Source organism: Triticum aestivum, chromosome 6D, assembly GCF_018294505.1.
Source record: "Triticum aestivum cultivar Chinese Spring chromosome 6D, IWGSC CS RefSeq v2.1, whole genome shotgun sequence".
In the NCBI taxonomy this organism is placed as follows: Eukaryota; Viridiplantae; Streptophyta; class Magnoliopsida; order Poales; family Poaceae; genus Triticum; species Triticum aestivum.
This window is the reverse complement of record NC_057811.1, coordinates 147905059-147977147: the sequence shown is the minus strand read 5'-3', so window position 1 is coordinate 147977147 and position 72089 is coordinate 147905059. Positions and strand designations below refer to the sequence as shown.

Here is a 72089-nt window from a genome sequence, read left to right as displayed (position 1 = left end):
ACTCTAGACACAAATTAAAATAATACAAGCTTTATATTACAAGCCAGGGGCCTCGAGGGCTCGAATACATAAGCTCGAATACACAAGAGTCAGTGGAAGCAACAATATCTGAGTACAGACATAAGTTAGACAAGTTTGCCTTAAGAAGGCTAGCACAAAGAAACACGATCGAAGAGGCAAGGCCTCCTGCCTGGGAGCCTCCTAACTACTCCTGGTCGTCAGCGGTCTCCACGTAGTAGCAGGCATCGGCGGTGGCATCTGGCTCCTGGGCTCCGACATCTGGTTGCATCAACCGGAAAGGAGAAGAAAGGGGCAAAAGGGGGAGCAAAGCAACCGTGAGTACTCATCCAAAGTACTCGCAAGCAAGGATCTACACTACATATGCATCGGTGTCAATGAAAAGGGTAGTATATGTGGACTGAACTGCAGAATGCCAGAAGAGAAGGGGAAAGCCTAGCCTATCAAAGACTAGCATCTTCTGGAAACCACCATCTTGCAGCAACAGGAGGGAGTAGAGTAGCATAAAGTAAAGTAGTAGAAGTGTTATCAACCTCAGCCAGAGATCCTTTCTCGACTCCCTGCGAGAAAGCAATCCCAGAGCCATACTATCCAGTTATCATCTCATATCCAAGTCTCATCTCAAGTATCCAGTTCTAGTTGTATCGATCGGGATACAACTCCAAGTGTCCGTTACCGTAGGACAGGCTATCGATAGATGTTTTCTTCCCTGCAGGGGTGCACCAACTTACCCACCACGCTCGCTTAACTCCGGCCGGACACACTTTCCTGGGTCATGCCCGGCCTCGGCCAAACAATACGCCGCAACCCGACCTAGACTTAATAGAGAGGTCAAGCACGCCGGACTAAACCTATGCCCCCAGGGGTCATGGGCCATCGCCCCGGGAACTCCTGCATGTTGCGTGGGCGGCCGGTGAGCAGACCTAGCTACCTCCTTAAAAAGGTAGGAGCTTACCAGTCCAACCCGGCGCGCGCCGCTCAGTCGCTTGACGTCTATTAAGCTTCGGCTGATGCATACGACGTAGAACGCCCATACTATGCCCACGTGATGGTTAGTGCTATCGGGCCAGAGACCCCTCGGATCAAATATCCAAACCGTTAGTGTGTTGTTAGTGCGGTCACGAGCAGAGACTCACAAAAGATGTGACCCCGTTGCCCCGTCTTGAGGACTTGCGGCAAGGGCTAAGAATGCCCGGCCACGCCTCGTATTCAACTCTCGGGTACCCTCCAGGTCAACCCATCTCCACATCACTCGCGGGTACCCCTCAGGGTCGACCCGCCTTTCCAAGTAACAGTTGTAAAGTCCAAGTATCCGTGTGTCCAAACATCAAGGGGAAAACCCGAGGAATCACCCCCGGTGGATTCCACTCGATGTAATCATCAAGGTGAACGTAAGAGGAATCACCCCCGAGGTTCACACTGGAGGGGTTGCACGACAGAGTCGTATCGGAAGTGGTTAAGGCGGAATCACCCTCGATGACCACGACCGAATAGCTACACTACAGGGTTAACATCAGAAGTGCTGTAGAGGTCTCACCCTCGGCACTCGATAGTAACCCAGCAGTGTCGAGCAACTAAGGGGAAAGTGATGTGCGATGCCGGGGCCTGGTCTTCGATCCCGTTGATCAGGTCTTTGATGATGAAGCAGGGGCAACAAGGTCAAGGTGGGGGTCACTGATGGATCACTAACCAACCTATACTAAGCAGTTTAGGATAAGCAGGTAAGGTACACTGAGCAGGTTACAAAAGCAGGCTATGCATCAGAATAGGAGCAAACAATAACAGTAGCAAAATCTAATGCAACCATGAGAGAATGGAATGGGCGATATCGGGATGATCAAAGGGGGGGCTTGCCTGGTTGCTCTGGCAAGGAGGGGTCGTCTTCGACGTAGTCGATCACCGGGGCATCATCGGCCTCGGGGTCTATCAGAGAGAATAGGGGGAAGAAACAGTAAATATAAGCAAACAGATGCAATGCTAAGCATGACATGACGATATGCGGTGCCGGGTGTGACCTAACGTAAGGCTACACGATATAGGTGAAGGGGGAATTCAACCGGGAATGTTTTCCCGGTTCTGGACCTGTGTCAGACAGATGACCGGAGGGGGAATGTTCCATGCTCAGATAGCTAGAGGCATCCGACTGATGAATGGACCGCGTATTCGGATTCGTCTCGTTTTTCTGAGCAACTTTCATATAGAAAACATTTTCATCTGAGTTACGGTTTATTTTCTATGAATTTTTAAAGATTAAAGTATTTTCTGAAATTATTAATATTAACAGAAAAGGAATTATGACGTCAGCAGAGTGTCAGCATGACATCAACAGGTCAACAGACCCGCTGACTGGTCAAACTGACCAGTGGGTCCCACCTGTCATAGACAGTGGATTAACATAACTTTAAACTAACTAAAAAGAGGTTAATTAACAGCTGGGCCCCACATGTCAGTGACTGTTTAGCTTAACTAATCACTTTTATTTAGAAAAACGTTTATTTAACAAAATATGCGATGGGGCCCGCGAGTCAGTGACACTGTGTGCCCAGTCAGCACAGTTGACCACGGTCAATGTGGTCGACTGGGGCCAGGGGGCCCACGGGCAGTGACCCAGAGGCGGGCCCCAGGAGGGCCACATCGACGGCGGCGGGGTTTCGCCGCCGGCGACCAAAACAGCGGCGGGGCTCGCCGAACTTCGCCGGGAATCGCACACAGGGGGTCTTTTGGCCCGGGACTTGGCGCGTTCGAACGAGGAGATCCCGCCGCGTCGCGTGGTGAGGCCGGCCGGAGCTGGAGCTGCCGGAAACGGCATCGGCGACGAGTGGAGGCGGTGGTGGCGTTCGGGATCGCACTAGGGGGGTCGCGAGGTGGGCAAGCGGCACGGGCGGCCTCGGCGGGCTGCACTGAGCACGTTCCCGTGCTCAGGTGAGCATGGCAACGACGGCGGCCAGCTGCTCGGCGGAGCCGAGCTCGGCCATGGCGGCGCGGTGGCTATGGTAGCGCAAGAGGCCAGGGGAGCGAGGGGAGAAGAAGAGGGGCTCACCGCACGGCGCAAGAAAGGCCCTCGACAGGTTAGGAGCGCAGGGGAAGGCCGAATCGACGACGGCTGCGTCCGGCGACCCGGGGAGGAAGAAGACGGGGATCCGGTGTTGCGGGGCTTGCCAGCTCGCGTTCGTGGCCGTAGTCGTCGTAGCGGAGCGCGGCGGAGCGGCTGGTTACATCGGAGGAGCACGAGGGAGGCGGTCGCCGCGGTGATGCGAGGTGGGACAGCGGCGATGGCGCTCGGGTCAGGGAGAGGGGAGTGAGCGAGCAGGAAGAGAGATCGACGAGGGGGAGAGGGGCAAGTGGGCGAGTGGGGAGGGAGCCCGAGGCGTCGGGGCTGCCCTTATCCCCTCGCCGGCGACGTGGCAGCGCGAGGTGCCGCGCCGGGTCCGGTGGGAACGAGCTGGGGGGCTCGGTCGCGTGAACAGAGAGGAGAGGGATGACCGGGGAGGGGGAGCGGGCCGGCCTAGCTGGGGTGGGCCGAGGCCCAATGGGAGGCCAGGGGCTCTAGCCCCTTTTCTCTCCTTTTGTTTTTGTTTTAAACTTTTGCTTTCTTTTTTTTAACAACTTTCTGTTATAGCTATTTTAGGCCATTTAGGTACTTCGCAAAAAATGTTGGTTCACCACCAATATTACCAGAAGAATATTTTCCACACGATGAACATTTTAGTTTTCATGTTTGAGCATTTTGAATTTCACTCATAATTTGAAAATTGAATTCAACTGGAATTTAAAAAGAGAGAGGAGAAAATGATGATCAAACACTTGTTTAGCAAAATGATTAACTTAACCCCAGGGGTTACTGTAGCATCATTACACCGGGGTGTTACAATAACATAACCCTCAGGCACAACACGCAATTCATATCTAGCGGGAGAATCTTCATCATCACTTTCGTCAATATTATCAGTTTCAATAATGTCATTCTCTCTAGCTCTAGCAAGTTCTTCATCAAGAAATTCACCTGATGGCACAGTAGTATCAAGCATAGAAGTAGTTTCATCATAAGTATCATGCATAGAAGAAGTGGCATCATCAATAACATGCGACATATCAGAATTAATAGCAGAAGCAGGTTTAGGTGCGCAAGCTTACTCAAAATAGAAGGTGAATCAAGTGCAGAGCTAGATGGCAGTTCCTTACCTCCCCTCGTAGTTGAGGGAAAAATCTTAGTTCTTTCGTCTTTCAAGTTCCTCATAGTGACCAGCAGATATAAATCCCAAGTGACTCAAAGAATAGAGCTATGCTCCCTGGCAACGGCGCCAGAAAATAGTCTTGATAACCCACAAGTATAGGGGATCGCAACAGTTTTCGAGGGTAGAGTATTCAACCCAAATTTATTGATTCGACACAAGGGGAGCCAAAGAATATTCTCAAGTATTAGCAGTTGAGTTGTCAATTCAACCACACCTAGATAACTTAATATCTGCAGCAAAATATTTAGTAGCAAAGTAGTATGGAAGTAACGGTAATGGTGGCAAAAGTAACAGTAGCAGTTTTGTAGTAATTGTAATAGTAGCAACGGAAAAGTAAATAAGCGAAGAACAATATGTGAAAAGCTCATAGGCATTGGATCGGTGATGGAGAATTATGCCGGATGCGATTCCTCATGCAATAGTTATAACATAGGGTGACACAGAACTAGCTCCAATTCATCAATGTAATGTAGGCATGTATTCCGAATATAGTCATATGTGCTTATGGAAAAGAACTTGCATGACATCTTTTGTCCTACCCTCCCGTGGCAGCGGGGTCCTATTGGAATCTAAGGGATATTAAGGCCTCCTTTTAATAGAGTACCGGACCAAAGCATTAACACTTAGTGAATACATGAACTCCTCAAACTACGGTCATCACCGGTAAGTATCCCGATTATTGTCACTTCGGGGTTAACGGATCATAACACATAATAGGTGACTATAGACTTGCAAGATAGGATCAAGAACTCACATATATTCATGAAAACATAATAGGTTCAGATCTGAAATCATGGCACTCGGGCCCTAGTGACAAGCATTAAGCATAGCAAAGTCATAGCAACATCAATCTCAGAACATAGTGGATACTAGGGATCAAACCCTAACAAAACTAACTCGATTACATGGTAAATCTCACCCAAACCATCACCGTCCAGCAAGCCTACGATGGAATTACTCACGCACGGCGGTGAGCATCATGAAATTGGTGATGGAGGAAGGTTGATGATGACGACGGCGACGGATTCCCCTCTCCGGAGCCCCGAACGGACTCCAGATCAGCCCTCCCGAGAGAGATTAGGGCTTGGTGGCGGCTCCGTATCGTAAAACGCGATGAATCCTTCTCTCTGATTTTTTTTCTCCCCGAACGTGAATATATAGAGTTGGAGTTGAGGTCGGTGGAGCACCAGGGGGCCCACGAGGCAGGGGGCGTGCCCAGGGGGGTAGGCGCGCCCCCCACCCTCGTGGACAGGGTGTGGGCCCCCTGGCCTTGATTCTTTCGCCAGTATTTTTTATTAATTCCAAAAATAATCTCCGTTGATTTTCAGGTCATTTCAAGAACTTTTATTTCTGCACAAAAATAACACCATGGCAATTCTGCTGAAAACAGCGTCAGTCCGGGTTAGTTCCATTCAAATCATGTAAGTTAGAGTCCAAAACAAGGGCAAAAGTGTTTGGAAAAGTAGATACGACGGAGACGTATCACATAGCAAGCATCATCAAAAAGGGATATTTCAAAAGAATCAACGGGATCATAACAATCATCATAGCAATCGTCCTTCGGTAAGCACGAAGGGAAATTAAACAATGTATGAGTTGAAGAGTTACTCTCATTAGAAGGTGGGCACGGGTGATCAATCCGCTCTTCCTCCTTTTGGTCTTCGCTCTCCTCCTCATCTTTTTCATCCAATGAGCTCACAATGTCATTAATTTCTTCTTCCATAGACTCCTGCAAAATATTAGTCTCTTCTTGGACAGCGGAGGAGTCCTCAATATATGGTTTAATATAAGGATTAGAAGCATAATTATCATAGCAATATTTAAGTATGGCCAAATTTTCAGACTTGTAGAGAGTAGTATCACACTCTTCAATAAAAGAAGCAATTTCACAAATACCCCCAAAAGCAACAAATTCTTCAATTTGTTGAACATCATAGTAATTATAAACACCCTTAGTATATGATTCCATTATCACTAAACTCACATTGGTAAGGAAGGTGTTTCTTAGGGTCTTTAGAACAACAAGTACAATCATATATTTCACATAAATTCCAAGCATAGCACTGCAAACGATGAATTTGATCCAGTAAAAGTTTCCCTTTTTTAGATATGCGGTGTCGCACATAATAAGCATGCTCATCTAAAGATTTTCCCTCAACTAAGCTAGTTGGGGTTTCAGCCCGAGCACATAGGGATCGAAGATGATCCAAGTAAAAAGCTTCAGTAGTGTGATAGATTTTGAGTGGTTCTTCAACCATTGGTTCAGTAGGTACCACTAATTTTTTTGGTATTTTGCGTTTCCTACCCATAACTAAAGATAGAGAACAACTTAGAATAGGAAATAAAAACTACTTAGTGATAAATCAAACAAGCACACACGAGAATATTTACCCCATGCTATAACTCCCCGGCAACGGCGCCAGAAAAAGGTCTTGATAACCCACAAGTATAGGGGATCAATTGTAGCCTCTTTCGATAAGTAAGAGTGTCGAACCCAACGAGGAGCTAAAGGTAGAACAAATATTCCCTCAAGTTCTATCGACCACCGGTACAACTCTACGCACGCTTGACGTTCGCTTTACCTAGAACAAGTATGAAACTAGAAGTACTTTGTAAGTGTTGCGGGATAGGTTTGCAAGAATATAAAGAGCACGTAAATAAAAAGTAGGGGCTGTTTTAGGTAAAGAGGCAATAAAGTTAGTATAGTGAGTGTGGAAAACTGGTGGTAGGAGTTGCGGAATTGTCCCTAAGCAATTGACTACTTTACTAGACCGATAGCAAGTTTTATGTGGGAGAGGCCACTACTAGCATGTCATCCCTGACTTGGAATTCTATGCACTTATGATTGGAACTATTAGCAAGCATCCGCAACTACCAACGTTCATTAAGGTAAAACCCAACCATAGCATTAAGATATATTGGTCCCCCTTCAATCCCGTATGCATCAATTTCTATGCTAGGTTGAAGCTTCTGTCACTCTTGCCCTCCAATACATAGTCCTATCAACATACAACTAACTCTATGGTGTGATCCGCGCGCGCTCATATGATGGGAACCAAAGGACAGCAACATAACCACAAGCAAATTAAACCAATCATAGCAATTCACCAATTACCGATAGGACAACGAAAATCTACTCAGACATCATAGGATGGCAACACATCATTGGATAATAATATGAAGCATAAAGCACCATGTTCAAGTAGAGGGTACATCGGGTTGCGGGAGAGTGGACCGCTATAGATAGATGGGGGAAGGTGATGAAGATGTTGGTGAAGATGACGGAGGTGTTGGTGTAGATCGCGGTGACGATGATGGCCCCGGCGGCGTTCCGGCGCCTCCGGGAGAGAGGGGAGAGAGACCTCCTTCTTATTCTTCTTCCTTGACCTTCTCCCTAGATGGGAGAAGGGTTTCCCCTCTGGTCCTTGGCTTCCATGGCATGGGAGGGGCGAGAGCCCCTCTGAGATTGGATCTGTCTCTCTGTCTCTCTTTGTTTCTGCGTTTTTGTGCGTTCCCAGATCTGGCCTTTCACCGTTTCTTATATTCCCGGAGATCTGTAACTCCGATTGGATTGAAATTTGAACATGATTTTTATCCGGATATTGGCTTTCTTGCAGCGAAAGAAGGGCTCCAACCGCCTTACGGGGTGTCCACGAGGGTCAGGGGCGTGCCTGCCCCCCTGGGGGGCCCCCTGCCTCGTGGCCCCCTCGGGCATCGTCTCGCGTTGATTACACTTCCCAAAATTCACATATATTTTGCAAAAAAAATCTCCGTCAGTTTTTATCCCGTTTGGACTCCGTTTGATATGGATTTTCTGCGAAACAAAAAACATGCAACAAACAGGAACTAGCACTGGGCACTGGATCAATATGTTAGTCCCAAAAATAGTGTAAAAAGTTGCCAAAAATATATGAAAGTTGTATAATATTGGCATGGAATAATCAAAGATTATAGATACGACGGATACGTATCAGAGTAGTCTTAAGATTGCCGACTTGAGCGGTGGCTTGAGTGGCGCCGTCTTGAGGAAGAGGACGAGGAAGACGGGCGTCGCACGATCATGTTGCGGAGTTATTCCATTTGGGTGGTGAACTTGGCGTTGATGTAGTCGCAGTTCCTTGTTTCCGATTGACGAAGGTCGGAGGCGAGTTGCTCCATGTGTTCACCCAATGCTTCACTTTCTTGATCTAGAGCTCGTTGCACGATGAAGAAGTGGTTCTTTGTGACGTAGCCGTGATCACCATCTTGCTCCTCGGAAAGCGGGTTCGCCGACGAACTTGGCCTATCCATCATAACCAAGTGGGGTGAGTAGGAAAATGAGAGAACAATACCAAAGTTACCTTTTCTGAGGATTGAGGATGTAACAAGTATCACTCAATGTAATGCCACAATAGGAGAATTGGAACCTGGTTTGTTCCTCACACCTACAAGTAAAAAGCTTATGGAGTAGCTCGGTTAGGATGGCGGCAAAAAATTCAAGCAAATGTTCGTCAAGATATCGATAAGGTTGTGAAGGTTCACAAAAATGCAAGTAAAGCAAATAGATCAAGCCCAAGGATATCACTAGGAACACACACACGGAAGATAGATGGGATCCGCACAACCAAGGGGTGAGCTCAAAATGTGCAACCACGGAAAATGCTCTTGTTGTGCGAATGCTAGAGACACGCTAGCTCGATTGCTCAAATGGGCAAGATACGCTTGTGCACCAACCTATGAGAGAAACGTGCCGTCTTCAATCCCAACTATGCTATGTATGCGGTGACCAAGATGATATGACTATGCAAAATGGCTCAATACTATTGCTTACAAGCTCTTTGTTTCTCCTCTTTTGCTTAAAAGCTTTTCTTTCTTTCTCTTTGTTTTTTTCTATGCTTGATGCTCGAGCCAAGTATGATATGAGACAAGTATGTAAGATATGCACGGGAGAGACTTATGGCACTAAGATGATAACAAGATCACTACGGTGCACAATAGCGTGGCCCGGCAATTCTCAACTCGCTAGTCTCGATGGATAAGCAACGCAAAATGGCTCGGGCTATCAATGCAAAAGCAAGGGTAAGAAGTAAGTGTCGTCAAGGTTACCATCCTTTCTTACGGTCCGGTGAAGATGACTCCGAGTGATGATGATTGGCGGTGATGTCGATGTCACATGCTCCTAAGTAGCCGAAACACCTTAGGAAACGGAAACCGCAACTCAGAATCGGTCAAATGCAGAAGGTGGGTGTTTTGTGATGATTTTTTGGATGGAGGCTAATGGTGGTGGTAATGATATGAGTGGATGGGGGATGTCAAATGCTTCCAAACGAGCTAAAGAACACAAAAAACGGGCTTGGGAGTTGGAAGTTATGGTCAAAATGGTTGTGTAGTTGGGTTGATTCGGGGGGGTGCAGGCACCCGGGGGTGGGAGGTTAGGGTGCCCGGGGTGGTCAGGGGTAAATGGCCCGGGGGTGCGGGTGCCCGATGGTTCGAGGTGCGGGCACCCGGAGGTCGTTGATTTGGGCGGAAATTTTGGGGGAAATGCAAGATTCTGTGGATTTAGTGGTGGAAAGGGTGGGGATTGTTGGGGAGGGGTTAGATCCACTTGCCAAACATCAAATCCATGGACCAAAACAACCAAATCTCACAAGATCCAACAAATTGCAAGAAAAATTTTTGGGGCTATTTTTGTGGGGAATTTTTGAAATTGGATGAAAAACAACAAAATCAAGCTAGCAAATGGGGGATGGGACTCCAAGATGTGAATCAACCTTGCTCATGATACCAAGATGTTGTAGGGTGAAACCCTAGAGGGGATCTTTTCACACTTGGAGGCGGAAAAGAGGAAGAACACTCAAGAACACAAGGCACAAATCACTCAAACAAACCCAAATATCACATCCACTAGAGTAGCATACATGAGATCCACAAGATTACAAGATCAATCCAAGGAAAATAGCACTAGGGTAAAAGTTCTTCCCACTAGGTGAGGTCTTGCATCCAAGAGGATCTTCTCCAAGAGGAGGGCTTGATCTCCAAGAGGAGCTTCTTGATGTCTACTACGCAACCTTCTTCTTGTAGACGTTGTTGGGCCTCCAAGTGCAGAGGTTTGTAGGACAGTAGCAAATTTCCCTCAAGTGGATGACCTAAGGTTTATCAATCCGTGGGAGGCGTAGGATGAAGATGGTCTCTCTCAAACAACCCTGCAACCAAATAACAAAGAGTCTCTTGTGTCCCCAACACACCCAATACAATGGTAAATTGTATAGGTGCACTAGTTCGGCGAAGAGATGGTGATACAAGTGCAATATGGATGGTAGATATAGGTTTTTGTAATCTGAAATTATAAAAACAGCAAGGTAACTAATGATAAAAGTGAGCGTAGATGGTATTGCAATACGTTAAAACAAGACCTAGGGTTCATACTTTCACTAGCGCAAGTTCTCTCAACAATAATAACATAATTGGATCATATAACTATCCCTCAACATGCAACAAAGAGTCACTCCGAAGTCACTAACAGCAGAGAACAAACGAAGATATTATGGTAGGGTACGAAACCACCTCAAAGTTATCCTTTCTGATCGATCTATTCAAGAGTCCGTAGTAAAATAACACGAAGCTATTCTTTCCGTTCGATCTATCCTAGAGTTCGTACTAGAATAACACCTTAAGACACATATCAACCAAAACCCTAATGTCACCTAGATACTCCAATGTCACCTCAAGTATCCGTGGGTATGATTATACGATATGCATCACATAATCTCAGATTCATCTATTCAACCAACACAAAGAACTTCAAAGAGTGCCCCAAAGTTTCTACCGGAGAGTCAAGACGAAAACGTGTGCCAACCCCTATGCATAGATTCCCAAGGTCACGGAACCCGCAAGTTGATCACCAAAACATACATCAAGTGAATCAATAGAATACCCCATTGTCACCACGGTTATCCCACGCAAGACATACATAAAGTGTTCTCAAATCCTTAAAGACTCAATCCGATAAGATAACTTCAAAGGGAAAACTCAATCCATTACAAGAGAGTAGAGGGGGAGAAACATCATAAGATCCAACTATAATAGCAAAGCTCGCGATACATCAAGATCGTGCCAAATCAAGAACACGAGAGAGAGAGAGAGATCAAACACATAGCTACTGGTACATACCCTCAGCCCCGAGGGTGAACTACTCCCTCCTCGTCATGGAGAGCGCCGGGATGATGAAGATGGCCACCGGTGAAGGATTTCCCCCTCCCGTAGGGTGCCGGAATGGGTCTAGATTGGTTTTCGGTGGCTATAGAGGCTTGCGGCGGCAGAACTCCCGATCTATTCTGCTCCCCGATGTTTTTAGGGTATATGGACATATATAGGCGAAAGAAGTCGGCCAGGGGAGCCACGAGGGCCCACGAGGGTGGGGGGCGCGCCCAGGGGGTAGGGCGCGCCTCCCTGCCTCGTGGCTTCCTCGAAGCTACCCTGACGTCTACTCCAAGTCTCTTGGATTGCTTCCGTTCCAAAAATAACTCTCCCAAAGGTTTCATTCCGTTTGGACTCCGTTTGATATTCCTTTTCTTCGAAACACTGAAATAGGCAAGAAAACAGCAGTTTGGGCTGGGCCTCCGGTTAATAGGTTAGTCCCAAAAATAATATAGAAGTGTTTAGTAAAGCCCATAAACATCCAAAACAGGTAATATAATAGCATGAATACTTCATAAATTATAGATACGTTGGAGACGTATCAGCATCCCCAAGCTTAATTCCTGCTCGTCCTCGAGTAGGTAAATGATAAAATAAATAATTTATGAAGTGTGAATGCTAGCAGGTGCACAAGTTTGATCATTGATAATTTCAATCACCTTTTCTAGCATCATTATATGTCATAACACTAGCTCATCTCATAAAACTTTTCATGATCAAGTAACAAACTATTCACATGTTAAAGTATAGATCATAAACTTTCTTGAAAACTAACAAACAGTGCTCTTAGTCATCAAACAATTGCAATTCATCTTATTTTCAGGAAGGGTCTATGTCAGAGCTTTGATTTAGCAAACTCCACATACTCAACTATCATATAGTCTTCCATGATTGCTACCACTCAAAGCATATTTTTAGAACAAATAGTATTCATCGAACACAGAGAAAGATAGGGGCTTAATGTTTCGCCTCCCAACCTTTTACCTCAAGGGTAATGTCAACAATAATAATTCATGCTCAAATATATTTGAATGGCCATATATGCTTAGATCTTTCTCCACCACATGATGCTTGCCAACTAAAGAGTAGGTTGGAATGAGAAGGAATACTACTGACTCTTGCATAAAAGTAAAAGATAGGCCCTTCGCAGAGGGAAGCAGGGATTTGCAGAGGTGCCAGAGCTCGAAGCTAAAACAAAGATGAAAATAATTTTGAGAGGTATGCTTTCATTGTCAACATAACAACCAAGAGTTCCCAATATCTTCCACACTAGATACATTATAGGCGGTTCCCAAGCAGAAAGGTAAAGATTTTACTCCCCCTCCACCAAGCATCACACTCCACGGCTTGTCCGTAACAACGGGTGCCGTCCAACTATCAACAATCCTGGGGGAGTTTGTTTAAATTATTTGCTAATTTGTTTTTGATCTTTTGATCATAGGACTGGGCATCCTAGTTACCAGCCATTTTCTCGTGAATGATGAGCGGAGTCCACTCATCGTGAGAATAACCCACCTAGCATGGAAGATACTGACAGCCCCTAATCACTACATGAGTGGTTCGGGCATACAAAACAGATTATTATTTGAAGGTTTAGAGTTTGGCACATGCAAATTTACTTGGAACGGCAGGTAAATACCGCGTATAGGTAGATATGGTGGACACTCATGGAAGGAACTTGGTTCAAGGATTTTGGATGCACAAGCAGTATTCCCGCTTAGTACAGATATTTTGGCTAGCAAAGGATTCTAAATAGCAAGCACCACATGTTAGAAGATCCATAACAATATAACTTCTATAAAAATATACCCAAGCATAACTCATTATGTTGTCTTCCTTGTCCAACTTCAACTAATTTGCTCAGGTTTGAAAATAATTAATGGGGCTCACAATCATAGAAGATGTCCAAGATAGTATATTTATATGTGAAATCTCTCTTCCTTCAATAGTCTTTCATGAATTTTTCAAGTGACCAATACAATGTTTGCTAACCTTCAATAAATTTACCACCTCTACTTCTTATATGTGAAGTCATTACTCCCCATGGGATAAACATATGAAACATATATAATTTCATATTTATGATATTCGCTCATTCAACTATTTACTCATAGGATATAAGTGAAGCACACGAGTAAATGACAAACTACTCCAAAAAGATATAAGTGAAGATTAATGAGTAGTTAAATAATTATGTAGCTATGTGAGGACTCTCTCTCATTTAAGTATTTCAGATCTTAAGTACTTTATTCAAACAGCAATCGAAACAAAATAAAACGGCATTTCAAGGATAGCAAACATCACGTGAAGAAGCAAAAACTTAGGATCAACCGAAACTAACCGATAGTTGTTGAAGAAGAAAGGTGGGATGCCAACCGGGGCATCCCCAAGCTTAGACGCTTGAGACTTCTTGAAATATTATCTTGGGATGCCTTCGGCATCCCCAAGCTTGAGCTTTTGTGTCTCCTTAATTCCTCTCATATCACGGTTTCCTAAATCTCGAAAGCTTCACCCACACCAAACTCAACAAGAACTCGTGAGATAAGTTAGTATAAACCAATGCAGAAACCTTATCATTTTCTACTGTAACATATCACTAAAATTATTATTCAACATTTCATACTAAATGTCTCTACATATTTAATACTCCTATCCTCAAATAGAATCATTAAACAAGCAAACATATGCAAACAATGCAAACATAACAGCAATCTGCCTAAACTGGACAGTCTGTAAAGAATGCAGCAAGATCCATACTTCCCTAGCTCCAAAAATTATGAAAAAAAATTCCCACTGTAGTTATTTATCAGAGCTTATTATGCAAAAGGTTTCAACATTTTATCATATTCTGACTTTTCTAGGGAATTTTTGCAACAGCGGTAAACTTTCTGTTTTGAAACAGCAACATGTATACTTGCAAAATAAGCATGGTAAAGTCTATCCTTGACATTTTTATTGAAAATAGAGATGCAAAACATTACTATAAATAACAGCAAGCAAATACTAACAAAATAAATTGACGCTCCAAGCAAAACACATATCATGTGGTGAATATAAATATAGCCCCAAGTAAAGTTACCGATAGACGAAGACGAAAGAGGGGATGCCTTCCGGGGCATCCCCAAGCTTAGGCTCTTGGTTGTCCTTGAATATTTCCTTGGGGTGCTTTGGGAATCCCAAAGCTTAGGCTCTTGCCACTCCTTATTCCATATTCCATCTAATCTTTACCCAAAACTTGAAAACTTCACAACACAAAACTTAACAGAAAACTCATAAGCTCCGTTAGTATAAGAAAATAAATCACCACTTAGGTACTGTTGTGAACTCATTATAAATTCATATTGGTGTAATATCTACTGTATTCCAACTTATCTATGGTTCATACCCTCCGATACTACTCATAGATTCATCAAAATAAGCAAACAACACATAGAAAACAGAATCTGTCAAAAACAGAACAGTCTGTAGTAATCTGTATCATTCGAATACTTATGTAACTCCAAAAATTCTGAAATAAATTTGTGGACCTGAGGAATTTGTCTAGTAATCATATTCAAAACTAATCAACTAAATATCACTCTCCAGTAAAAAGTTTTAGCTAATCTCGTGAGCGCTAAAGTTTCTGTTTTTTACAGCAAGATCATAAAGACTTCACCCAAGTCTTCCCAAAGGTTCTACTTGGCACAAACACTAACTAAACATAAAAACACATCTAACCAGAGGCTAGATAGATTATTTATTCCTAAACAGACCCAAAAATCAGAGAACTAAAATAAAATTGGGTTGCCTCCCAACAAGCGCTAACGTTTAACGCTCCTAGCTAGGCATGATGATTTCAATGATGCCCACATAAAAGATAAGAATTGAAACATAAAGAGAGCATCATGAAGAATATGACTAGCACATTTAAGTCTAACCCACTTCCTATGCATAGGGATTTTGTGAGCAAACAACTTATGGGAACAATAATCAACTAGCATAGGAAGGCAAAACAAGCACAGCTTCAAGATTTTCAACACATAGAGAGGAAACTTGATATTATTGCAATTCCTACAAGCATATGTTCCTCCCGCATAATAATTTTCAGTAGAATCATGAATGAATTCAACAATATAACCATCACATAAAAGCATTCTTTTCATGATCCCCAAGCATATAAATTTCATTACTCTCCACATAAGCGAATTTCTTCTCATGAATAATAGTGGGAGCAAACTCAACAAAATAATTATCATGTGAGGCATAATCCAATTGAAAACTAAAATCATGATGACAAGTTTCATGGTTATCATTATTCTTAATAGCATACAAGTCATCACAATAATCATCATAGATAGCAACTTTGTTCTCATAATCAATTGGAACCTCTTCCGAAATAGTGGATTCATCACTAAATAAAGTCATGACCTCTCCAAATCCACTTTCATAATTATCACAATAATATTCAACATCCTCCAAAATAGTGGGATCATTACTTCCTAAAGTTGACACTCTTCCAAACCCACTTTCATCAATATAATCATCATAAGTAGGAGGCATGCTATCATCATAATAAATTTGCATATCAAAACTTGGGGGACTAAAAATATCATCTTCATTAAACATAGCATCCCCAAGCTTGTGGCTTTGCATATCATTAGCATCATGGGTATTCAAAGAATTCATACTAACAACATTGCAATCAAGCTCATCATTCACATATTTTATGCCAAGCATTCTATGTAATTCTTCTTCTAGTACTTCAGCACAATTTTCCTTCCCATCATTTTCACGAAAGATATTAAAAAGATGAAGCATATGAGGCAATCTTAATTCCATTTTTTTGTAGTTTTCTTTTATAGACCAAACTAGTGATAAAACAAGAAACTAAAAGATTCGATTGCAAGATTTAAAGATATACCTTCAAGCACTCACCTCCCCGGCAACAGCGCCAGAAACTGCTTGATGTCTACTACGCAACCTTCTTCTTGTAGACGTTGTTGGGCCTCCAAGTGCAGAGGTTTGTAGGACAGTAGCAAATTTCCCTCAAGTGGATGACCTAAGGTTTATCAATCCGTGGGAGGCGTAGGATGAAGATGGTCTCTCTCAAACAACCCTGCAACCAAATAACAAAGAGTCTCTTGTGTCCCCAACACACCCAATACAATGGTAAATTGTATAGGTGCACTAGTTCGGCGAAGAGATGGTGATACAAGTGCAATATGGATGGTAGATATAGGTTTTTGTAATCTGAAATTATAAAAACAGCAAGGTAACTAATGATAAAAGTGAGCGTAGACGGTATTGCAATACGTTAAAACAAGACCTAGGGTTCATACTTTCACTAGCGCAAGTTCTCTCAACAATAATAACATAATTGGATCATATAACTATCCCTCAACATGCAACAAAGAGTCACTCCGAAGTCACTAACAGCAGAGAACAAACGAAGATATTACAGTAGGGTACGAAACCACCTCAAAGTTATCCTTTCTGATCGATCTATTCAAGAGTCCGTAGTAAAATAACACGAAGCTATTCTTTCCGTTCGATCTATCCTAGAGTTCGTACTAGAATAACACCTTAAGACACATATCAACCAAAACCCTAATGTCACCTAGATACTCCAATGTCACCTCAAGTATCCGTGGGTATGATTATACGATATGCATCACATAATCTCAGATTCATCTATTCAACCAACACAAAGAACTTCAAAGAGTGCCCCAAAGTTTCTACCGGAGAGTCAAGACGAAAACGTGTGCCAACCCCTATGCATAGATTCCCAAGGTCACGGAACCCGCAAGTTGATCACCAAAACATACATCAAGTGAATCAATAGAATACCCCATTGTCACCACGGTTATCCCACGCAAGACATACATAAAGTGTTCTCAAATCCTTAAAGACTCAATCCGATAAGATAACATCAAAGGGAAAACTCAATCCATTACAAGAGAGTAGAGGGGGAGAAACATCATAAGATCCAACTATAATAGCAAAGCTCGCGATACATCAAGATCGTGCCAAATCAAGAACACGAGAGAGAGAGAGAGAGAGAGAGAGATCAAACACATAGCTACTGGTACATACCCTCAGCCCCGAGGGTGAACTACTCCCTCCTCGTCATGGAGAGCGCCGGGATGATGAAGATGGCCACCGGTGAAGGATTTACCCCTCCAGTAGGGTGCCGGAACGGGTCTAGATTGGTTTTCGGTGGCTACAGAGGCTTGCGGCGGCGGAATTCCCGATCTATTCTGCTCCCCGATGTTTTGGGGTATATGGACATATATAGGCGAAAGAAGTCGGTCAGGGGAGCCACGAGGGACCCACGAGGGTGGGGGTGCGCCTAGGGGGGTAGGGCGCGCCTCCCTGCCTCGTGGCTTCCTCGAAGCTTCCCTGACGTCTACTCCAAGTCTCTTGGATTGCTTCCGTTCCAAAAATAACTCTCCCAAAGGTTTCATTCCGTTTGGACTCTGTTTGATATTCCTTTTCTTCGAAACACTGAAATAGGCAAGAAAACAGCAATTTGGTCTGGGCCTCCGGTTAATAGGTTAGTCCCAAAAATAATATAAAAGTGCTTAGTAAAGCCCATAAACATCCAAAACAGATAATATAATAGCATGAATACTTCATAAATTATAGATACGTTGGAGACGTATCACTTCTCCAAGAGGAGGTCTAGATCTCCTAGAGGAGGAAGATGAGCAAAGCTCTCTCTTTGTGTTCTAAATACTTTGCTATCCTTCCAAACGAGCTAGGTAAAGAGTATATAAAGTCTAGGGACGAAACTTGGAGAAAGAGGGGTACAAAGGACCAAAATGTTGTAGCCACGGAGGAGGAGTCCGGGCACCCGGGGTAGACCCGGACCGGTCAGGGGCTCCGGAGGGAGGAGGACCGGGCACCCGGGGTCCTAGGCCCGGGCACCCGGGGTAGGAGCGGGCGGCCTCGGCCGGGAACCCGGGGGTCCAAGGCCCGGGCACCCGGGCGAGGCTGGAGCGAGGCGGGGCCGGGCACCCGGGGTGCAGCCCAGGCGGCGGCCGGGTGGGGGACCGGGCACACGGGGCCTCAGGGCCGGGCACCCAGGGCGGGCAGGGGCACAGCCCAAGTTGAGGCCGGGCACCCGGTGCCAAGGAGGCCGGGCACCCGAGGTGTCCAGGGAGTTTGGCCCTTCCCTTGGTTGCTCGTCCGGGCACCCGGGGTCCTCCCGCCCGGGCACCCGGGGTGTCCAGAGACTCCTTTCCTTCGTTCTTCTTGTCCTCTCCTTCCTTCTCTTGCTCCGTGGATGCTCTATTCTTCACCTTCTCCTTCTCACGATCATCTCCCATGTACCTAAGAATGCATAGCGTATCTCTTTGAGGTAGAATCTCATTCTCATGTGAAACCGAACGAAACTCGGAGAGGAAAGAAGTGACCTCGTTCTCGATGTTGTGTGCACGTGCTCTTGTCATCGGTCCTCTCGGTGCTTGTGGTGGTGATGGAGTGTCATTGCGGATGGACGAGGGATGCTCCGCATCAATAAGCATATGAAGCATATATAATTTTAGATTTATGATATTCAATTCATTCAACCATTTACTCATAGGATATAAGTGAAGCACGAGAGTAAATGATAAAACTACTCCAGAAGGATATAAGTGAAGATCAATGAGTGGTCAAATAGTTAAATAGCCATGTGAGGACTCTCTCTCATTCAAGATTTCAGATCCAATGATTTTATTCAAACAACAAGTAAGATGAAAATACGCTCCAAGAAAAACACATATCATGTGACGAATAAAAATATAGCTCCGAGTAAGGTATACCGATAGTTTTGAAGACGAAAGAGGGGATGCCTTCCGGGGCATCCCCAAGCTTAGTTGCTTGGGTCTTCCTTAAATATTACCTTGGGATGCCTTGGGCATCCCTAAGCTTAGTGTCTTGTCACTCCTTATTCTCCTCATATCGATATCTCACCCAAAACTTGAAAACTTCAATCACACAAAACTTAATGGAACTTCGTGAGATGGGTTAGTATGAGAAAGACAAATCATTCACTTTGGTATTGTCAAGATAAGATCCATAATTGTTCTCACACAATGCCTACTGTACCATATCGTTTCTACAATTTATATTGAGCAATATAAGCCATAGAAACTAGAAAACAAGCAAACTATGCATTGAAAATAGAATCTGTCAAAAACAGAACAGTCTGTAATGATATGAACAACAACCATACTTCTGTAAAACCAAAAATTCTAAAAAATTAGTACAACGTGGGAAATTTGTATGTCAATCTTGTGTAAAAGATTCAGAATTTTATTGTGTTCTAGTTAATTTTCAAAATTCCTGGACTGTGAGAAAAAGTTTCTGTTTTTGCATAGAATCAAGTCAACTATCATCCACACTATCCCAAAGGCTTTACTTGGCACTTTATTTAAACAAAGACTATAGACATGATAACTACAGTAGCTTAATCATGTGAACACACAAAAACAGTATGGGTAAATATTGGGTTGTCTCCCAATAAGCACTTTTCTTTAATGCCTTTTTAGCTAGGCATGAAATTTTAATGATAATCTCCCAAGCCCAATTTCGATGATAAATATAAGTGAAGTTCATATAGCATTCTACAATTAATATGGATTGACCAATATCCAAGCTCAAATTATATAAGTGAAGCACACGAAGCATTCTATAAAGCCATACTCAAAAGATTTAAGTGAAGCACAGAGAGCATTCTATAAAGCCATACGCAAAAGATTTAAGTGAAGCACATGAAGCATTCTATAAATCAATGAAGGATTATCTCATAATAGCATGGTGTATAAAGGAAAAGAAAAGTAAAGTAAACACAAAAGACACATGTCATGTGAACAAAACAAAAATCGAGGTATACCGCTAATTGTTGAAGAAGAAAGATGGCATGCCAACCGGGCATCCCCAAGCTTAGATGCTTGAGTATCCTTGAAATATTTACTTGGGGTGCCTTGGGCATCCCCAAGCTTGAACTCTTACCTCTCCTTATTCTTCTCATATCGATAACACCTCGATCTTTGAACACTTCATCCACACAAAACTTAGCAAAAAACCTTGTGAGATCCGTTAGTACAATAAAGCAAAACACTACCTTTAGGTACTGTTCTAAACTCATTCCAATTTCATATTAGCATTATATCTACTGTATTCCAACTTTACCATGGTTCATACCCCCCCATAACCCATAGATTCATCAAAATAAGCGAATAACACATAGAAAACAGAATCTGTCAAAAACAGGAAAGTCTGTAGCAATTTGGAAACACCGTATACTTCTGTAACTCCAAAAATTATAAAAAATTAGGACAACCTAAACAATTTGTATAGTAGTACTGTATAAAAATTTCAAGATTTTATCACGCTCCAGTAAAAAAATGTAAATTCAATTACTACAGCAAAAGTTTCTGTTTTTTCTGCTGCACACACCAAACAAGAAATCTAATCATCCTAAAACCAAAAGTTGGCACATTATTTTTATAATACAATGGATATATACAAGGGGATAATTATTTTTGAGAAACTTCCATTAAAATTCTACATTGTTTCCATGAGCATGAACACAAGTGTTCAAGATCGACCCTCACTTCTCCAATGCATAACCTTCCAATCACTTCTCTTTTTGAAAAAGTTTTTAGGCATAAGAGGCAAGTAAATTTTTTGTATTTTGCATTATTTTAATTTTTTTTGTTTGTTTCACCCACAACTAAAGAAAACAAAAACAAAAGGTAAAACAAAATCTACTTAGTGAAGAAAGCAAACAAGCACACACGAGAATATTAACCCCACGCTATTGCTCCCTGGCAACGGCGCCAGAAAAGAGCTTGATAATCCCCAAGTGCAAGGAATCATCATAGCAATTTCCAAAGGTGGAAGTGATACGTATGGAGTGTCGAACCCACAAGGAGCTAAAGGTAAGATCAATATTCTCTCAAGTCCTATCTGCCACTAATACGACTCTATGTACATCGAACGTTTGCTTCCATCTAGGAACGAGAAATAAAACTACGTTTTTGGTATGAAGAGGATAACTTTGCATGATATCGGAGAACTAAAATATAAAAATGGATGCTGTTAACATAAAAATGGGTGCTGTTAATATAAAAATGGGTGCTGTTAAAATACCCAGTAAATTATTCTCTGAGCTATTACGTTCTTTTTTTGAACTATTTAATATGAGTACTATTTAATATGAGTATTTAATACCTATTAACAAAATTATGTACATATCGGGTATGTATATACCCAATAATTTATGTAAATATATGGGTATTTAATACCTACTAACGATACCATACAAAAATACCTACTAACGATATTATGTACAAATACGGGTATCTAATACCTACTCATGTAATTATGTACACATGCGGGTACGTATATACCCAATAATTTATTTTTAGAACTATTTATGTTTTATTTTATTTTCTAACTATCTAATACGGGTATGCAATACCTACTACCAAAATTATGTGCATTCTTAGGGTGCGTATATATCCAATGAAATCTTGCGTCATACGTACTCATTCCTAATTTGATCTGTTATACAAGGGCAAAATACATGTTATATAAGAAAGTAATAAATGTCGACCTACATATTAATACCCTGCCTTTTTATCACGTGACATACATGCATGGGACGGTCCACGAATTAAAGCCTGCCAAATTAACTAGCAATTGATGCATTTTTATTGGTTTCCAAATCAATCGCTGAACACCTCCTCTCCATCTTGAAGTTCGATTTGATTCTGCCCAACATGTGTGATGCTCGCGCACGCCTCGACCCACCGCTACCAGCGACGGCCACCGCTTTTACCTTCCTCCGCAGGTGTGTTTGAACTGCAGCATGCCGCCCTTGGCTCCTCAAGCTCCATACACCAGCCGGCTTGGTTCCGGTTGCCGGCCCAGCCGCGCAAGTGAAAGCACGGCACTGGCACCGGAAGCTTGCTCGGGCGTCGTATAATTGCATAGAAGCTGCAGAGCAAGTCTTCTTGCCACTACTGAAGGAGGCGTCACCGGACCTTGATGCTTGCCCTTCATGCTCCAGCCACCAATAGCCAATAGTTGGGCTTCAGGGACGGGCGATGCTCATGGTTTCCCTGAGGATCTTGTGCTGCAGTCCTACAGCTACAGGTCCTCTACAACTACAGGGCGGGGGAGCTCCTAGACTCCGACGATGTCACCGTTGTGTCGACTTCACCTACGCGGCTACGTGGATGATCGTGCTGGCCGGCGCTTGGAGGCGGAGAACTGCCGTTGCAGCGTCTAACGCCGGCGTGGTGTTTTTTCCTGTTAATAATTAGATAATTAACAGGAGGAAGGAGAACCACTTGATTGGAATGAACGACAGATTTAGGAGCTACAGCACCTATGCAGTAATAACCATACTGCAGACGAGCCGAACCCGTCTTGAACTACTCTGTTTATTTATCCTCTCAGTTTTTATTTATTTCTTGTGCTTTTGGGAGTAATTAGTCAATTTTGTTTTTGGATGGATGTAATTTACAGTAGATAGAGATGGTTTTCTATAGTTAAATGTCTACATGTTCATTCATATGCTCAAGAAAAATAGTATGGCTGCACATGGTCAACTATTCTTCACCATTTTGTGCAGTAATTAGTATGGCTGACCATTTTCAGCGGTAATTAGCATGCTGCAGTCCACTGTGTCGATTTTCAGCAGGCCAACTTCAGTTAAGTATGCGTGTCGACATGTCGTGCGTGTGCAGACATCTTCAGTTAAGTATGCAGTGTTGCTCAACATGTGTGGACTGCAGTGCCGCGTGCTCCTGTGTGTTGCTGTTAGGTGCACCATGCGAGCTAGCTCAAATCCCCAAAACATGAGGAGCGCCGCCGCCAGGAGCATGCTCGCGCAGCTGCCTGTCAAAGCTGACGAGGTCACAAATACATGCGTCGAGAAGTTCCTATAGAGGTGTAGTATTATTCTTCAGAGTTCAGATAACTGAAATTTGGGCTGCTGCTAGAACCTGATGGCCTCGAGCTTGTAAAAGGATATTAAGAAGTTTCTGTAAACAAAAGTTCAAAATTCAAAAGAAAGAGTGTTATGTACTCCTGCGTCTGTCCTAAGTCTGGTGTCTCATATGTCTCTGTGTGGGTACTTCGTGTGTGTCGTGTGCTCCCATGTGTGCGTGCTCTATTATGTGTGTCGAGTGTGCTCTCATATATACTCCCGTTTGTGTTTGTGTTTGTATGTTCTAAAAGCTTATATAATATTTTCTTCAGTCTTCATGTCTTGGTGTTAAACATTCTTTTTCTTTTCACAAGCAGGAAAAAAAGATTCATGTAAATTCACAAAAAATGTTATGTATGTGCAATAAAACAAAAGTATACAAGCAATAACAAATTACTTCCTCCGTTCGGAATTACTTGTCTCGAAAATGGATGTATCTAGAACTAAAATACGTCTAGATACATCCATTTCTATGACAAGTAATTCCGAACGGATGGAGTACATTTTAAAAAGGGTCCGCTGAAATACATATTCTTGATTTTGGAAAGTTCATATTTCACCGTCCCCGAGCAGTGCAACACAAAGGAGCTCATTCAAAAACAAACTAGCAAAAATGAAAAAAAATCAAGGCCCGACTTATAAGAAACTTTTTCTCATTTCTAAAAAAAATCTAAGAAGGTCAAATAAAATAACATAGCAGTTCAATATCCATAATTTATTAGAATTTTCTCTTTTCTAAAAAATAAAAGCAAGAATAAAAAACCGATTTTCCCATTTCAGAAAAAATAAAACCATGAAGTTCAATTTTTTTCTAAAAAAGAGAACAATATGATGTGTATCAAAACCTAGCATTTTCCCCATAAAAACAATAAGTGAGGTTGGGGAGTTACGGGCCTGATCTCCATCCATCGCGTGCGGCTTGCCCTTGCGTCTCTAATCGAACTTTCGTAGCTCCTCTCTCTGCTGCCGCACACACGACATCCAGGTTTTGTATGAATGTGTGGTGATGAATTGGTCGACCAGTACACTACACCCATGCAAATATATGTGTTTCTATCTACTTTGTATAAATCAAAATTTTAGATTTTTCTACTTATGTGGATACATTACTTGAGAAATTTGTATGATACTGGAGAAGAAAGTTCTCACATCCTTTTGTATCTACCGAGTTTGGAAGGTCGGAGACTAAAACCAACAAAGTTCGGCGTTCAGTTGTAAGTGAAAACCAGCTGCTCAGTGCAATGAAGCCTAGTCCAAAATTCAAGACACAGTGTTTATGCCTTGTAAGTAAAAAAATGGAACTTATGTCTTTTTCTTGTTCGATTGTTTCTATATTTGGCTTATGAAAAACTTGACTTGATGCCCTTTCAAAAACTTTTGAGAAGTCCAAATTGTAAAAAACATGAAGTTTAAATTGGAAAAAAGTATTTCCCTATTTCTAAAAAAATGAAACAAAGAATTTCAAATTTAAAAATAAAATAGAACAACTTGATGTTTATCAAAAAAGGATTTCCCCATTTATACAAAACCAAATGGTTAAATAAAAAAAATTAGACATAACGGAGTACAAATTTAAATAAGGAAGAACCTAGAAATTCGAGTTTAAATAACGAAGTTGTTCAACGAAAAGACTACGAAAAAAGTGATTTTCTTTGTTTTTGGGAAAAACCTCGAAGTTCAAATTAAAATAACGAAGCGGTTCAACATTTACTAAAAACTTAGATTTTTAAACGATACTAAAGAATAAACCAAGAAGTCCAAATTGAAAAAACCAAGAAGTTCAATTTTGAAAAATAGAATTGTTCAATGTATATGAAACACCTAGATTTTCCTCGTTACTAAATAATAACCTAAGAAGTTTGATTTAAAAAAGGAGCAGTTCACTATTTATTACAAAAGCTCGAATTTTCGTGTTACTAACGAATAAAACAATAAGTTCAGGTCGAAATAATGAAGAAGTTCATCATTTATTAAAAAAACTCCAGTTTTTCCTATTTCAAAAAATACACAAAGAGGTTTAAAAAATTGAAAAATGGAGCGGTTTGATCTCTATAAATAATTTAGATTTTTTTCCATTTCTTAGTTTTTCTATTGCATTTTAAAAAAATGGAGCAATTTGATTTTAAAATTAAAATCAATAATTTCATATTTAACAAAGGGAATAGTTTGATGTATACAACAAACTCAAATTCTTCTTGTTTTTGTGCAAAATTAATGTATGAAGTTCAATTTAACAAAGGTTGTATGATGTTTACTTAAAAATCATTTTTTTCTTTTATAGGAATAAAACTAAGAAGTTCAAATTAAGAAACAAAGAAGTTCAAAGATTATAAAAATCTAGGATTTACATGCTCAATTTTGATGAAGTTCAAAAAACTCGATTTTCCCCGTTACTAAAGAAAAAACTAAGAAGTTCAAATTAAAATAACAGAGAAGTTCAAAGTTTGTAAAAACCTCTCATTCTCGTTACTAAAGAATCAACTAATAAGTTTGAACTAAAATAAGGGAACAACTAAAAAAATTTAAAAAGATTTTCCCCATTTTTTAGAAAGCTAGGATTTTCCCCGATACTAAAGATTAAATCATGAAGTTCAAAAATAGAAAAAAGACAAATTCGATGTTTATTTTAAAACCGAACACAATTCTTTACTCAAAAAATAAAATATGTGAAGTTCAAATTAAAATAACTGAGAAGTTCAAAGTATATTAAACCCTAGGATTTATAAGCTCAAAAACAAAAACAAAAAACAATGCCATTTTGGGCATTTTCGTTCCAACAGAGTGAAGTTCAAACAGACATGTCCGAGAAGTTCAACTACTTCACGCAGTGCATTTCCGTTCGCAATGAACGCAGAAATCATGATCTCGCCATTTTAATTTACTTCAAAACAGCAAGAACATTATTTGTGTAAGTTCAAGTCCTCGGTCGGAGAAAGTTAAAAAAATTATTATGAGAGAGGTTTGTACAAAAGGAATATCATTTGTGTAACACTGATGAATAGATGAGAAAATTACAAACAAAAATATGTCACAGAAGTTCAACGTGAAAACAACAGGAAGTTCAACTACTACGCTGAATGAATTTCAGATGAAAAGTTTTAAAATTGTCGCGAGTATGAAAAAATGATCAACACGAGAAAGTTGCATGTTTACAGCAGCTTTCCATCGGTATATCACTTACTCAATTCCGGTAAGTGGATGGAAAGCTACGAGCAGTGGATGAAGATCTAGAAGAAAAAAAAGCACGTGAAAAACAGAGTGAAGTTCAAGTAGATATGCCGAGAAGTTCAAGTTCTTCACGCGGTGCATTTTAAAAAAATCTGTTTCGCGATAAAGCCCGAACGAATGATCCCGCCGTTTTCGAAATTACTTGAAAACAGCTAGGAATTAGAGAAAACCATCAATATGAAAAAGTTTTGCATTTTCCGTAGCTTTTCAGCGGTATATTATTTGCCCCATTCCGATAAAGTTTGTAGAAATTAAGGCGAAAAATACATTTTTAGCAATTTTTAAAATTGACTTAAAACTGTAAATAATTGGAAGAAACAATATATACCAAAAAGTTTCACATTTCCTTAAGCTTTCCAACGCCATATCATTTGCTGCATTCGGACGTAAGGTTAAAAATTAGCTCGAAAATACGAACTCGGTGGTACTTGTACCGTTTTCTAAATTACTCTTAAACCGTTTAAAATTAGAAAACACTTTCAACATGAAAAAGTAGCGCATTTTCATAAGCTTTCCAATGCCATATCATTTGCCTCGATTGGATTAGCCGTCTAGAAATGGTATCAAAAATACCAACTCGGTTGTTCGGTTTATGAAATTTTACGATTTTCCAAATTACTCTTTAACCATAAGGAATTAGAGAAAACTTTCAACATGTGGAAGGAGCGGTTTTACAACAGCTTTCCAAGGCCATATTATTTGCCTCATTCCGATAAACGGTTTAGAAATACGATCGAAAATACGATTCACGTTTTGTGTATGAAGAAAAACGGTTTTCAAAACTGCTCTTAAACCGCTTAGATTTTGCCCAAAATTCAACCTGGGTCATGATACTGGTGTCCATAGATTTCCAACGGTATATCGCAAGCCCCATTTGGGCAATGTTGGCGGAAGTTCAACCTAGCACTGGGAGAAGTCCACGCCTCGCCCCTCCCTGCGCCGCCTCCTCCTGGCACGCCTTCCCCTCCCCGCGCCGCGGCGTCCTGCCACGCCAAGCCCGGCGCCGCCGCCTCCTACCCCGTCGGCGCGCCTACTCTTACCCCAAGTGCCCCCACACCCGCGGCCTCCCACCGCCGGTAACAATCGACGATGCGGCCGTTGACCACTCCCCCTGCCTGCCACCGCCGGGATTCCTCCCCATTGCTTCCACCTCAACAATGGTTCCCCCAACCCCGCCGGCTTCGCCACCAGCCACTCCTTCATCCACACAAATCATAGGAGACAGCTGCACGGGCGATCCTACGAGCAAGGCCTCGACGACGCTGGCGATGGAAGTACGCGGGTGTGGGGGCGCTTAGAAGGTCGCAGTTGAGGCATGAGGACGGCAGCAAAGGCACTCCAAATCTAAAGGAAGTTTTTCCGCTTACCCTCCCCCGGTCTAATTTCTCTCCAATCTTTGAATCCCCTCAGTTTGAACTAATGCCATGTATTTTCAGAACAATTAATGAATCAATTGTCAGTTGAAAGATGGTTGATGCACCGAAAAAGATTGTATTGATTCAATCTGGAAAAGTCAAGATCACAATAGCAATTAAATATACATTTGTTGGGCCAAAAGTAGCAGTTACATATGCATTTGGTCAAATTTTTGGCCTCTCTCTTTATGCATTATGATTGCCATATTGAGAAAAAAAATGTAAAAACATGTAAAGCTGTATGAGTTTTTTATGTTTGCAATTTTTAGTTTTGGGGGGAATTAATGGATCCACTCGGCTTGCCCTTGAATCCAACTGTTTTTAGCTTTTAGTGTCTAGGAAAAATTCTTGAGATGACGGTGTTAGAATAAATCCGAGGCATACCGTCGATCATCCGAGGACCAAGCAATCACACGCGCACGACACCGAGATTTGTTAACGAGGTTCACCGATATGGCTACATCCCCGGGGCATGACTACGGGCGCTCCTCCCCGTGACACCGTCACAATACCGCACACCGGCCATCCGGGCGCCGGCACACGCCGCCGGGCTCCCCCTTGCCCGCCTGTGCTATTATGTTGGCATAGGTTACATCGTGTGTCTACCCCCGCTATATATGAGAGGCTTAGGATACAAGTGTCCTACCAGGACACGACTCCATATCCTATCTAAACACAATACAACTACAAGTCCAACTGTAACCTACCGTGTACACTATATTCGACACAACTCCAACAAACTCCACCTTGGCGAATATTCTCCACCACCTGGAATTCGTCAATGCGTCAAACTTCCATGTACATTAGACTTGAGCTTATCCCATGAGTACCGCTGCTACTCCAAAGACTCCATGTGACTCCACCTGCAACTTGTAGTCCCTCCTTTTCTTGATCATAGTCAACACTCGAGCAAAATTAAGTTCCTTATTACTCTAGTTTGCGCTCCCAACTTCCAGAGCATCAGTCCAACGCCATCACACATTGATCACTGACCTACGTGAAAGTGAACAACTCACATATTGGGTGTCACACATAAGAGTTACCTGAACTCAACATCACCGCTCCTTCCTTGACCGCCTGTCTGAAACTTGAAGGAATTTCACCGTTGCTTGTAGTCATCCCGAGTCAAATTCGCAGTTGTCTCACCACATGTATGACCACCAGAGCCCTGGCCCGTCTCCATGTCCCGTGCATACCGCACGCCTCGCCGCTATTACTGCGTCGAGCCTCTGCTGTCCCGGTCGAGTCTCAAGGGCCGCGAACCCACACCACTCAACTCCCAATGCAGAGTACCACCGATCATCACCGACCGATAACGAGTTTCACGCTTCCATCAGACCAGTGGGCTCCAATCCGAACTACGTGTCACTCGCTTTTTTCTCCATTGCTGAATAGGATTCGACTCCCTGGATCCTTACATCTTAGCCCCTCAATCCAGCTCCACCTTCAACATGACTCTATGGTAGATGATTAGTCCACCCTCACGCCCCGTCGACTTCAAGCTCTCATGTGTGCACCGTCTTGAATCAACCCCGCGCCATAGTCTTGTCGAAGCCACACAAGCCCTCGGGGCCTGCGCCACATGTTTCCACGCCCCAGAAGTCGGTCACCATCAGCATCACGCTCCTATGTCGTCGTCGCCGATCCCACCACCATCTTCTGTACCAACCGACTCGCGTCGATCCGTTAGACTGTCTAGTCCGACCCAGCCGAACTATTCCGGCTGCATGACACGCTCCAGGCTCCTAAATCGTCTTCCGCGAATTTCCATCCATCACCTGATAATTCCATCTTAGCTGACATGACTTACTGCAACTCCTTCAAGCATCTCTATCGTGCCAACAAAAAAAAATTCATCCTTGTCCGCCATAACCCAAGGTTTTCAGTTTCCTCAAAACTTCTCCACCTCAAACTTGGTACCCGTTGGTGCCCTAGTTCTTCATAAGGCTGGCCCTGTGAAAAAATTATGCGAGCTTTCCACGTGACGCCCCAAGTACACGAACAGAACTTCCGCGTACTACTAGCAATTCCAAGAGAATTAAAATCTTTGGCCTTCACGTGGTCGATGGGCTCCCTTGCACAAAACTTCCAATGCTAGCTTTGCCATGACCTTGTGCTTTCCCACGGATTATCCCTTGCGATTTTTCTATTCGCCAGTTGATTTGCCTGCCTATCTCAGTGTCGTTTGGATACTCGGTCTCCTTTTGGTCCAAAACAAATCCCGTAAGATGCCTTTGTACACGACCCTGGTCCTGATCGCCTTTGCATACGCACACGTACGCCTGAGTTCACAAGCTGTCGTTAAGCCCGTGACTTGCCCGCCTGCTGCAGCCGTGCGGCTTCCTCCACCTGGGCCGCAGCCCAGGTCGCGCCCCGCGCTTTCGCAGCCAGCATCCCCGATCGACCGACCTGCTGTCTGCCAGTCCGCGCGCAACACGCCGCCGCCGTCGATTGCATCTCTCCGAGTCCATGCCTGAATCGATTAAACCGATCTCACCAAGAACTCATCTGATCCACCGAATCGACCAAACAACCTAGCAATTCCGGGTCCGCTATCACCAGCGTTTCCGACCCATATGCGTCAACCAGGCCTAACCGGAGAGCAACACAGATTTATAAGAGGCCTTGGGCCCTCTCCCCCCAAAAGACTAGTCTGTTAGGAGGGGACACCCCCGTCCTTATAAGTTGTGTTATGTCTCCCCCCACAACCGATGTGGGACTAAACCCAACAATCTCCCCCTCACATATCGGTCACCCATGGGCCCGCTAACACCAGCATTTCCAGCCCACCAATCATGACCGACCACCCGTGAGTCCACCGAGATTTATTCCGGGCACCTCGGCTCTAATACCACTTGTTAGAATAAATCCGAGGCATACCGTCGATCATCCGAGGACCAAGCAATCACACGCGCACGACACCGAGATTTGTTAACGAGGTTCACCGATATGGCTACATCCCGAGGCATGACTACGGGCGCTCCTCCCCGTGACACCGTCACAATACCGCACACCGGCCATCTGGGCGCCGGCACACGCCGCCGGCTCCCCCTTGCCCGCCTGTGCTATTATGTTGGCATAGGTTACATCGTGTGTCTATCCCCGCTATATATGAGAGGCTTAGGATACAAGTGTCCTACTAGGACACGACTCCATATCCTATCTAAACACAATACAACTACAAGTCCAACTGTAACCTACCGTGTACACTATATTCGACACAACTCCAACAGACGGAAACGAATTTCCCTCTCAAGAAAAGGTGGAATACGAATTGGATGGAAAGCTAGAGCAGGTTGACTCCGGGCGTGACTCAATCTGGAGCAGGTTGGCCCTGGACACTTGCAAAATCCTTTTCAACTTTACATGTTTTATTATCATTGTTATCAAATTTTGTTCTGGACCGTGGCTTTCTGAACATCCTTTGGTTAATCACGTACGTAGAGCATGGTGGAGGGTCTGCTTCTACATCTCTGGCCTCTCGACCGGATCATATATGTTTTGCGGCTCCGCGGCTCCATTAATGGCAGTAGGGCGCTTGTGCCATCCATGTCTGATTCGTGCAACCATTATCTGTTGCATTTGCTAGAGCCATCATCCGAAACAGTTTCACTGATTCTCAGGTAAGCAACGTGATTTTTCCATGTGTTGACTCAATCTGGGAAAGTCAAGCTTACAAATGCTTTAAGGGATGCTTGATGGAATTGAATCACAGGAGTATTGGTCGTCCAGACCTTTTTAGGGACCTTCTAAGAGTTAGATTTGACATGAAATCAATTGTTTTCTACATTGTACTGTCATTGCTAGAATTGTTGATCTCGAGCTGCATCCTCCACAATAGTGGCTTCAAATATTGGTCACAACTATTGGCAATTAATGGTGAATCCAGTCCATCAGGGCTCACATCGTCGCCAACCCCAATTGTGCGTGTGGGGCGAAGGCAAGCGCGGATGGACTGATCCCAACCCGACGCTGCGCACCACCATCTCCAACATCCTCGCCGTCAGGGCCAGCGGCGCTCCGAGCAGAACAAAAAACCGGAGGAGCTTCGTCTCAAGCAATGTGGGCACGCCTCAAACTCAAAGTCCGGCCGCCGTGTGGGAGAGCGGCATCAGCCATGTACGTCTCTTCCAAGAAGGGCACGGCCTTGGAGGAGCACAACAATGGAATAGTCGACGCCGGCTCCTGCGGCACGAGCCAGGAAAGGGGCAGGAGACGGGCATGGCAGAGGCGCGCGCTAGACATGCAGATCATGAAATGAATATGGGTACAACGCTGCATTTCCCTCGGGATGCTATGATCCTTTTCTTGGTGGGATGCAGTGGTCGCACGACCCTTTCATGTACTGCGGCTTCTGTGGGCGGTGGCATGGCTTACGCTTACGTTACCTGATGGATCATGCACACCATCGACGCCATCGGCAGCATGACAGTACCACCACCATGGCACAACGGCAGATTGTATGGCTGCGACGGCAGCAACTGGAGGCGCACAAATAGTGAGGTTCAGAGCTTCAAGATGAGGCGTGGCGAAGGCAGATTACAGGTGGCGTTAGTTTTGACATGGGGTACAAACTAGCTGGTGCTCAAACACCCAATGCAGAGTTTTGCATGCGTATGAGAGTATGAGGAAATCTGCAGCACCATGATAAGCATGTACATAGATCTGCCTCTTTTTTTACAATAAGAATAATGTGGAAACTTCTAGCCTTCTAGAACAAGCATTGTAGCTTATTTAACTTTGTTATAACAAATATTGTATATGGTCAGTCGAGGATAAAAGTCTATTTATCAACTTGGTTAATCTGGTTGCAGTCAAGAGGAAATCTAGGGGGTGCTTCTTTCACTTCAGTATTTGCCATTGATATTGGCAGTTCTCTATAGTACTCTGTTTGTATTACTTTTACCTTTTTTCCTCCATGTTTGAGTACTTGCATTGCTATTGCTTCTGACTTTATTCCTATGATGCATGCTGCTGACGACAGCGCCTCAATGTGAACGTTTCAATCATTTGATAAACGTTCTAGAACCTGTGACCAATGCTTCTAGAACAAGGCTATTGTTAAGATCATCATTAATCGTCTGCCCATCTAAAAGTTAACCTTTCCTGACCTTACACTTGCACGCAACGCTATCATTATTGCTTACAAGGGGCGGCTTAGTGATTCAATCTGACTATAAGGCAGCTTAGTGATTGTCATGTTTGTTTTGCTCAAATCAAAAGAAAATTGTTTTGGTAGTTGAAACTGTTTGAGTGGTAAAATATTTTTTTAGCCTTTTAATATATATATATATATATATTTAAATGTACGATTATTTCCCCAAAACGTTATATATATATATTGTATTTTTTGATGTTGCAATATTTAAATGTACGATTATTTCCCCAAAACGGGAGCAAGATCGTAATTCGAAGTACTTACCTTCTAGCACCTGCCTAAAAAGGAAAAACGTGTACGGCAACGTGTATCTCTCAACATGTGTTTGCAGAAATAAACAATATTTATTTTTATTCTCCCGATTACCTCGGCTTTCATTACCATCCTCCATTTCCCACGGCTATTGCTCCCTCCCTCTCGCTCGTCCCCTCTTCCCACCCCCACCACCTCCGCCAACCAGAGCCCACCCACCTCCCCCCTTCCGCTCGCCGCCCTCCCCGCCGGATTCCGCGGCTCGCGGCGAGAGTCTCGAGCCTCGGGTCGCCGGCAACCGTGCCGGATCCGGCGGGCACTCGGCGCGGCAGCGAGCTCCCGCGGCGTCTCGCGCAGATCCGTCGCGCGTGCCTACGCTCGCCGGGAGACTCCTGCTGCGGCTGTGGTGGGCTCGGGCGCGTTCTCGCGGGTGGGCGGGGTGGAATTCGGAGAGGACGAGCTGGGGCCGTGAGAGTCGGGCGGGCCGCGGGCGTGCTCACCGTGAGCACTTGGAGCCCACCCACCCACAGTCCCATACGACGCACGGGCGTCGCGTTGTAGCGGCACGCCGCCGACGCCATGATCGAGCAGTTCGTCAATTTCGTCATCCGGCCGCCTCGGTACCCTCCTACGTCCCGCATGATGTGCTGTTGCATTTGTTGTTTGGTGCTAATTGACACGACGTTGCATTGGCATGCGGCCGTGCCCGTGTCGTTGTAAATTGGAACAATGTCGGTGGGACAAATCGATAGTTCGGTACACATGCGACATCAGGTCCGGATTGGTTATATTGCTTTAATGCTCGTGCATATAGCTGTTCGTTGTTTGTGGTACGGTTGACAATGCCGAGTCATTTTGCCTGCCTTGTTAACCGTACTTTTGGAAATTGCAAGTTCCACTTAAAATCTGGGAGGACGATGAGGGCAGTTGTTTCAGTTAGTACTTGGACTTGATTATGTTGTTCGCTCGTTGCGAATCAGTACTATCATGTGCAGTTAAAGCTAGCCACAATGCAATTGTAATTAAGGTTGTCATGTTACGAATAACTGTACTTGTATCTGTTCAGACGTGATGTCCGTCCATATAGCGCTAAGAAGTAACTCTAACCTATCGTGGCAATCTTAATGCTGCTCAAATTTCGAACTGAGATCCTTATGGAGGAGAGACTGAGATAAATGATAGGCTGTTCCTCTGTTGCACCGTCTCTGATGTTGCACTTCTCTGTTTTAGTTGTCATGTTTATGGCCCATGCTTCCTTTTCAAACTTAGGTTTGAGGTTTAGCTTTGTTAATAGGATGATGTATATAGTTTTTAACAGTATCAACTCGAACCAAGTCATGTCTCTTCATTACTTATAAAATCCGAGTCTTATGATAGATGTTTAATTAGACCAGAAATGTCATGTATATGACATGTCCATTGATAAGGTTTTGAACTTCAAATATTTCAAGCATCTGCAGCTGATCTGATGGGATTGAATGACTAATTTACAGGTCAGAGTATAACCCAGATCAGTACTTATGGGAGAGAGAGTTTATGCTCGCAGGGCGAAGGTATAAACGACTAGACTTGGAGGCAAGTACGGAGACCAATTATCGAGGTTTCTTCTTTCTTTAGTTTGCTGATGAGAAGTGACCCCAACTGGGGACATGTTTGTTTATAACCTTATTGGTATACCTTAACCTGGCAGCTCACAAATCCAAGGGGCCATACCCTGAAATGCAGCCACTATCTTCCTGCTTCCATTCCAGAAAATATTGCCCTCCCGTGTGTGATCTACTGCCATGGAAATAGGTACTTACTCTGCGGGATCACTGCTAGCATATGTTTGCTCATGCATTGGGCACTTGTTAGTTTTGGCATTCTTATTTAATATAACTTGCTTTATATAACATTCATGTAGATTTTGGAAACTGTAGCACTGGATTAAAAGCACAAATTTATAAATCAGTGTACTTAGTAATTATGATTTAGCTTATCACCTCGAGCAATCACCAATATCTTCTGGAATATTTAACAGGATTTTGCTCTAACTCAATGCAGCGGATGCAGAGCAGACGCAAATGAAGCCGCTGTAGTACTTCTTCCTTCAAACATCACAGTTTTCACACCAGACTTTTCCGGTTCAGGTCTATCGGACGGAGATTATGTCAGCCTTGGTTGGCATGAGGTATATAATCAGTATACATTTTGTTCTTCTGCATTCATATTGCTGTTCACTGTATTCTGAAATTCACAGTAATTTACTTCTAGAAAGAGGACCTCAAATGCGCAGTATCATTCCTGCGCACCAACAAGCAAGTTTCCCGTATAGGCCTTTGGGGGCGATCGATGGGTGCTGTTACAAGGTACTTTCTGGTTTGTATACAATATGTGCTCCATTTCCTTCGGGGCATCTCTCTATTGCATTTCACACGATTCAATATTTTTAGATCACAATGCACTAGATGGTTCCTGAACAGAACTGTGTGTGTTCAAGTGGTTCTTGGTTCTTCCGTTTAATTCTTAGATTGAGATATTTATGTACATCTTCAGGCCTTTAATTCATGTTTTGTATAAATGTAACACAGCCTACTATATGGAGCAGAAGATCCCTCAATTGCTGGCATGGTATTGGATAGTGCTTTCACCAACTTGTATGGCTTGATGTTGGAACTTGTGGATGTTTACAAAATTCGAGTTCCTAAATTCACGGTAGGTGCATCTACTGCAGAGTCTGTTGCTTCCCCACCATTGTGAAATGATCATGGAAGAAAGTGCATAATGTATTGCCTTAATTTTAGAAAATCGTGATACTGCATTTTGAAGTTTCCTTAGATGTGATGTTAGTTTCGGAATAAGTATGAGACAAAAGGTTATACCTTTAACAGAATTTGCCAAGTAGTACCTCCTTCAGAGTATACCCATCTGAATTTAGCTTGGACACACATCCTCTAGTTGCAACTTGCAAAAGTTTGTGAAGTTTTATCTTACTGCACTCTTATTCTGCTACTGAAATATAATTTGCAGACACTCAATGTTAGCACACAAGTGACTCCTACATTTTGAGCTTTCATTTCTATCATTGAGTTAGTTGAGGAATCTGTTTGCTCACTGTGATGTATAGAAGGACGATGTGTTTATTAGATACTTAGATTTTGGTGGCTTATTTCATTCTCACTAACGTAAACAGTTTTCAAATGAGTGTTGCCGTAATTGCGTAGTGTTAACGAGGTCTTCTGCTTTTTCAGGTTAAGATGGCTGTACAGTACATGCGACGAACCATTCAGAAAAGAGCGAAGTTTGACATAATGGACCTTAATGTTGTAAAGGTGCACTTCATATACTATACCTTGTCACAAACATACAGCCAGATATAACTGAACTCGTGAAAGATCATAAAAGAACCATTTTGCAACAGTGTACACTTTGCAATACATTGCCCATGACTCACTGTAAAGGGTTATGTCTCAGATTAGATAAGTTCTGGTAAACGACAATCAAATACGGGCATGTTTGGCTGCCTGCATCATTTTGGCTACCAGGCCCCATGAGCTAGGCTGTCATGGGGAGCTCCAGCCAGATCCTGGCAAGCCAGGCTACGACAATACATAAGTGAGTATTCGGTTGCCTTCATTAGAAGATCCAGGCACATGGTTTCGTTGAACAGGCTCATTTGGAGAGATCTTGTCTACTTGCCTGCATGGGATTGAATATGGTTACCTTTCGTCGAACAGCTGAACATGGTTTTCGAGTCGATGAGTCGTTCTGGGGTAGCGACTCGGAAAAAGTCGAGCCTGCAGTTGCGACTAGTCGCGACTCGAGTCATGAGTCGACACTAAGTTGAGTCGACATTTTTTTGCGACTCATCGACTAGTCGACGACTAGTCGTGCGACTCGAAAACCATGCAGCTGAAGCACGTTGGCGAGACACGCGCAATAGTCGACTTGAGCTTGATGCGCTTTTGCCAAGGCACGGTGTGGCTTGTCCTAGCTCACCATCGCGGTGCTCTCATGCCACAGCTTGTGCGGCTCGTCATGGACAAGGAGGTTGTGTGGAGTGTTGGGGAGGGCATCATGCCGCTCACGTGGCCGAAGTGACCGGAGAGGACTTGGACATGGCCATCCTATGCAGTAGTGGGATTGGGCTTGAGCGTGGTCATAGGATGTCTAGGAGGTGGCGCGTGTAGCCTGCTATGGTGTATTGCCGTAGCCTGGCTTGCCAGGATCTGGCTGGAGCTTTTTGCGGTAGTGAGCTTGAGCTACTCCTATATGCCGAGCCGCAGGACCAGATGTCTTCTCGGCAATGACGATCCCAATTTTGTCATTGGGATTTGTGGAAGAATTTTGGATTTGCTTGTCACCATGGCAACCATGGGTGTGGAGATAGAGGAGGAAGATGACCAACGATAGTTGCATCAGCTCAGCCTGGCCATGGAGAAATACTCAATATCAATAATTCTGTTTCCTCATAGCCTGGCTGTGGGTGCTTTAGGGTTCCTGCTGGCCTTGCTTGAGCTTCTCGTGTAGGCAACCAAACAGCCCTTTATAACTGTTGTGTGCATTTGGCAGGCCTGGCCAAGGTTCATGCAGGCACAACCATGTGTGTTTAGTAGTAACTCATAAGGTGTAATGCTCATGTAACCAGGAGTCCGTAAAGAGGGATCTGAAGGACTGGAGTATCAACAGAGAACTAGCCATGGACAGGGATGCGTGGAAGCTTGCTATCCATGTGCCAGAACCATGAGTTGGTTGCGAGATCTTATGGGTTTCACCTCTAGCCTACCCCAACTTGTTTGGGACTAAAGGCTTTGTTGTTGTTGTTGTTGCTGTTATTTGTTGCATTGCCCCAGCGTTAGATTTTGGAACTGGCATTTTCCAGTTCCCACCAAGGATACTATAATTATCCTTAAAAAGGATACTATGTAATTATTGATTAACCAAATACAAGCAAAACTCTAGGAACCCATCTGGTCCTAGTGTGGATAGAGTGTAATTAAGCAAATTTCAGCAAAACTCGGAGAAGCCCACTTATTAAAACTTTCAGCTTTGCCTGGATTTGGTACGAGTTTCTTCTACATTATTTTAAATTGATCTGAAGATAACTAAATTAAGTCTCTTCCTCTCTAGTTTTTGAAAGCTCATAGTTTCTAGTTTCACGGCAGTCCAACACTGATTGTCTTGTTATTGCTGGGGTTTGAAGGGCGATACCTTCTTTGATCCTTTACCAGCATAGATTATTCGACCTTGACATCTCAAGTGTTGTGGATTTATGTTTCATTTCAGCAACTTCAAAACTAGCTGCATATTTCAAACTGCAACTAACTTTAATGCTCTCTTTTGTCTTAACCAGCTTGCTCCTAAGACATTTATTCCTGCATTATTTGGACATGGTCTGAGTGACATGTTTATTCAGCCTCACCACTGTGACCGTATTCACGAAGCATATGGGGTAAATGCATATGTGGCTTGCTTTATAAAGTTTCACTGGCAAATATTACCTCCATCCTAAATTAGTTGTCTTAGATTTGTCTAGATGCAGATGTATCTAACACTAAAACGTGTCTAGATACATCCGTACCTAAACAAAATCATACTAATTCGGGACAGAGGGAGTAGAGGTCGCACCACAACTAAAATAGTTTATGGAGGGCTGGTTGACGATCTTCCTTGCTAAAGAGCATGGTACATTTAAGATTTAACACATGTTTTTATGTACAGGGGGATAAAAGTATGGTAAAATTTGAGGGTGACCATAATTCCCCAAGACCTCAATCATACTATGATTCGGTTTCGATATTTTTCTACAATACTCTGCGTCCTCCCCAGTTGCCTGCATCAGGCTCAAATAAGCTACATGTAAAAATTGGTACCATGACCAATGAGGTAATTTTCATGAAATATCACTCTGTGACCTAATTGGGGGCGTTTGGTATGAAGTATTTCCAAGGAAATCACTCTTGTTTTTGGTTCTTTTTTTGTAGAGTTTGTTCTTTGAGATCATCAATGGTCTGAGGGCAGCTAAAACCGATGCAGGCAGTTCATCAACAAATGCACATGGCTTTCGAAATTGTCTGGCACAGGCCCCTTCTCATCTTCCTTGCAAGTTTTTAACTTGGTGTTGTTCAATGTTCACTAACTCCTTCACTTTTTTCTTCCAGCTACAACTTCGGTAGTCGAATTACTATCGGAGAGCGCAAATCAGTTGTCCATTAAGAATGACAATGACTTGGTAGGTTTGTTGCCGATATGTTAGTATCTATTTTGAAAGATACTTTCCTGATACATTTCCATTGAATGCAGGATTTCCTCTTAGATGAGAATCATAACCTATCTGGTGCAGATGGTGATAGTGTTGGACTGCATTTGCAGGTAAAGTGTATAAATTGCTTTAGCTGCTCCTTTTTTGGCAGTCAAGTTCATTGTCATATCTTTCACTCATCCTCTGACCATCCGTTGTGATCCTTCTATTTATTGGCTTTGAAATGCATTAAGTTACTTCATTGTGAGCATTTCTGATCAATAGAGTACTGACATGGGTGGTCAGTACTCATCACAGGTCATCAATACCATATTTTGTCTGCTCCGTGCATTATTTCATGCATTTCCTGAATCGTGATCGAGTCCATTGTGCAAAATATATCATTTTGTAAGCGCCGTGCTGGTAATAATTATTCATTTCCTAATAGGATAAAACCAGTAGGCACAGCGAGGAGTCCTGCTCATACACAAGCTCAAACAGAGAAAGTTGGGGCAGATGTTCATCGTTAGGTGCGGCGAGTGATGGATCATTCTCACGCGGCCTTGGTGATAAGCACGAGGTACATTTCTTCAGTTTCTTGCCTTCACCACCTAATACAAAAGTAGCCACGTTAGACACAAGAGGTGTTCTAAGGAATCAAGATTTCCATAAACGTTAGTCACTTCACACAATAATGTCGACTAGCTAACTCACTCAGAGAACGGAAGACTCGCTGACCTGATAATTTGCTCTGCAGAGCATGACGGTAAATGCTCTGGCCACGCCGCGGAGACACGAACAGAGGAAACTGGCCAAATCGTCGCCCCCGAAAACGAAGGAGAGGAAGTTCCATGCCCTGTGGAAGAAGCTCAAGCGCGAGAGGGAGGAGATGGGGGACAGCCTCTCCCAGCGCCTGAGGATGTGCCTCGGGCAGTCTCCTCGTCACAGGCGAACCCAATCGTCATCTGGACAGCAACTATAGCTGACACTAAGCACTGATCCGGTTCCGACTGACGTGAAGATCCTGACGAAGACCCAGGGAGCTGTAACTAACGTTAGGTGATTACGTATGTAATTTATAGTGCCACGGTCGTGTGATCCGGCCACACGGAAGGGTTGTGAGCATTGGGCGGGCACGCCCATGGATCATCGCCGTCGTCTCTGGGTGGCCAGATGTTGCCGTGGATGTTGTAAGTCGCGGTGCCTGTTTGGCGAAATGAAAGGGTGCATTGTTTTCCACGGTCATCATTTGCCCGTCTCAGTTCTGACGTTTTATGTCGTCTCAAGGGAGATTTTTCTTTTTTGCCAAGCGGTCAGCTTGGTAAGCTACCAACAAAAAAATGCAATCAAAGGAGAATTTTTTTTTGGGCGGGTGTAGGAGGTCCAATTTGACTTCGTTCGCTTTATATTTTTTATTGACATGATGATCAATTAAAATTCATTCATCGTCCATCGAACCAAATCCGGTTGGGCAGCGGCTCTGTTGTTGTTGAACCTTTTTCTCTGCGATGGACACTGGTTGATGAACCATGGTATGCTGAATTTATTTTGGTACAAAATGCACTTGTAAAAAAAATTGGCCTGTGTTATTTATTTATGGAAGTAGATAAAATATAGTCTGGTAAACAAGATTATCATTGTTCCGGAAAGGAGGAATTGTTGTCCTCTGCATTGAGTGATGCACACATCAATTATATTGTAAAATATTCTTATAGTTCTTTGCAAAAGATGGTAGTAACATAAGATATGATACAGCTTGCTCATTCCTGATTCTAAAAATACCATTAAAATTGAACTCATGTATTGCTGATTTTGTTGCTAACTTGCCATTCAGATTGGGTAATGCTGCTCAGGGGAATAAGCAGCAGAGACCTACTGTTTTCCTCAACAACAAAAAAATGCTGCTTGGGGAAAACCAGACACGGAGTTATTGTCACGAGCTTTCTACATAGGAGCAGCCTCGTTGTTCAATGAAAAAGAGTCACCTTCTTGAAAAAACACCAACAACCAGTAGTACAAAGAAGACAAGAAAACGCAGACAACATCGCTGACCACTCCCTCTAGCACTCACTTCAGTTTTCCCCGAGCAGCATGGTCCTGAGGATGACATCCCCCATGCCGTCGGCGACGGGGAAGAGGTGCCCGGCCGTGGGCAGCTCGTGGTATCTCACCCATGGCAGCCTCTCCGCGATGTGCCGCGACAGGCTAACGGGCACGATGAGGTCCTCCGCGCCGTGCCACAGGTGCACATCCGCCTCGTCGCCCGGGAACGGGTTCTCCATCTCCAGCGGGCTCCAGCCCCACTTCCCGAACCCGACGGTCATGTCCCGGTGCAGGCTCTCGTGCTCCCCCTGCTGCCTCGCCTTGCTCTGTGGGCACACAAAATACAATGCAAACAACGGGTGAGTCATTGCGACAAACAAAAGGCGCACACACTGTGATTCTCACAGATACAAACGGTGGGGTCGCTTCACTGATCGGTAGTACAAAATTAGTATAAAGTTGAGCCACTTATTTTGAGACGGAGGGAGTATTACCGAGCAAGGTCGAGACGCGAACTTGGGGATCATGGCCATGTCTTCTCTGGAGAAGATGGCGGGGTTGAAGGAGATGACGCTCGAGGCCGGGAAGAGCTTCTGGGTGTTCCACCAGTAGGCCAGCCAGGGCGCGTGGTGCGCGACGCGGACGGCCCATTGGTCCTGAGGGGTCTGCTGGTACCACGCGTCCCACGACACGTTGGACGGGAAGCCTGACCACCAGTAGTTGCCCACGGGGCCGAGGATAGACACCCCAGCAAGCCTGTCAGAAAAATGTAGTTGTCACTAAGCTTGCAAATTAGTCACTGTGCAGTGGTGTCAAGTAGAGAAGAAGTATGGCGGGTGATACCGGTGGGGGATGTGCTTGAGGCAGCTCCACATGATCTCGCCGCCCATGGAGAACCCGACGAGGTAGAACCTGGACCCGAGATGCAGGCTGTCAGCTAGCTCTGCAATGTCGAGGGCGATGCTCTTCTCGGTCCTTGCCGGATGAGGGTCACTCTCGCCGTATCCAGGTCGATCGAAGGACAAAATGTAGATCCCGAGCTCCTGTGTCAGCTCCTGCATGCCACAGTTTCCAGCAACACTTCCCTATGACTAATTGTTCCTTGTGTAGTAAATAAGAGCGCATTCAGGTTCAGTTCAGCTGATGATTGTGACGTACGGGTGATACTCGGAGGGCATCGTATCTGCATGAGTCGAATCCATGGACGAAGATGATCTTATGGTTGGCTTGTTCTTTCGGGACACCCGACTCATGGTAGGCCAAGTGCCTGCCGTCACTGAGCCTGATCCTTGTCCCGGTGATCGGAGGGCCGTCTGGGGATCCGCAGATCTTTGGAGGCGGAGCCTGAAGCTGACGGTACAGAACCGCAAGCAGGAACACGAATGCAAGGCGGGGAAGCCTTTTGGCTATACCTGCGAGAGATAAATATCATTTTTGTCAGGCTCTAGAAATCATTTCAGATGTAGAATGCCACAAACACGCGACGAAATAGACACGCATCTGGTTCAATATACGGAATTGTGATAATCATGTGTACAATATACAGAAAAAACCCACAGAAAGAATGATATGTAGCGATTATAGTAAGGCAAGTTGATTTTTCTTTTTTTAATAGAAAAAAGGGTTGAATGTGAGAAATGAACATTAAGTGAGCCGTGTAGAGTCGGATCTCCTGTACGACGACCGTATTTTTTTGTTTTCAAAATTATATATATATATATATAATATTTTATTTAGTAAAATTCTAAAATATAGGCAAAATATACATATGAACATGAAAACAAAAAATGTTCATGAGCGTTAAAATAATGTTCGTACATTCGAAAAATGGTCATCTCATATTTAAAAACAATTCACTACATATGAGAAAAGTCATATATATTATACATTTGAAAAAAAATTCATGTGTGTTCTAATATATGTTCATATAATTTTAAAAACTTATTTAGATTTTTCCTATTAAATAGGTGAAAACAGAAAAAGAACATCACAAACGCAAAAGGAATAAAAGAAACAAAGAAAACACAAAAGGAAATAGAGAGAAAAAATTTGGCTACCCCGGAAGGACTTCAGGCGGCGATGCCTTATAGGACTTCGCTATAGAGTCGGCATGATCGTAACACTAAGTTAAGAAAGAGAAGGTACTAGTATCATATTATTATACCATATCATAATAATGAGGTGTTAGTATGAGTCAACAAAGTAATCAATTATGTCATCTAAAATGCCAGTCTATGATACTTTGCATCATGAAGTTATCATACACTAGCATTATATGCATATGATATTTGCTACGCAGATCGCGACCACAACCATCTTCTGATCTACATCGGCGACTTTCCGACCGCTGCTTCTGCAAGCTCCAGTGCTTAAACAATATTGCTTCGCTAAGAGAGAGCCCCAGAGGCGTCACAAGCTTTGCTCATGGTTTGCCGCCTATGGATGCAAGAGGAAGAAGACCTCGACATCCCCAAAAATTTAGATGTATTTTTCAATTTCTATAAGGATGTTTTTGTGGGTTTGTGCTATTTAATATATGACCTTTGTCCTTCTCAAAAAATAACTTATGATAATACCCATCATGAGAGGTCTAAGACCCGGTGTTCTCATAGAATCACTACAATCTTGGAAGGCCTCCACCAAATAGCCTTTTAAAGTCCTCGCTTGCACACTATGGGCCGGCCCAGATAATTAGTGGATCGGTTGATACTAGCTCCGTTCTAAAATAGATGACTTAATTTTATCGAAATCACTAATTAAGGAGTACTCGTTGCAAAGAACACTTCATCTTCCCAGGTCACGACAAGTGGCGCACATGCAGCGCGCCACTTGTCGCAACCTGGGAGTTTTCCCTTTTTTCGTAGTTTCGTTTATTCAAAACGTTTTATCTCTTAAACCGTGCGTCCAAATCTCAAACCGTTTTCACCATTGGATTCCTCGCGTCGAGATCTTCAAAACTAGATCCCATGTTGATTGGTTTTGACGGACTTTTTTTCACGAGAAAAACCGAACGAAAAAAACCGGACAAAAAAAACAAACCGGGAGCACGGTTTTTTTTCATTCCGAAAGAGTCACGTCCGTGCCTCTCGCGAAATCACAACCGTGCCTCTCGTGAAAGCAAAACCGTGACTCTCGTGGAAAGAAAAAAACAGGAAACACGTTTTTTCCCTTTCCGAAAGAGGCACGCCCGTGACTCTCGCGAAAGCACAACCGTGCCTCTGGCAAAAGCAAAACCGTGACTCTCGCGAAAGAAAAAAACAGAAAACGCGTATTTTTTCCCTTTCCGAGAGGCACGGCCGTGACTCTCGCAAAAGCACAACCGTGCCTCTCGCGGAAGCAAAACCGTGACTCTCGCGAAAGAAAAAAAACAGAAAACGCGTTTTGTTTTTCCCTTTCCGAGAGGCACGGCCGTGACACTCACGAAAGCACAACCGTACCTCTCGCGGAAGTAAAACCGTGACTCTCGCGAAAGAAAAAAAACAGAAAACGCGGTTTTTTCGTTTCCGAAAGGCACAGCCGTAACTCTCGCTAAAGCACAACCGTGCCTCTCGCGAAAAAAAACGTGACTTTTCACGAAAGAAAAAAAAAGTAAACGCGTTTTTTCGCGCAAATTTTTTTTAATTTTTTTTGGTCGAAACGCTAAGGAAGACCGGGGAAAACCAAAACGTTGAAAAAACCCGGAAAAAACCGTTTAAAAAGCCGAAAACGCGTGCGGAAAAATAAAATAAAAAACAAAATCTGGAGGGAGCGTCCAGAGCGCGACACGTAGCGAATGGCTGAGAGCGCGCAAAGTGGCGCTGATCGTTGCGAGGCTCCCGAAGGAGCGCTCGTTAACTAGTTGCTCCCCAATTTTATATTAAAGTTAGTATAAAGTTGAGTCATCTATTTTGAAACGGAGGGAGTACCTTCTAGTAAATGAATTTGCCATTGCGAACTTTTTTCAAATCGGCAAATTAACACTAAATCGTCAGTCTTTCGGTCGCCAGCGACAAGAAATCTGAAACTTTAGGATAAAAAACAAGATAAAAGAATGTTCTACACACTAAACGGTCTGATTGCTTAACAGTTGTTTTTGCCGTTGACTTAGAAACTACTCCCTCCGTCCCATAATATAAGAGCGTTTTTTATACTAGTGTAGTATCAAAACCGCTCTTATATTATGGGACGGAGGGAGTACTTGATATATATTGACATTTTTCTCTGTTAAAGTTGTGTCGAATATTATTGTACAAATTAGGTTACAGTTGGATTTGGAGTCGTACGGTGTGTAGACAGGATATGGAGTCGTGTCTAAGTAGGACACTTGTATCCTATGCCTCTCATATATAGCGGGGGTAGACGCATGATGTAACCTATGCCAACATAATAGCACGGGCACGCGGGGGAGCCGGCGGCGTGTGCCGGCGCCCGGGCGGCCAGGGTGCGGTATTGTGATGGTGTCATAGGGAGGAGCGCCCGTAGTCATGCCCCGGGGATGTAGCCATATCGGTGAACTTCGTTAACAAATCTCGGTGTCGTGCCTCGTGTGATTGCTTGGTCCTCGGTAAATTGACGGAGTGCCTTGGATTATTATAACAAGTGGTATCATGAGCAAGGTTCGAAGAGGCCGTGGAAGTTGATCTCGAGGAAGGTCGAAGGTGATCGTGCTGCGAGTTGTGTGAACAACGAAAGCAGCGGAATTGATCGCTCGGTATTCGAAAGCAGATTGGTCAAGTAGACAGCATGACAGTCAAGACGAGTCGCTGCCGATTCGTTGGAGGATTGCTGTGTGATCGACAAAATCAATGGATGCAATCGAGAGCGGTGTTTCTCGACGGAATTGAAGCAATCGGAAACAGCCGGCGTGGCAACGTGTAGCAGCACGAATCCTCGGCGAAAGTGGCACGGGAACGCTAGGCGCACGAGTGCTGGCGTGCAGGGTGGCCCAAACGGTAGGCCCGCTAGGCGCCGGGCACGTGGCTGAGCGGCTGGCTGGCTACGGCCCAGGCTCGGTGCGTTGGTTGCCTAGAAAGCTGGGCAGAGGCAAAGAGCCGTGCGGTCCTGTGCATGCACGTTGGATTTGTTAAGGAAAAAAAGAGCTACGTAACAGATTGTTGCTGACCATCGGGAGATAGGAAAGACCAATGGACCTACAGCCTATGTGAGCACGTGGTGAAGTTTGAAGGTTGATCTCCAAAAGCTAAGTGCACATGGAAAGGCTTATATGGTGGAGTTTGGTTTATTTCTTTGTACATGGTTTGTGTATAGGGATGGTAGCGTGAAAGTCTGTGGTCCGCGGGGCGAGGATGGCGACGTGCGTATAAGGCTCAGAGGAGTCTGGAGCGCGTCGTGGCAGAATCATGCATACACAGGGCATCAAGCAAGACACAGAGATGTGCGGGCAGACCGATGCAGGGTGAAACATGGTTGCAGTCGGTTAATTTCGGCTGGGTCGGACTGGACAGTCTGACGGATCGACGAGGATGTTGGTCAAAGCAAAAGACGGCGGTGATTTCAGCGACGACGACATAGGAGCGTGATGCTGATGGTGGCTGGCTTCTGGGGCGTGGAAACACGTGGTGCAGGCCTGAGGGCTTGTGCGGCTTCGACAGACTATGGCGCGGGGTTGATTCAAGACGGTGCACATGAGAGCTTGGAGTCGACAGGGCGCGGGAGGGTGGCACGTACAACCACCATGGAGTCATGTTGAAGGTGGAGTTGGAGTCTGATGGAGGACTACACTCTGTGCTGATGGAGGGGCTACGGCGTAAGAATTCAGAGAGTCGAAGCCTATTTCAGCAGGATAGCGAGAGACACGTGGATCGGACTGGAGCCCAATGGTCTGATGAAGACGTGATACTTGGCATCGGTCGGTGATGATCGGTGATTCTCTGCAGTGGGGGTTGAGGCAGTGTGGGCAAGCTACCTGGGAGACTCGACCAGGACAGCAGAGGCTCGACGCGGTAAGCATGAGACACAGCGACAGGCCAGGGCACCGGTGGTCAGATATGTTGTTAGACAAAGTGTGCAAGGGGTGCTGAAGCAGTGTTGACGAGTACCGGATTCAAGTTGGTGACTGGGTCTATCGGTGCCGGTTGATGGACAGGAGTTGACCATGGAGAATCTGAGAAAGTGGAGGAAAGTTTGAAATTGTCAAAAGCTGGGAGAGTACATGACCGTATATTCTGTGGTGTTCAGTGCACATGGCAAAGTGCGGATGATAAGTACAGAAGTAGGCGGAGTGCTATAGCTATGGGCATGTCAAAGACTACCCCAAAAAAGATGAGACAACTGTGAATTTGACTCAGGGTGACACAGGGCGACGGTGAAATTCCTTCAAGTTTCAGACAGACGGTCAAGAAAGAGCGGTGATGTTGAGTTCAGGTAACTCTTGTATGTGACATCCAATATGTGAGTTGTTCATTTTCACGCAGATAAATTATCGGTGTGTGATGACATTGAACGGAAACTCCGGAAGTTGGGAGCACAAAGTAGAGTAATGAGAAACTTAATTTTGCTCGAGTGTTGACTGTGAAGAAGACGAGAAGGGACTACAGTTGCAGGTGGAGTCATATGGAGTCTGGGAGTAACAGCGGTGCTCATGGCGTATCTCAAGTCCAATGTACATGGAGGTTCGACGCACGGACGAATTCAAGGTGGTGGAGAATATTCGCCAAGGTGGAGTTTGTTAGAGTTGTGTCGAATATTATTGTACAAGTTAGGTTACAGTTGGACTTGGAGTCGTACGGTGTGTAGACAGGATATGGAGTCGTGTCCAAGTAGGACACTTGTATCCTAGGCCTCTCATATATAGTGGGGATAGACGCACAATGTAACCTATGCCAACATAATAGCACGGGCACGCGGGGGAGCCGGCGGCGTGTGCCGGCGCCCGGGCGGCCAGGGTGCGGTATTGTGACGGTGTCATGGGGAGGAGCGCCCGTAGTCATGCCCCGGGAATGTAGCCATATCGATGAACCTCGTTAACAAATCTCGGTGTCGTGCCTCGTGTGATTGCTTGGTCCTCGATAGATCGACGGAGTGCCTCGGATTATTCTAACATTCTCTCTAGTAAATGAGTTTGCCATTGTATTCGTGCCAATAGAATGGCTAATTCCTTAATCACTAGGTGACAACTTTCAAGATGGTTTTTCTTCATCGAACATACATATATGGTATATAGTTTCAATTATCAAAACGCTCTTCACGACAAAGCTGACCGTGAAGACGGATAGTAAATCAAATATGCGATCTAAGGATTAAAACATTTTAAAGTTTTAAAGGCACCATTTATTACGCTGATGTCATTGCTCGTACCTTAATTTTGAAATGTTTTTGTTTTCTCAGGACCCAAGAGTTATAACGTTTTCACAACAAATAACAATTAACGATTACAACTAAAACCAATCACATTGAACATCATTCCACAACAAATACTCCCCCCAGCCTGATATATACTAGAGTCTAATACATATTTTGAACTTTATTTTGATCATCACTCAGACCAATAATACATGACATGTGTGTTAAAAAGGTACACAGTTGTGTTTATTTAAAAGAAGTTTTAAAAAATAAAAATAAAAAAGGAGTTATCAATAGTATAATCTTTATATTATACTGTTAGGATGATCTCCACCGTGTGGGCCCAACGGCCCACCGGGCCCTTAGATCTGCGCCCTGATCGGGGGCGCTCAACCGACTATGGTTGACGGGCCCCTGTCACCTGCACTATATAAAGAGGTGGGGCCCGGCGGCTCGCATCACGAGGTTCGTCGCGACGCCGTACACCCCACCTACATCCCCTACCGATCTAGGGTTAGTGCAGTGCTGACGGAAAGCACCGCCACCGCTACTCTGCCATCACCGGCCACCGTCACCATGGCCGGCACCGAGAGCTCCTCGAGCCACAAGAAGAAGGTAATACCTACCACCACTGTTGCCGGAATCCTAGCCTAACCGATCCACAGAATCTATCAATGGTATCAGCCAGAGATTGGTTATTGGATCTTCGGTACAAAGAAAGCCAGAGATAGAAAGACCCCCCATCCTCAAGAACCCTAACTACTAACAGAGAAAAGAGGGAAAAGAAATCCCTAAAGTAGCGCCGCCGTCATGGCCGCGCCGTTCCTCTCGATCCGGCCGCGCATCGGCAAGCCGAGGCGCCGGACGAAGAACCACCCCGAAAGGGGCAAAGGGCACCACCACCGTGCCATTTGACGGCGGCACGTTCACCCTGGAGGTGCTCGCGCACGCCGGCAAAGGGGACAGGGAGGGCGCCGCAGTATCGCGCGTCAGCCGCCGGCGCGAGGGGGAGCAAACAGCAGCTCTGCCCGTGGCTCTCTCTCTCTCATACAACGCGGTGGTGGATGGGGGCTTGAAAGATGGAAAGAAAGGGGGGAGGAAGCAGAGCCTTGCGCCACGCGGAGGTTTTCGACCCCGTCGCCGGCGGACGGGCTGAGCAACGCCGGCGGCATGCAGTGGCCGCTGCGGGCGAGATGCACAGAGGAAAGGGGAAGAAAAGAGGCGCGGCGCGGTGGCCGTCTCCGGCAACCGGGCGCGGCGCGGTGGCCCTCAGCGCCGTCGCCGGCGGTCGGGTCGTCGCCGTCGCGGGTGACTACAGAGACGAAGAGGGAAAGAAGCATCGAGAGAATGGGGGCTAGGTTTTCGGATCGGGGGGGCTCTCCTCGTTTTGGTTCGAGCGAAAAGTTCACTGGATCGTTTGATGCAATTGAACGACTGAGATCGAAACCCTAGCCTCGCCCCGGGCTTTTTGAGCCTAAAGTGGAGCTGGACCAGGCCAGCCCCCGCGGGCTCACTCGCGCGGGGTGCTGGGCCGAGGCCGCAGCAGCGCGCCGGACTAGCTGCATTTCTTTGTTATTTGTCAAGATTTGTGGCAAATTTCAAATAGTTTTTTCTATGCGATTTTTTCCAACAAAATTTTGTTTAGAAAAATAGAAAAGTAAACAGAAAAAGTTTCTGAAAATGAAATAGAAATTTTTCAAAAAACGATATGTTCATGAATTTATAAAGAAAATAATAAAGTTTATGAATTTTTATTTAGTCAAAAAAAGTTTCTTTTAATAGTAAAAAGTTCATGAATTTTTTATTCATGTTTTTCCGCTGCGTAAATAATTAATAGTACTCTTTTACAAAGAAAGAAAAAGTATTATCCTCCAATTAAATTGGAACCAATGGGAAAATTTAATTGGATGAACAGTTTTTTAAGAGAAGTTTTTTTCACTTGTGGGAGAAATCAGATTCAGATAGCTTCTGCTATGACAGTAGAAAAATATTTGATTAAAGTTTAATTATGGTATTGTTATTTTCTGACCAACGTTGATGATGACAATATTATAATTCAATGAGTCTTATAGTTAAAAGTTCAAATCTCTGATAATTTTTGTATCAAAGTGACCAATTTTCAGAGCATTTGATAAAGATTGAGAAATGCATATTAAAAGTTTTCCGCTGCAATAAAGTTGATAATGATGATTATTTTCTTAGCAAAGTCGCTTAATAGAAATTTTATCATCACATTATTTATGAGTTATATGCATTATTTCCATTTCCGCCCAACGGTGATATGGAATTAATGTAGAAGGATGATATTTTATTCTAATTCTGCCCAACGGTGATTTAGAATATAAAAGAAAGCTTTTCAAACTTTGATGTGCATATTTTTTTTAACCAGACCAACATGGGGTTATTTTTTATGCTCATTATTGTTGATTATTGGCTAAGTTTTCTCAGACTAAAAGTTTTCCATGTTTTCATTCGCGAAAGGAAATGGCTGGGTACTTGTGACCCGAAAGATGACCAAGAAAGGTCATAACGTGAGGGAGTATGTTCTCTCTAAAGAATGGCTTCAAAAGAAAAGAGAAAGATCATTAAGAGTCTTGGTTGACGAATGTCTTTCATGTACTCTCTATGAAGAAGAGTTTTCAGTCAACATGATTTGAAATGAAACAAGCAACATGCATGTTTAATTTGACCAACGTCGGATCAAGCACGTGTGTCAAAGAGCATTCGGATTTATTTCTGAATTTGATGATTGAATATGCATTCAAACGAGCCAATTCTGGCATTTATGTCCCTTACAGGGAATTACCCACATAGCGGGAAAAAGATGGTTATGATAAAAACCGCATGGCGGGAAAAGTCTGGAAAAAATACCTGCGTAACTGGGTAAAGTTGACATAGTATTATGTCAGAATCCTGTATGGCGGGAGAAATTTATGCAAAGGACTTATCCTATATGACAGGAGAAAGATATGATGACTCATGTGCGTTTAATGTGTCCTACTCTAGGAGAAAAGTATGGAGTAGCTATTATGCTTTCCTAGTATTGACCGTACACCTTATGTGCAATGGTCATTAACCACTCAATAAATCCAAAGAGAATAAAAGTGAGAGACGAACCTAAAGATAAGATTGATATGCAAGTGTGACTTGCAAAAGTACTAATAATAAAGAACTCTGTTGAGTTTCTGAAATGGAATGAGGAAAAAGTACTCCCATATCAGTTAACAGATAACTTCAAGTAATCAGATGAATGAAATAGATAATTGAAGTTTCCTCAATTCACAAAAGTTATGAATGATTTTTGAAATTGTGGCAGAAAAGTTCTTGCCACATTTCGAGGGGGAGAAAGAAATATGAGATAAATTAAGAATGATGAAACTCCTCTATACTTTCGATAATGTGATGCACATTATGCATCTAAAGTGATCCATTAATGAAGAATGTGATCGTCTGGGGGAGTACGACGGTCATAATAATACCCTAAAGAAAAGAAATAGTTGTATTCCTGGATCTTTTACAGTTCCGAAAGCAGACTAAGGAATACTAAGGCGGTGCTTAAAGTGCCATAAAGAAGAAAGTTTTAACAAAATAAACCCAAATTATAAAGTTTAAAGATACGCCATTTTTAGTGAAGATGGAGTAATCTGGGGGAGCATGTTGTATGACCTATACAGCACCTGATGTTAGCTCTATAAAGGATGAATGAGTACACATGGATCTTGTGACACAGGTCCCTGTAAAACCTATTGCGTCTTGGAAATAAAAGACTATAGAATTAATTGCCTCTTGGCAATGACAGAGTAACAACAGCCCCATATGAAAGAAGTTCCAGTACCTGAGACACAGATGGTCTCAAGGAATGAGAAAATCAGATACTTCTGATTACTATAAAGTCTATGTTAGTGAAATTCAAATCGAGGTTGATCCCACCTCATTTAAAGCGCTCAATCGAGCTTAGAGAAGTGTCTGTTTGTCTAAATGATAAGAGACTATGTGAGATGAAATAAAATTGGTGAATCCCGACAATGTTTGGGACTCATAAGTAATTTCCAATGGAGCATAAATAGTAGGCTGTAAAAGGTCTACAAGGTCAATGTGACTCCAAAGGAAATATGTAAAGGTGTAAAGCGCGACTTGAATCGAAAGATTTTGTGCAAAGAGAATGAACAAATTACAATGAGTGTTAGTGGCACATCATGACCGACATCATGATCTGAGTTACATCAGATGAATGTAAAGAACACAAGGGATACTGCTTCAAGAAGTTTTTTATGGACTAGAGCAAGTCTCTAGACAGTTGCATTTAAAGTTTAAAGAATCAGATGATATTTTGGGTTAAAGAAAATGGAAGGACAATTGTATTCATGCAAAGTTATAGAATGGGAAATTCATTTCCCAATCTTGTGCATGTGGATGACGTCCTACTTGCTAGTGGTGATGTCAATCTACTTCAGGAGGAGAAAAGAAGTTCTTGTCCTCAAAGTTCGAAATTGCATTTCTCGGAGTGTCTCTCGTTATAAATATCGAGATTCACCAAGAAAAGAATAAAATGGGGTATTAGGAATGTCGCATGGACATGCTAACAAAGGTCTCTAAAGTATGCATGCGAGAAAACCTACGCCTGTTCTTATAGTCAAGGGTAATGGAACTGGAAACTATGGTGTTCCAAAAGTTGATGAGAAAAGATTGAAAACGGATATGGTACCATATGCTTCAGCTGTTGGAAGCTCACTATATTACCCTGACACAATTCACGTATCCGGGTTGTTTTGGCAATATCCAGTCCATATATAGATCACTGGAATGGAGTCAAAGATATCGGCCTCGTGCTGAAAGAAATAAGTGCTCTCAAAAGATTGTGAGTACAAAGACAGGGCTTGTGAAATGTATAGCGAAATCCACAATTGTCGCTAACTTTCATACTTGGAGGTTTTTGTGTGGAAAAGCTCCAAAGAATGAAACAATTATCATCAATGTGATGCAAAGATATTTTATAGCTTGATATGAGGCTGAGGAACAGGCAAAATGGTTAAGGAGACCTGTACCCGGAGTTAATAATGGTTGACAACAGCGATAACCATTTTAAATTGTTCGCTCCTATGACAACGAGTGAAGTGTTGATGCCAAACACACTGACACAGAGTTATGCGTTGTAAAGGAGAAAGTCCGGAATTATGTAGAAATGCTTGAAGCATAAAAGCAACAGACAAGTGTTTGCAGATCTGCTTATTAAAGGCTTACCGCCCAGTGTGTTCGGAGAACACACAGTCGACATGGGTTTTATGGTATAGTCTAAGATTTCCGGACAATAAAAGGGCCCAAGGTTAAAGAATTTGTTTCAAAACAGAGAGGTACGTTGTGGCTGTCTGATTCTATCGGCAATTGAGCTGTGACGATGAAACATGTTCTATGTATTGATCTGTTATGAAACGAGTAAAGTAAAAGTATAAGGTCAAAAGTAAAAGTTGAGATCAAGGGGGAGAATGTTAGGATGATCTCCACCGTGTGGGCCCAACGGCCCACCGGGCCCTTAGATCTGCGCTCTGATCGGGGGCGCTCAACCGACTATGGTTGACGGGCCCCTGTCACCTGCACTATATAAAGAGGTGGGGGCCGGCGACTCGCATCACGAGGTTCGTCGCGACGCCGTACACCCCACCTACATCCCCTACCGATCTAGGGTTAGTGCAGTGCTGACGGGAAGCACCGCCACCGCTACTCTGCCATCACCGGCCACCGTCACCATGGCCGGCACCGGGAGCTCCTCGAGCCACAAGAAGAAGGTAATACCTACCACCACTGTTGCCGGAATCCTAGCCTAACTGATCCACAGAATCTATCACATACATCTTATGTTTATTGATCTTATCGATGGAGTAGGCCCTATGTATATCCGGCTAGAGAAAGCAACATCTTGAACAATTTATAAAAGAATATGCATATGCTGGGAAAAATATATTATCACAAAATTACATGCTAGCATTGTTCACTATAGCACTCAAAGTACAAGCTGGGGTTTTCTTTACCAATTAATAAAGGTCAACTGTCCTAGAACGTCCTTATAGGTGTACTAATTAATAAAGGTCAACTGTCCTAGAACGTCCTCACTAATTGCCATGGCTGCCGTCCACCGGACGAAGATGACCAATACTTGTTACCCGCAAAAGGGTGCTAAAATAGTTTTGTTGTATGGTGCTCGATGCAGTCATAAAAAGAAAACTTGAATTGAGCCTAGCTTCTCCGACTGAATGAACATCGTCAAAAAAGCTGAAATAAATTCAGAAGGATACTATCACCATGTTCAGTTTAGAATTTAAACATGAATGGGCTGATTTCACCACAATAAACCTAATCATTTGAGCACCGGCACTTTTGGATGAGGTGTGAACTAAGATAGATTTGAGGGCAGGTTATTATCAAATAAGAATGGAAGGAAGAAAATATCTACAAAACAGCATGAAGGACTGGCTTTTTGAATTCAAGGTGATGCCCCGGCAACCTTTCAACAACCAATAGATGTTGGGGTTCCTAAATCATAAGGATACTCTTTTCATAGATGTGAATGTATGTACGTGTATGTTATGTTACCGTGTTATTAAAAAGAAAGAAAACATTCGTGTGGCTGCGTGCCTTGCGAAGCTAGAAGACAAACGAACTCCGACAGTATATTTCGTGGCTGACGCAAATCACTCCCGCAAAATTTGGAAGTAGCAAAGCATCGAGATCGCCGCCCCAAGTCAACAAAAGGACAACTTGGCTACCGTCTGAAAAGGAAAGGGGCATATCGCCTCGACCGGCGGACCCCCGTTAGCAATATCCCGATGTATCCCTGTCTGTCGCAGGGTCGATCTCGAGGCGCCAACGGCAGGAAAAATGCAAAGAACCACGCGGTGCGGCAAGAGCCTCTTCTTCTTGCAGCGAAGTGCAACGTGGACAAGAAACAAGGACAACGTGGACAAGAAATAAGCCAAAGAATCAGAGATGGCATCGGGACCGTGGTACTCAGGCGTCAAATTTCTTCTGGGAAGGAAGACGATCACCACGCACGCGCGAGACCGTCACGAACTCACGATCCAGAAGCGAGCGAGAGAAGAGAGGAGGCGGTGGTACATACCGGAGCCGCCGGGAGCGGCCGGAGGCGGCGGGGCTTTCGTGCCGTTGCCGTTGGCGGAGGTGGACGACGGCTTCTCGCCCGGCCCTGCCATGGCCAGATCAGGCGCACCAAGTACAGCAGAGCGAAGCAACTAGGACGACGACGGCTGGGCGGTGGATCGGATGTGTGCAGCTGATGCACGAGAGCGGCGTGCGTGCTATTATATAGAGCTGGGTCGAAGTCGAACCTTAGCCGCCGGCATGGGCGCATGGCTGCTGTCCCGTTGGCGCGCAAGTCACACGAGCCGCTGTCTTTGCCCAGTGTTTTCTTCTTTTTGACGGTGGTGATTCGCTCAGGGTATGCGGAGACCGCTCGATGGACCAATTCGCAGCCAGGCTCCTACGGGTCGACGCCGTGGAACGGTGAAAAGTGCGACGTGCATGTTGAAGTACTACTTGGACAGGACCGGTTCACGGGATTAGCATCAGCCGCGCCCGCGAGTTCAACGGCCAGCCGTGCCCGGCCGACACGTCCGGACTAGCTGCCGCTGCTATTGACAATAGCTTCGCAGTTTTCTTTTTAGAGATGCAACCGCTCAAGTATATAATTCACACATATGAACACACAACTTAGGGTATCTCCGCTTAAACACCCATCCTTATTTTTAGGACGCCGATAACTGCCATACGTGTGGTGTATCGGGTGGTTGTGCTGCACGCCTTGTGTGGCATGAAGAAAAACCCGCCCGCACGACCGCGTCCGGGCGCGCGCAGCCACAGCCCGCACGTCCGGTGTGTGGCAAAACTGCCCACACGTCCGGGCCAAACGACCGCGCTGCCCGCACGACCCAGCACTCCAGCCGTCCCGGCCTTCTTTCGATCCCCAGTCCGACCTGCCGCCATCGTCTCCCACCTCTCGATCCCCTATGAGCTAAAAAAAGGTGGATCTCCGATTTCCTTCTGTTTCTCGTCCTTCTTCTGCGCAGAAATTTGAAATTGCAAATTTGCCCACAATATATGGCGACTGGATCCACGCTATCAGTGCAAACACCCTACAGATTTGTGTGTATTCACGTTTGCCCACCAACATACACCAGATTTGCCATGTACTGTGCTAGAGTTAAGCTAAGCTTCTGGGTTGGGTATGTGCGAGTAGTTGGTAAGGAAGGATGCGTAGGAGTCACTAGAAATAGGGAGGGAAATGAGAAATTTGGCAAAGGAAGAGAGGAAAAATAATTGCCACTTGTATGTAACAACAGTTGCCATCTATCGTTGTCCTTAGTTGCCACCGTGTTATCTTGTTGCTTGCCATCCTATTTTATTGTCTGTTGCCATCGCTTCAAAGTGATAGCTGGCATCCAGAATTCAGAAAAAAGAGAATGAATGTGCATGTCCTACTTGCCATGATGTGTTGGTTGCTTACGCAAGAAATGTGATAAGATTGCCGTGTTATCTTCTACGTGCAAACAGCAAGAATGCCTTTTTGCGGATTGTTGATGCGTTCTTGTTCATGCAGTGACTGAAAACACAGTGGCAGAAAAAAAAGTAGAAGAATGAATCACGAAGATGGCAATGATCCTTGGCTTTCTCAAAGGCCGGAAACGCCACCTTGGGATGCAGCAGAGTACAATCAACTCATTTCTGCAGGGCCCTTGCTGCCACTACTAGAGCACTACGTGGGCATCGGTACGATGCATGATAAACAAAAAAGAAACAGTTGCCATGTTCGTGACGATGAAGATGTCATCTACTTATGTCCTACAATCTAATTTTTAGCAGGTTCTTATGACCAAACCACAATCAGGGGGGCAGCATGGCAAGTTCAGTCACAGGGCGCTAACGCTGACAAATGTACGGGCAACCAACTTCAGCTAACTAATGTGGCAAATCAAGGTAACGCATACGAAAAAGAAACTTAGTGTTGTGGACATGAAATTAAACTTGCAAGGATGGCAAAAGACTCACGAGTTACGTCGGAAAAAATGTAGGACCTTCATGCATCACGTGGCATCAGGCAGCAACCATGTATCTGCCATCAACGTCGTACACAGGTGAGTGTATGAAGTGAAGTTGTGGACAGTGAGTTAGGAGAAAGGAACATATCTAACACCTGCAGTTGCCATGCCTGGACAGCTGCAGTTGCCATGCCTGGACAACTGCAGTTGCCATGTATAATCAAATGTGATTGCACTATCTAAACAACCGTGGATGACAAGTGTGAACAAACATGTGTGGCATGGTTGGACCACTACATGTGCCATGCTGAACAAACTACAGTTGCCATGCAATGACCAACTGCTACCATGATCACAGGTTGTTACGGTGGAAACGTCTCATGGCAAGCTTCACAGTTGCAGGACAACGTTATTGCAGATAGAGCACATCAAATTGGGATGACAGACCACACAACATCGGCACATGCGGCACAACAAGGTAAAAATGTGAACCAGAAAGCAGTACTGCGTTTGCTTTTGTGGGAATAGCATGTGAGGAAAAGTAGATTTGTAACGGTGGTGGTGGAAAAAACAAACAAAAAATGCTACCAAGTGGTCGTGTGCAAAGAGTCATATATTGTCTTCGGGATTTGCCAATTGCTATAAGAGTGTGTGCAACATTCATGATTGATCGCATTTGCCTAGTGAGCTCAAGCCTAGAATACAAGTTTCGATGCTAGAATAAACTGGTTGCCATGTATTGGCAGCAGTGGTTGCCATGTATGTTGGACTGTAGCTGCCATGGCTATAGAATCCAAGTTTTGGTACTGAAAGAAGGTGGTTGCCATGCATTGGCAACAGTAGTTGCCATGTTTGTTGGACTGTAGCTGCCATGACTGGAGAACTATAGTTGCCATGCATGGCCATATGCAGACTCACGGCTTAATGTGTGAATGATGTCATGCCAAATCACATGCAGTTGCTGTACTCCGTTACAATAAACATGCCATTCAAGCAAAATCTTACGCTCGTACCTGTTTTTTAATTGCAGGACCTTCAACTACAATCAACAGCGGCACGGGGACATCTACTGCGGGGAGCTCTGAGCGCACGAAAGACGCGTTCCACCAGCCAGCCAACAATCATGCCACAAACAATGCCGAGTCAATGTCGGAAATGGCAATCGTTCCAGCAATGCCGACAAGCACACCTTTGAACACCAGCACAAGCAACACTCAAGCAGATGAAACAGCCGTCGATACTGAAGTGAATGATGAAACTGATGACGAAGCACAAGGGGATGAAGATGGTGGGCAATCAGAAATCATGGTACCTCAGCCACCGTACGTTGGGCAGAGATTTGATTCATTCGAAGACGCAAAGGAGTTCTACCAGACATATGCAAAGTTCCATGGGTTTACGGTTAACACCGAATACCATAGGAAAATAAATAAAACTAATGAGTACAGCAGAGGTGAGATGATGTGCTACAAGGCACGAAAGAACAAGAAGGGTAAAGGTGTTGCGCCTGTCGTTCCGGAACGAAAGAGAGGTATCATTGTCAAGACGGAATGTCCTGTCCGGTGTAAGCTGAACGTAGATGGAGCACGGTGGGTGGTCACTGAATATTTTGACGAGCACAACCACGAACTCATAAAGAAGTTTGACCTGGTAAAATTTCTGACCGCCCACAGAGGATTCACCCCCCTCGAGAAGAAATTCATAAAGCTGCTACATGATTGTAACGTCAGTCCATCAAGAATGGTCCAGATACTATCCCTCATCCACAGCAAAAATGGGACTCTGAGTAGCATGCCTTACATACCAGCAGACGTCACAAACCTAAAGGCAAAGTACCGTAGAGAGAGCAAGTTGGCTGACATAGAAGCCACGATAGCCTACTTCGATGAGAAAGCGAAGGGAGATCCAGATTTCTTCTACATGATAAGATTGGACGATGAGGACCGTGTCAGGAACATGTATTGGGTGGATGGTGCTGCAAGAAGAGCCTACAAACATTTCCGAGATTGCATTTCATTCGACGCAACATATCTCACTAATATGTACAAGATGCCATGCGCTCCATTCATAGGATTAAATAACCACAATCAGTCATTGCAGTTCGGATGTGGGCTCGTTCGGAACGAAGACACGGATGGGTACACTTGGCTGTTCAAGACCTTCTTGGAGTGCATGGGTGGACTTGCTCCGATGAACATAATAACAGACCATGATTTTAGCATGCGTGTAGGAATAGAGGAGGTCTTTCCGTTGACAGTGCACAGGCACTGCAGGTGGCACATTATAAAGAAGGCCGAGGAGACGCTAGGACCGTTCTTTGCTGACTGTCCAGAGCTGCACAAGGCATTCGAGTTGTGTGTGGACCACAGCTTGACGGTGGAGGAGTTTGAAAGGAGCTGGATGGCTATGATTGAAACATATCAAGTCCAAGACAACGAGACGCTTGCTAGCCTGTGGGAGAAGCGAATGTATTGGGTGCCGACCTACTTCATGTAGTGCTTCTTCCCGTTTCTGCAGACTACGCAGCGCAGCGAGGGGTTCAATGCTATTTTGAAGCGGTACGTGAGCCCTGACAACTCATTGCTACAGTTTGCCAAGCAATACACCGCTTTGCAACAAAAAATACTGGGATCTGAGCTACAACAAGAAGCAAACACCGCGCTCAAGCAGCCAAAATTTCTAACGTATTTACCGATGGAGAGGCAGATGAGCAAGATATACACCAACAAGATTTTTAACAAGTAAGTCAGTTGTGTTACAATCTTATTTGCACAAGCATGAAGGTAGTAGGTGCCATGTAGAATGCAATGCAGTTGAAAAGCTTATTTGAAAATGATGATTTGTTGAAAAGTAGCCATTGAGTACAGAGTAACCATGATATGTAGTTGCCATGTTTAATGAACTACAGTTTGCCATGTTTAATGAAGTACAGTTGCCATGTTTACTCAACTGCAGTTGCCATATTTACTCAACTGCAGTTGCCATGTTTGATGAACTGTAGTTGCCATGTTTAATGAACTGTACTTCCATTGGCCATGATGGTATGGAAATGCAAATTCCAATTAAAGATGTTATGCAAATTGCCATGTTTAATGAATTACAGTTGCCATGTTTAATGAACTGCAGTTGCCATGTTTAATGAACTGAAGTTGCCATGTTTACTCAACTGCAGTTGCCATGTTTAATGAACTGTAGTTGCCATGTTTAAACGAACTGTACTTCCATTGGCCACAACAACATAAGGTGCTACAAAAAACATCACACAAGAGTTTAACAAAACCACACAAAACTTGCAGATTCCAGGAAGAAATAAAGCGTGCCAGCATGTACACGGCTTTCCAGGTGGACAAACATACGTTCAAGGTGTGTTCTATCTTGGGCATGTCGGATTCAGAACCTGAAGACCCGGACAAGGGAAGGAACTACTTTGTGAAGGCCTCGATAAGCGAAGGCGAATACTACTGCCAATGCTGCAAATTCAAACGGGACGGGATTGTGTGCTGACACATACTAAAAGTAATGGACATGAACGCGGTGACACGAATGCCCCGCCATTTCATACGGCGGCGATGGACTTGGGACGCTGACGACGCATTGGCGCCGCAAACATCAAATGCAGTTTTGGCTGTGCATGACGAGAGACCAGAGTCAACCATGAAAGCCATGAGGCACGTTGTGTTGACAAAGAACTATGCTGAACTAATTGATGAAGCATGCAAGAGTGATGAGACAACGAGGGTCGTAGAAAAACACAGGAAGGCTCTGAAAAGAGAGCTTGATGAGATCAAGAAGAGGAAAGCTGAGGAAGCCTTACACAGGTTCCCCCGCACATCAAGTGTGCCTTCGTCCACGGGGCCATCATCTGAAAACTCGGAGGTAGGATCTGGAACAGCAAGCACACAAACCCAGGTCAGGAACCCGCCCCGTTCCATCACAAAGGGGCGTCCAAAAGAGATAAGATACAAATCGGGATTGGAGATTCAAGCAAAACACAAGAAAAATAAGAAAGGGACAGGCAATCCGTAAGCAACATTGGAGCACCGTGACTTGGTCCTTGGTGACCTTTTTTTGTAATCTAGATGTTCTAAATTTTTAAAAATGGGAGAATGACTCTTGATGGGCATCAGAATTTGAAGGAAATTGCCATGGATGAATAACTACAGTTGCCATGTGTATGGTACTAAATTTGCCATGTTACTTCAACTGAATCTTCCATGCTGTTTCTACTGAATCTTCCATGCCATTTCTACTGAATTTGCCATGTTATTTATACTGAATCTGCCCTGTTATTTGTATTGAATCTGCCATGTTATTTGTATTGAATCTGCCATGTTAGTTGTACTGAAAATGCCATGTTAGTTCTACTGAGTGTGCATCGCGTAGATTTCCGTGTTCAATCAGCGCATTTTAGTCACACATATTGTATTGTGTGCAAACTATGGGAAACAAGTTGAAACGGTCACGTGGAGCAACCGCACAGGTTACGGCCGCGTGATCAAACTACCATGCTAGCCAGTACAGTTAGCAATGGAAAAAAAGAACCAAACAGACAAATGAAAAAGGACGATAATTTTCACTAACTGTGTCTGATGAACTACATTTGCCATGTTTTCAAACATCGTAGACGCATTCGAAACACCAAACTGGTACTACCAACGATGAACGCATAATAATACTGAAAAACATAAACGTATCTGCTGTCACACCTAATTAGGTTCACATCCACACATATATTACAGAAAATGTTCAAATGTCGCTCACACAAACACCACTACATACTAGGCTACGCGGAGATGCAGCCATAACATAGTACACGGACATAGTTTTGAAAAGAACAAAGGTAATACCTTACATTCCTCGGCAACAGAATGTAAGGTAGGCGTTCGGTATGGAGCACGACGTGATCACTTGTACTTCTTGGTGGCTTTCTTGACAACTTCCTCTATGAACTCACGTGCGTTGGACCGCGTGTTGAAATCTTCATTCATCAACAAGTTACATGTGTAAATTTTGCGGAGCTCGACGACCATTGCAGCTGTGACGACAGGAACCCGTCGACCTTCCCACTTTGCAAGGTATTCCAACATGTGAAAGCCGCAGTCGTGCCTAAAACAAGAAAAGAATCAGGTGAACTCACAAGAACAGAGAGAAAAACCATAAACTTCAATTCAAAGGTGACAACAGGGTTAGCATTGGTGTATAGGACACATGAAGAAAAGATGGGAAAATACCGGTTTCCTTGCTTCATAGTCGCCACATACTCAATTGGAAAATGTCTGATCTGGACCTTTGAGTTTTTGTAGTGATGGTTCCATGTCTCTTTGAGGTTGTTGATGAAGTATTCAACACGCGTAGTAAGGTCTGCATCAGCTTCTGAACGCATTGAATCAAGCACCTCAATACGTTGGTTCTTCAGGTCAAGGCAGATCGCGTAGTGGTGACCACACTTGTCATGTGGGTCGTGTGGTGCAAGCTCCTGGAACATGGGGAACAAGACCTGCAAGTAAAATGAAGGAAAGAAGGAGCAGAGTTCACATGGAGAACAGAAATGATGTAATTGGGAAAATGACGTGTAAAAGATATCACCGGTTGCACTAAGAGGCACATGAGTGACATAAAGCAGCAAGGGTCCAAAAAGTAAACCCACATAGAAATGTTTAGTTATAGTGGGTAATTAAAAGAAGTTGCCATCCATGTATGAACAAAGTTGCCCTGTATTTTAGTTTGAGCCACATAGGTTATAGTAAGAAGCAAATCGAAAGTCATTTTACATGGCAGCTGTTGCCACATGAAACAGCTGTCACAAAACAGGGTGTAGCCCACATGTGAAGCATAGCTACTGGCAAAAACATACCATGGGAGGAAAATGTGCAAAATAGGAAGGAGTACTCACACATTTCTTCATTGTGAGCTTGAAATCACCATGCGCAGGAAAATGCTTCCTCGGGATTTTGTGGTGGAAGTCACCATCCCATATTTTGCAGGTCACACTGTACTGCATGATTGTTTTGTCGGGAGACATATCCATATGCCTGTTGATGAAGTCAATCCCACATGCAACTACATTCTTCGACATTTTACCGAGTGGCCTCACAGACTCGGCAAGATCACCCAGGTCAACGTACGTCGCATCGCATTGTATGATCTTGGTTCTGTCCAAACATGAGCTGTATGAAAATGATATAACATGAAAGAATCATGTATACTAAGTAAAAAAGAAAGAAATAAAATGTGAACGGAGCATATCTAGAAATAGCAAATGGAGGAATAGTAAAAAGAGCAACGCAAATGAGAGGTTATGTGGTGTGGTCATTACGCTTTCAGTTCCTTCATGTGCTTGCTGTTGGACCTCACATTTCCAAAGCGCTTGACAATATCGTACAGCTGGTTCTGATCCTTTGTGGCCTTGACTTCTGGCTCGTAATCATCCGCGGATGGTGCGTGAACTACCCTATGCTGCCTCACAGAACTAGGGGTGGCACTTCTAATGGTATCCTCAGATACCGTCTCAGCAGGCACGTTAGAACTTGATTGCCCCTGACCTCGTGAGGACCTCCTCTGCAATGCTGTCTCCTCAATCCTGCGGTAAGCTTCATCAAGTGACGGCGTAATCTCCTCAGGGGTGGCTACAAGGATCAAAAAAGTGGGTTAGGATACCTGGAAAACAAAACAAGTTTAGTGTGAAAGAAAGGGTGCAGAATATGAAATGTAGGTAGAAAACGTAGGGAGTTGCCATGTGGAGGCAACTCCAGTTGGCATGTGTAGTGCATTGTAGTTGCCATGTGACAACAACTACAGTTGCCATGTTGTACCAACTACAGTTGCCATGTACTTGCCGAATGGAAAATGCAACATGGCAACAAAAATGTAGGTGACAATGTGCAACAAATCCAGTTGCCATATCCATTAGATAACATTTGCCATCACAAGTGAGAACCCAAAAAAAATTCTTGGGACAAAAGTCAGACTAAAAAGATGTATACAAGAAAATGATAAACGCAGAAGAAATGTACCTTGCACAATCGGCTCTGCGAACTTCACAGCCTTCCTGCCCTCGACCATTGGCTGCGCCATCATTGCGGCCATGCCTGCCGGGAAAGCAAAGGCAACTGGCGTAGGATCTTGCACCACTGGTTGATCTTGACTAATGCCAAGGCTAAAGCTCGATGGGGTGAAGGCCATTGGGTGCCTCTCCTGCCTACTGGCCGAACCGCGAACAACTTGCTGGGCAGAATCCAAGGGTGAAAGATCAACAAACATTTCTGCATCGGCCGCTGCAGAATCATCGGGCTTATTCGTAGGGCGGGGCGTGTTGTCAGCGGTATCAGTCGCAACTTTGTTGACAATCTTCTTGTTTGGGCTGTAGGGGACACCAACATTGACTGGGAGCTTAGAAGTGCATAGATTTAAGCTGGGGTTCTCCACGACGGGTAAAGACGCAGTCCGCTCCGGACGTTCACCTCCGTCAGTCCTGTCCGGCTTGCCACCTGGGCAGTTGTACTCCGGTCTTCCGTTTTCTCCATAACATTGATTTTGGCAGGTGATGGGAACAGCGTGGACGCAGGCACATAACCAGAGTCATCTCTATTGCTCCTAGCTACAGCCGGTGCGTTGGGTATGTGTGCTGATTGCTTGCGGGGGCTACAACGCCTAGGTGGAAGGCCAGTTCGTGAAACGGTCGCCTTAGCAACCTCTGGACCACCAGAAGCTGGAGCTGTTGTGCCAAGACTCTCACCTGTGGATGGCATATCATTATGGACTGTCGCCTCAGCCCCTTTTTTCATGGACGCAGAAGTGCCACCACCCACGCGCTTGGAATCCGTCTCAGATGAGCGGGAATCTTCCTTGCTTAGGTTGATCTCGGGGGCGTCCACTTCAACACTTGCTGATCGGGTGGCATGGCTCACAGCAGCATCCTTCATTGCCAGCAGAGTGGGCAATATTTCAGCAGTCCTGGCAGATACCGACTCGTCACTCCCAGATGTACGGATGCCTGTTGTTGTAGCCTGCACATCTGCAATCGGCGGAGATGGTCGACCGCTTGCATCAGAGCTAGTGGGAACAGTTGACGCTATAGCAGCAGTTTTGCCGACTGGCACCTCATGAACGTCTGAGTTGCCACGTGTCGACAACTTTGAGTGAAGGCGTTCGAGTGGGTCTCTAATGTTCTGCTTGGTCACGCGTGTAGTAGTCTTCTTCACCCTGCAAATAAAAAGCACATGAAAAGTATTGAAAAATGAACAAAAAATATTTGCCATGGTAGCCATCTTAAAAAATGAAAAAAATGTGTGATGTGCCAGGGCTGCCATTTCAAAACTAGGTATGGATGAGCACACAAGCCAATGGAAGGCTGGTAGTTGCCATGCAGGTAGAATAAGAGTTGCCATGTGGCCTAGTTAGCAGTTGCCATGCAGAACAAGCAGGAGTTGCCATGGTAGCCATCTTGAAAAATGAAAAAAATGTCTGATGTGCCAGGGCTGCAATTTCAAAACTAGATATGGATGAGCACACAAGCCAATGGAAAGCTGGTAGTTGCCATGTAGGTGGAATAAGAGTTGCCATTTGGCCTAGATAGCAGTTGCCATGCAAAACAAGCAGGAGTTGCCACGCAGTAAAAAGAAAGAGATCATTGGAAAAACAACAGTTGCCATGTGGGACTGATGGCTGTTGCCCATGTGGCAAGCTGAACAGCTGCATTGAAAAGCAAAAATATAGCACTATGGCAATGAAGGAACAAGGATAACCTACTTCTTGACAGTCTTCCTCAAGTCTGGCAACACGACAGGATCCCCGGGGTTGGACGTCGTCGTACGAGGAGATGACCTGGTGGAAGGGGTGTCACCAGCAATGGGGGCACCCTTGTTCAATTGAGCAGAAACACGGGTTGGCGTTGGTGCTTGTTTCTTTGTAACTGCTCGTCCACCAGCTGTTGCCTCACTGCACGTATAAGAAAAGTGGCAAAAAAGGTGCCAAGTGTCAGACACGAAAATCGTTGCCACGCTTAGCAGAAAAAATGGAAAAAAGGGCCAGTCTATTCAAAAGGAGAGACAAAACAAAACACTAAAATAGAAGTCGAACCTCCTCCTAGAAGCTAAGGGATCGGTCCTAGACCTCTTGCCAGGAGAGTCCTGCCCAACATCCTCTGGATCCCTCCCCCTCTTTGAGGGCGACACCCCCTTGCCTCTCGCAGCTGTATGTTTTTGACTTTCTCCGGTGAGGGGACATCTGGTGCAACCTTGCCCTTCTTACCACATGCACGAACTTCAACATGTTCATCATCGTCGGTGTCGTGTTGCACGTTCTCCATGTCATCGTCATCATCCTTGTCGAGAACAGCATCTCCATCTAGTTCATCTTGTGTGTCAGGAAGCTCCTGCGAGCTGTTGTAGTCGTACCGACCACGGCAACCAGTTGGCCGATGTGTCCGTTCTGCAACAAATGGAGTGAACTGCCTCGCAACCGCGTCGCTGTCAGAGCCATTAAGGGTCGTCCAACCCTCAACTAACTTCCCGAGCAAGCTGGTCATTCCGGATACAAACTGCCCAATTAGATGCTCAACAGATGCCCTCGCCTGTGCACGAAACAAGAAGCAGCAGTAACCAACCATATTAGAGTCACGTGCACAAGATCAAATAAACCAAACACAACCATAGATATATATCCTTGATTACCTCTGCAGGACAAGATGGAGCTGAGTGCACGTCCATCCACTTCCCAAAGTTTTGAGGCCCACCAAACACGCTGTAGTCTATAGCATGCTTGGCCATCAGCTGGAAATAACAAAAAACAGCTAGGTTGTAAGAGAGAAAATAATGAACACTAACTAACAGTTCATGTATTGAAAAAAGTAAGAGGAAGAGGATAGAAGTTTCAACATGGATGGCGGAGTTGCCATGTGGCGTAAGACATGGATACCATGCGCAGACATCCATGGCTAACAAGGTAGTCATCTCTTGTTAGCCACAGGCGGTTGCCGTATGGGGATTTTTTCATATGTTATGTAGCAACAAAATTGAAAGAATGTCGTGTAAAGAAAGAAGCCAGAACTAACCTGCAGTTTCCCATATTTAGTATCAGTTATCTTGTTTGCGGCAAGCACAGCTTTGACAGCACCGTACGTCCACGCAGAGACATCAAACTTATGTGGAGGTGGCCGACCTCCTACCCCAGTAAAGTCAACGGTGGACAGATCAAGACGATCGACGTACATGAGCTGGTGTACACAATAAAAAAGGAAAATATGTCAGTTGCCATCATGCTATGTTGAAAAATAAGCTAATGTATGTTCCTTCAAACATCAAGTTAAAGGGCATGAAAGAAAGAAAGAGTTGCCATCTATATGTGCTAGTTGCCATCATGTTGTGCTGGCAGTTGCCATCTTGTTATGATGGTAGTTGCCATAATATCACCATCATGGTTGCCATGCATACTCAAGGTGCTAAGAGTGTTTGCAAAGGGGTAGTAAAAAAATACCATTAAATGGAGTCGACAACCCTTCTGGTACATCTTGTTTGAGAATGCATCATGCAGGAAGTCCGCAATGAACTTACACCAATTCATGTTCTTCACATCTTTCAGTTTTGCCTGCACGACACAAATTTCAGGACAAGAAGTTGCCGCATCGGAAATCAAATGGAAAAACATCAAAATAACTGGCAGTGACTAGCTTACAGATGACATCGGAGTAAAAAGATTGAAGGAAATAAAGGAGTAGAGATAGATCATTCACCAGGATGGGGAAGCATTTGTTGCTTGGGCGAAGAGATGTGGTCGGCGCAAAAACAACTGAGATCAGGTACATGAGTAGCTTCATCTTAAAAACCTCGCCATGGGTTGTCATGGCCTGCAGCGAATTTGCCAACACAGTCATGTTCGGCATGGTTGCCGTCCCAGGAAACAAACGGGCAAACAACATTTCCTCAATCTTATTATTGACCTCATACGGGACTTTGATTTCTCCACGGGGCACACCCAAAGTGCCGAACACGGATTCCTCGTCCAATGGCAGTCTTCCACATCCCGGAATCACAAATTCCCTGGAGGCGGGCTCGTAAATCTCATCGAGCCAGTCACATACAGGGTTCACTAGATTCTTGCACCGAACATCCATCAGAGCCTGCATCCCCATCTCAGCAGCAGCTCCCTTCTGGTCGTCGGTAAATCCATCGGTCAATATAGTCAGGCGTTCCTGTGAAGCCCTATTGTGATTACATTTCTTCTTCTGCAAAACAGACAAATGATCATTTGTTGCCATGTTTCACTATCATGAAAATTTAGTTCGTAACAGACGATTGCAAACTCAATGTGACATTCAAAACATATGGGGGGAGGGGGGGGGGGTGGACAGTTACCTCATCGCCGTCTTTTGTCCGTCCAGTTGCGCGATTCTGCTGCGGTAACTCCATGAACTCATCATCATCATCTTGATGATCGCCGCGAGCCATTGTGCTCAGGTAAGAACAAAGCAAAATGTCAGGGTGGAAATGAAAGTATGAAGTAATCAGTTGCCACCTGACAGAATGTACTTGCCACATGGGCTCAATTGAAAGTGGCAAAAAAGATCAGGTAATATCATATGAACACCCACACCCCCTATGATTGTCCAACAGGAAATGTGGCAACTAAACACGTTGGCTTCATTTGAAAAATGTACAGATAGTAGGGCATTTAAAACAAAATGTTGAAGTTGCCATGTTAGCACAAGATAGTACAAAAGAAAGGCACAAATCTTCCACTGCACAAACATATAATGTGGCAACTCACACCCTGTCCTCATACAAAAATGAGTTGCCATATGTTCGAAGGCAAATGTACTATGTTGAAATTGCCATGTGAAAATGCAAGAAAATTCAAAATGTGCTGAAAAATCCACTGAACAACCTGCAATGTGGCAATTCACACACTAACCTCATATTAAAAATGAGTTGCCATGTAATACGGCCAAATATGTTCACATATCACAAGTCACCATGGCAAAACATAAAATTGAGTCTATAGTATAGTGAATTTGCCACATTATCCTGTCTACATCATGGCAATGTAATGCAGCCAAAATATGTTCAGATATCACAAGTCACCATGGCAAAACACAAAAATTGAGTCTATAGTAGAGTGAATTTGCCACATTATCCTGTCTATAGCATGGCAACAACCATAGTGTGTTCACAGAAATACTTGCCACATGGAAAGCATATTTGTGGCAATTAAAACAGTTGATCAGGAAATTAGTTGCCATCCAGTGCACAAAGTTGCTGAAACTGCCATGACTACCTATATACTACACTTTATCATGCCTACAGCATGGCAACAGCAAGAGTGTGTTCACAAAAATAGTTGCCACATGGAAAACATAGTTGTGGCAAATGACACAGTTGATCAGGAAAATAGTTGCCATCCAGTGCAGATAGTTTCTGAAACTGCCATGACTACCTTCATACTACACTGTGAAATACAACTATCTAGATCTAGGGTTCATTGGCAACTATCATAACCTGAAATTCATCAACAAAAACTTCCTGCACTAATCGCAAAAAGCATTTCAAGACAATACATAAACTGACGACTAGAAAAACGTCGGCTCAATCCCAAGGCAGAACCAGGATGTGGCTGCGGACAGGCCGAGTCACACCGTCATGACAGCCACCGCGGCGGCGACGAAACTGCGCAATGCCACCCAAAACGGCAAGCACAGGACTTGATACGTCTCCGTCGTATCTATAATTTTTGATTGTTCCATGCCAATATTATACAACTTTAATATACTTTTGGCAACTTTTTATACTATTTTTGGGACTAACATATTGATCCAGTGCCCAGTGCCAGTTCCTGTTTGTTGCATGTTTTATGTTTCACAGAAACCCCATATCAAACGGAATCCACACGGGATAAAAACGGACGGAGAATATTTTTGGAATATTAGGAGAATATGGGAAGAAGAATCAACGCGAGACGGTGCCCGAGGGGGGCACGAGGCAGGGGGGCGCGCCTGCCCCCCTCGTGGGCCCCTCGTAAGGTGGTTGCTGCTATTCTTCGGCCGCAAGAAAGCTAATTTTCAGAAAAAATCTCGGCGAAGGTTTCAATCCAATCGGACTTACGGATCTCCATATATATACGAACGGTGAAAGGGCAGAACCAAGAACGCAGAAGCAGAGAGAGACAGAGAGACAGATCCAATCTCGGAGGGGCTCTCGCCCCTCCCATGCCATGGAGGCCAAGGACCAGAGGGGAAACCCTTCTCCCATCTAGGGAGGAGGTCAAGGAAGAAGAAGAAGAAGGGGGCCCCTCTCCCCCTCTCTTCCGGTGGCGCCGGAACGCTGCCGTGGCCATCATCATCATCACCGCGATCTTCACCAACACCTCCGCTATCTTCACCAACATCTCCATCACCTACCCCCCCTCTATCTACAGCGGTCCACTCTCCCGCAACCCGTTGTACCCTCTACTTGAACATGGTGCTTTATGCTTCATATTATTATCCAATGATGTGTTGCCATCCTCTGATGTCTGAGTAGATTTTTCGTTGTCCTATCGGCGGTTGATGAATTGCTATGATTGATTTAATTTGCTTGTGGTTATGTTGCTGTCCTTTGGTGCCCATCATATGAGCGCGCGTGTGGATCACACCATAGGGTTAGTTGTATGTTGATAGGACTATGTATTGGAGGGCAAGAGTGACAGAAGCTTCTACCTAGCATAGAAATTGATGCATACGGGATTGAAGGGGGACCAATATAACTTAATGCTATGGTTGGGTTTTATCTTAATGAACGTTAGTAGTTGCGGATGCTTGCTAATAGTTCCAATCATAAGTGCATAGAATTCCAAGTCAGGGATGACATGCTAGCAGTGGCCTCTCCCACATAATACTTGGTATCGGTCTAATAAAGTAGTCAATTGCTTAGGGACAATTTCGCAACTCCTACCACCACTTTTCCATACTCGCTATATTTACTTTATTGTGTCTTTATCTAAACAGCCCCTACTTTTTATTTACGCGCTCTTTATTATCTTGCAAACCTATCCAAAAACACCTACAAAGTACTTCTAGTTTC

At 44.2% G+C, this 72089-nt stretch overlaps 2 protein-coding genes across 2 annotated transcripts; one reads left to right on the top strand and one right to left on the bottom strand.

Moving 5' to 3' along the window:
- The first annotated feature begins 33583 nt into the window (after positions 1-33583).
- On the top strand, positions 33584-40915 carry LOC123144192 (uncharacterized). The gene is made up of 14 exons (XM_044563245.1): positions 33584-34067; positions 34941-35022; positions 35138-35241; positions 35491-35617; positions 35701-35795; positions 36018-36141; positions 36678-36758; positions 38780-38878; positions 39148-39312; positions 39411-39498; positions 39588-39658; positions 39730-39798; positions 40116-40247; positions 40425-40915. The coding sequence occupies exons 1-14, from the start codon at positions 34027-34029 to the stop codon at positions 40647-40649; spliced, it is 1503 nt and encodes a 500-aa protein (XP_044419180.1). The 5' UTR covers positions 33584-34026; the 3' UTR covers positions 40650-40915.
- Positions 40916-41551: 636 nt separating this feature from the next.
- Positions 41552-56336, bottom strand: LOC123144194 (uncharacterized). The gene is made up of 5 exons (XM_044563246.1): positions 56106-56336; positions 42869-43122; positions 42554-42765; positions 42205-42466; positions 41552-42036 (listed from the first exon to the last, which is right to left on the bottom strand). The coding sequence occupies exons 1-5, from the start codon at positions 56194-56196 to the stop codon at positions 41740-41742; spliced, it is 1116 nt and encodes a 371-aa protein (XP_044419181.1). The 5' UTR covers positions 56197-56336; the 3' UTR covers positions 41552-41739.
- Between the last annotated feature and the right edge of the window lie 15753 nt (positions 56337-72089).

Excerpts from the sequence above, each read along its gene's own strand:
- LOC123144192 (XM_044563245.1), top strand. The coding sequence starts at position 34,027 with ATGATCGAGCAGTTCGTCAATTTCGTCATCCGGCCGCCTCG. Across the intron at positions 35,023-35,137 it reads ATAAACGACTAGACTTGGAG|CTCACAAATCCAAGGGGCCA; the intron begins GCAAGTACGGAG and ends TTAACCTGGCAG. Across the intron at positions 39,313-39,410 it reads TTGGTACCATGACCAATGAG|AGTTTGTTCTTTGAGATCAT; the intron begins GTAATTTTCATG and ends CTTTTTTTGTAG.
- LOC123144194 (XM_044563246.1), bottom strand. The coding sequence starts at position 56,196 with ATGGCAGGGCCGGGCGAGAAGCCGTCGTCCACCTCCGCCAACGGCAAC. Across the intron at positions 42,766-42,868 it reads ATGCCCTCCGAGTATCACCC|GAGCTGACACAGGAGCTCGG; the intron begins GTACGTCACAAT and ends TGTGGCATGCAG. Across the intron at positions 42,467-42,553 it reads CTCAAGCACATCCCCCACCG|GCTTGCTGGGGTGTCTATCC; the intron begins GTATCACCCGCC and ends TTTTTCTGACAG.